General features: G+C 42.2%; 2 protein-coding genes across 2 annotated transcripts; one reads left to right on the plus strand and one right to left on the minus strand.

The window, feature by feature from the left end:
• Positions 1-263: 263 nt before the first annotated feature.
• Positions 264-16,374, plus strand: LOC100914040 (zinc finger protein 883-like). The gene is made up of 5 exons (XM_031964080.1): positions 264-1,914; positions 3,482-3,608; positions 3,976-4,071; positions 12,133-12,227; positions 12,693-16,374. Exons 1-5 carry the CDS (start codon positions 1,729-1,731, stop codon positions 14,202-14,204), a joined length of 2,016 nt encoding a protein of 671 aa, XP_031819940.1. The 5' UTR covers positions 264-1,728; the 3' UTR covers positions 14,205-16,374.
• Positions 16,375-26,832: 10,458 nt separating this feature from the next.
• On the minus strand, positions 26,833-39,994 carry LOC100913774 (zinc finger protein 271-like). Its single transcript, XM_031964072.1, has 5 exons — positions 39,722-39,994; positions 39,093-39,215; positions 35,187-35,313; positions 34,011-34,106; positions 26,833-30,102 (listed from the first exon to the last, which is right to left on the minus strand). Exons 2-5 carry the CDS (start codon positions 39,123-39,125, stop codon positions 27,686-27,688), a joined length of 2,673 nt encoding a protein of 890 aa, XP_031819932.1. The 5' UTR covers positions 39,126-39,215; positions 39,722-39,994; the 3' UTR covers positions 26,833-27,685.
• Positions 39,995-71,925: the final 31,931 nt, after the last annotated feature.

Here is a 71,925-nt window from a genome sequence, read left to right on the forward strand (position 1 = left end):
TAGAGAGTATTTAATAATTTGTTCAATGGAGAGAGATACTGGGATCAGATGGATCCATGGTTTGATCCCAGGGCTGAATGAGACTGTTCTCTCCAAGAATCCAGCCAACAATCAGAATTCTCGATGCCATATATACACGTGGCTCAGTCTCAGAGGGTAGACTGAGGCGGGGGCGGAGTCAGGGTGCTGACTGACAGGTGGGATGAGCCTCCGGAGACGGGATGACGTAATCAGGGGGAGGCGCCTGGACAAGGGGAGGGGCTTCCTGATAAGAAGGTATCTGAGATTCTAATAGGGCAGAGGCGTTCTGACGTCCTAAAGCATAAGGTCCTTTATCCTTATCAAGTGTTCCGATAGAGAGGGAGGGAGGCTTTGCAGGACCGAGAAGCTGGGAAGCCGAGGCGTCAGGACGATGAAGGAGAACGTGGCCAAGCAGCCCGGAGGGACCAGGGAGTATTCCCGACTAGCCGGAAGGACCAGACTTTGTGACCCGCTGCGCCTGCGTGCCTGAGAGAAAATGCGCCCCCTGCTGGGCCGCCCCGCGAAGCCCAGCCTTTGCGGGAGCAGCTCCCGAGGGAGGGGCGGAGCACGGGCTCATGCTGGAAGCCTCCGTTCCCGGCCGCGCTTCTCGTTCGGGGTCACGGGCTGCCTGCGCCCGGAAGGGCCCCGCTGATTCGGGGGGTCCCAAGCCACGGCTGCTCTTGCTCTCTACGTTGATAAGGAAGGGGAATCTGGGCTGCAGCTCGGTCCAAAAATGAAGGGCTGCGACCGCAATTTGGGGCAGGAAGCAGGTCCGCGTAACGAGAGAAAAAAGCAAGGCGCGTAAAGGCGCCCCAAGGGAAAGGGGACAAAGTCCTCGGTGTCCTTCTCTGAGGAGAAGAGGGCGGACTCCATTTCCCAGGATGCCTAGCAGGGCAGGCCCCAAAGGAGCGTGCGCAGGCGCAGCGGCCCCTCCCACTGTGAGGCCGTTTCACATAGGGAAGGTTGGCGCCCACGCCCCCTGCGCGGTCTCTTGACAGCCTCCATTCTGGCGTCATCGCGCCGGGAGCCCGCGGCGCCCCGTTGCATTCTGGGGAGAGTAGTTCAGACGTTCCTTGTGCGCAGACTCAGAGTGGGGTCGGGCTTCCTTTCCTTACTGTGAGCGGAGAACCCAAGGCGGAAAGTACGCATGCGTCCTGGGCTCGCGCGGCCAGAGAGCAGCCTCCACCGGGGCCGTGGGGGTCCTGGAGCGTAAGGAGGTGAGTGCGGACGAGCGTGGACGCGGTGCCTTCTGGGAGGGGGCTGCTGGGGGGCGGGGCCAGCGCCCGCGCGGCACCTCCCATGCTCAAGAACCTTCCCGGGCTCCGCGGGACGGCGCCGGCGCCGAGCCGGGAGCCGGGGGCGTGGTGTCCAGCCACGCCCCTCCCTCCTGGGACTCGGGCCGCCCCTCCAGAGGGTCTGAGGTCCTCCTGGGCAAGGCCCTGCGCAGCCTTCCCGGCACCTTGTCCCGAAGGGCCGCGAGCCCCCGGCCACGTCCTGCCTCACGCAGGGCCTGATGGGTGGCTCCTTGGTGACCCCCGGCGTTGCAAGGACACCGGCTGAAACCTGAGCATTTATGCAGCACCTACAGTATGCCGGGCACTGTCCAGGCTGGGGTGGGGGAGAGGAAAGAAGGGGACACTCCAGGGTCATCCGGGTCATCATCACTGGGGCGCTCCTACCCCACCTCCCCTTCAAGTGAGTCCCATCATGTCAGCGCCCCTCCCCCAAGGCTCACAGTCAGTACCTGGGGCAAAGGAGGGCACAATGGTCAGTGCCTCCCCCTACCGGCTTCTCCACCCTCCTGCAGCCCCGCCTTCCCCGGACACTGACCTTCTGGCCAGCATGGAGGAGATGGAGGTGAGCACAGGCCAGAGCCGGACAGCAGGGCGCCAGGTGAGGTCCAGCAGCCCGTCCCTCCCCTGGGCACGCCCTCACCTCGTGGCCCCTCCCTGCGCACGCCCCCATCTTGTGGCCCCTCCCTGAGCACGCCCCCACCTCGTGGCTCCTCCCTGGACACACCCCCACCTTGTGGCTCCTCCTCAGACACGCCCCCACCTCGTGGCCCCTCCCTGAGCACGCCCCCACCTCATGACACTCCCTCCTCCTGGGCAAGCCTTCATCTTTGGCCCCTCTCCTGGTGATGCCCCATCCCATAGCCCCTTCCCCCCTTCATCCCTTATGACCAGGTCTCTGGGGAACCCCGGGCTGACTCTGGGGGTGTCCAGCAGTGACCCTGAATCTGGCCTCTTACTTTGTTCTGCCACCCCCTCCGCCTTGGGAAGGCTGGGGGGGGGGGGGGACTGGAAGAGAGGGGCAGCACCGTCTGCCTCAGTTTCCTCATCTGTCAGTTGAGCTACAGAAGGAAATGGGGAATCACTCCCGGGTCTTGGTAGGAAAACCCCAGTGGGGTCACGAGGTAGACCCGGCTGACCAGACTACAGAAAGTGTTAGCCATGAATAGTCTTGTTCAGCTGTGAAGGAATAAATGGATGGATGGGTGAGTGAGTGGAAGATTGGGGGAGGAAGAAATGAGTGAGTGAATGAAGGAATGAATTAGTGAATAAACGAGTGAGTGAGGGGAAGGTTGGGGAGGGGAATGAATGAATAGATGGATGAATTAGTGAGGGGCCAGGTGGAGGAGGGGCAGAAGCCCGGCTGTTGGGGCAGTCACTGAATCCTGCCCAGAGCTGGCAGGGATCCCAGAGTGAGCCCAGCCCCTGATTTTACAGAGAGGGAAACTGAGCCCAGAGCAGTGAAGGGCCTTGCCAAGGTCATGCCAGGCGGAGGTGGGGGGCAGGAGTCCAGCCCGGGCTGGAGGTCAGGGGTCTCGGGCTCGGCCACTTCCCCAGGCTTCCCGGCTGGCCTCTTCATTGCCGTGGCATCCTTAGGGGCAGCCCAGAGGGAGGGGAAGAAGAGCTGAGTTCAAATCCAGCCCCACAGATGCCCACAAGGTTGTGAGCTGTCTGGTAAGATAGCGATTTGTGAAGCGTTCCTCTTGGGCACACAGTAGGTGCTGGATAAATGCTTCTTCCCACCCTGATTCCAGATTCCTGCCCCCCGCCCCCAGTGCCTGCAGTGCTGCCCCCGGGGAGCCAGAGCCAGTGCTGGCAGCATCACTGTCTCCCATTCCCTGGACCCTGCTGCCCCTAACCTGCCCCTACCTCTCCCTGGGGTCACTGCCAGCCTCGCCTCCCTGGTGCACGGGGAGCTCTCCCAGAGCGGGTGGGGGAGAGCGCGTCTGTGTGTCAGTGAGTGTGGGAGAGTGAGACAGACGCACAGGAAGGCAGGCTCCGGGGACCTCCAGAGGCTGCCAGTGGGGGGGAGGGGGTGGCTCGGCCCGAGGTCAGGATTTGCTGGGGGGGTTCCAGGCAGGACTGTGTGTCTGGGCCCCGGCTGTCCATCAGTGGGCCCCCGGCCCGCCCCCTCCTCCCCTGTAAGAAGGGCCCTTGGGCCGTTTCAGGACTTGGTGACCTTCCGGGACGTGGCCGTGCACTTCAGCCGGGAGGAGTGGAGCCGCCTGGGCCCCGCCCAGAGGAGCCTCTATCGGGAGGTGATGCTGGAGACCTTGGAGCACCTGGCCGCCCTGGGTGAGCCCCCGCTCCCGGCTCCCCTCCCCGCCCTCCCCTTCCCCCGCTGTTCCTCCTGGGGATGCGTGTTCTCCGGGGCCGGGGTCTCTTCAACGATGTTCAGCTCACGAAGGACTACGGCCCGGAGCCTCACTTCTGCCCTCTGGGCCTGAGGGGGAGGGGCCCTTGGTGGGGGGCATCCCAGCCCTGACCCTCTGGTGTCCCAGCTTTCCATCTCCCACTCAGTCCCAGGGCAGGGGAGACGTGCTCTCCTCTGAGGGACGGATGAGTCAGGCTGATCGGGCGGCCGGGCCCCCTCAGCCACCCCTTCTCCCCCCCCCCCCCCCAACGCCGTCTCCTGAGCCGGGCCTGTCTCTCCCGTGCGCAGGGCGCCCAGGTCTGAAACCCGAGGTGATCTCCCGACTGGAGCGCGGAGAAGCGCCCTGGATGCTGGAGGGAGCGGGGCCCGGAGACCTTGGCCTGGGTGAGCGAGGGACAAGGGATGGCAGGCGGGGTCCGCGGCACCTTCAGAACGCGGAGGTGGGGGAGAGGGTGGGGGGGAGGGCGCTTTCTGGGGAGATGTGGGCCTTCTTTCCTGGAGAATGATCCCTCCGCCCTGTTTGGGACCTCGCGGAGAGGTGGGGGGAAGGGGGGCGGGGGTGGGGAGGTAAGGGGGACGGGGACAGGCCGTCCCTCCTGAGTGATCCCTCCCGGCCTGCTGTGGGAAACCACAGGAACCCAAGAAGCCGCCCGTCCTCTGGGCAGTGTAGACGGGCCGCTCACCCCAGTGTGGCCGGTGCTGCCCCGCGGGGTCCTTGCCTGGCTTGGCCCACTAGTGGCCTCCAGGGGTCAGGCACAGCTGGCAGGTGGTCCCTAGGCTGAGGGCTCGGCCCTTTCCCTTCAGGGAGCCTGGCCTCCGGGCAGGGCGAGGCCCGGGACCCTCAGAGAGGGCCCTCCTTCCAGCCTGAACCCCGTCACTTGCACCCGGCCCCGCGTCCTTCCTTGCCGAGTGAGCCCGAGAATGGGCGGCTCCGCTTCGGGCGCTGAGGCAGCGGCAGTTTCTGGGCGTTCTCGGGGCTGCGGGTCCGTCACTGGGCTCTCAGAATCGGCCCCTTCAGGGCACGGTCAGAAGCAGGCGGGGTGGGGCCGGCCTGACTCCCGTCCGGTGGGGGAGGTATAGAACGGGAGCCAAGGAGAGACGCGGCCCCGGGGCACCGGATGTGCGCCCCCTCAGCCAGGGACGCCCCGGCGTTTTCTGGGGGGTTGTCCAGAGAGCCAGTTGGTCATTTTCTAGGGCAAGGGATGATTTTGCCCTGGGTATCCGTCCCTGACCGGGACACCAGAGGGGCTTGATCGGAGCTACTTAGCCAGTGGAAAAGAACTTGGGAATGGGAGAGGCCTGAGTTAGCCCGCGGCCCAAAGGCCCTGAGCCATGAAGGGTGTTCAAGGAAAGACTCAGAAGGGGAAGGACACAAAATGACCGACTCATCTCTTTTTACCCTCATGACACTCATTATACCCATTTTACAGATGAGAACCCGGGGCAGACAAAGGTTAGTAAGCGACAGGTGAATAAGGGTCCGCCGGCACTGGGGCCTTCCGGACCAGGCCCAGTCTCTGTACCGCCCTCTGTCCTCAGTGGCTCTTTCTTACCTTCGTGCTGCCAGCAGTTCTAACCCTCCGCCAAGCGGCCACAGTGATCAGGGACTCTGATTTACCCCTGATTTGTGGGGAGCCCCATTAGGGGCGATTCTGGTCTGACAGGGAGGAAAAGCCTTGTTCTTGAGGTGGGGCTGTCACGGACGTTTGAGTCGTCAGAGCCACCGGCAGAAAAGGAGAAAGAACGGGGGGGCAAGATGATCAGTGGGAGCACCAGAGGAAAGCCGCAAGGGAAGTGCTCTGTGCGCTGGGAGCACCGCTGATCTCGCCTTTCTACCCACAAGTTTAACTGAGGCGCACTGGGGGCCACAAGGGGACCAAGCCGGCGGAGGGACTCGGGGACTTAGGGCCGCTGGCTAGGGACTGGGCAAGCTGTTGGCTGAGCTGCTTCCCCAGGTGTTGGGCGCTGGGGTTCGGCGTAAAATGGCCACTCTGGAAGCTTCGTTTCTGCCCTTCCCATTTCCCGGGGAGAGCTCGGGCAGAGGTTGGTTCAGATTTCTTCCAAAGACGCGGGGACCCATTTACTGCTCCAGCGACCTTGATCCCTTTAACGCGATTTCTGTCTTTCAGAATTCAGAATTGTTTTTGTTTGCCGTTGTTGTTCATGATTTGGGGCAGTCTTTACAATGGTCATCAATAGTCCGGAGGAAAATCTTTAGAACTCGGTTTTGGGTTTCTGGTCTGTCAGAGCTCTCTCATTGGAGCGAGCTAAAGTTCTGAGCAAAAGGGCCAAAGTAAAAAGATATACACTGCTTGACAGGGCTAGTTTCCAAGGAAATTTTACAATATTTTATATATATGTGATTTTACAGGAAAGAGAAACAAAGATTAGGTTGATAAGCCAATGGGATGGCTAAGAGGTACAACTGAGTTGTGGAGCACGGGTGGACTCGAGGGCTTACTGACCAACAGATTGTTCCCTTGTTTGTGGCCCTCCCCAGGCGGGGAGCCTTGGGTTTACTCATCATCATTAGCAGATTGATTATATTTAGCCTTACTGCTACCTGAGACTCTCCCTCTCAGGGCAAAGTCGCTTTTTTTTTTTTCAGTTTGGAAACAACCCCAAATTCTAGGATTGCGATTAAGCATGAATTCCAAGTTTAGATGAGTCTTTAGTTATCAGAAGGAACAGTAACTGAATTTGCCAGAGGAGCTGACACTCAAGGCCGGAAAAAGAATTAGTGCCATAAATTGTATTAAGAGAAGGGGCTTCAGTTCTTGTCGGCTCAGTTTCCATTGCTCCCCCAGGAGACCATCTTTCTGCCCTGAACTTGTACTTAGTTTCCCTTTCTTGTTGTTGGGGGACACCGTGCCATGACTTGCAATGGATTGGATTTAAGTGAGGGACAGCTGGGCAAGGTCACCAGCCTCCCTCCGCTCCGGAGCCATCTGGGATCTATGGCCAGATTATTGAGCAGGGAGACTGGAGATGGCCTTGAATGTAGGGGAGGCCCTGGCCATTTCAAGTGGAGGGCTTTCCCGGACCTGTTTGACTGAGACAACATTAATTAATGTTCAATTATGATTAAGGCTAATAATAATCAATAATTAATGATTAGGGCTAGGTGAGAAAAGAGGCAGGTCATGGCCTCTTACCTGGTCCAAAAAAATCCTTCTGGGAAGTGAAGACCCTCAGGCTTTCAAACCAAAATAGGAATAATTGTTGACACCTTTGGAACCTCGGGTCCCTAACGTGACAGAGGGAGGCTGGGTTAAGACCCACTGTTGACTTTTCTGGAGTGATTGGGTTTAAGGCATTGCCCTTAAGAAAGAAATCTAATTTGCTCTGATTTTTCCCTTGATTTTTTCTCTCTCAACATGATTCATAAAGCAATCTGTATATTAAAAATAAATAGATAACACGGTGATTTACACATCTAAAAAAAGAAACATAACCTGTGAACCCCAAAATAACTTTGGAGGATTCAGTGACCAAAATTTCTATTCCTCTGGCAGAGGTAAGGATATGATTTCCCTCATGGATAGAGGGAAGTGAGGGAGAGTGAAGAAGGGGGGAGCTTGTTGGCCAATTGGCACTGGCCATTTGGATCCCCAGAGGGGCAGCTGTGAGGACTCCCAGATGGCTCTTTGTGCTTCATTCTCAAAGAGGACTATGGATGGCATCAGGGAGGAGATGCCATGACCTGCAAGTGAAGTGGATTGAAGGGAGGGAGCGAGGGCTGGGCAACGTCACCTGCCTCCCTGTCCCCTCCAGAGCCATCTGGCTCCTGTGGCAAGTATAGATTCCTTCCCTCCTACCCACATTGGCACCTCCACCCACAAACCAGAGGTTAGAATCAGGGTCCGGGAGGTAGAATTTGCATAGAAGCAAGTTGAAGTTGAAAGGGGAGGAGAGATCCTGATCGAGAGCTGTCCAAAAGGGGAAACAAACTGCCTTCAGAGGTGGTGGGCTTCCCTGCTCTCAGAGCTGACGTTGCATGGGGGCATTCATTGGGTATGCTACAGTGGATGTTTCTTTCTGGGGATTCTTTATTAGGTGGCCACTGAGGCCCCTTTCAACTCTCACACTCTGTGACTAGAATTTCAATTGTAGAAAACTGAAAAGCCTTTGCATGAATGAATTGAGAACAATGAATGTGGTCTGTGGGAGTATTAGCTATTTGGGTTGGCATATTAAATCTCTTCAGGCTGTAATCCACAAAACTCCCCAAGTATTTTTCACTAGGATTATTGTTGTGACCGTTTTTGCTATGCTTTATATGTGAAGTTTTTTGTTTATTTGTTTTTTTGTTTAGCCAGAATATATGATTTTTCATTTTTTCCTATTCAAATATAAAATTTATTTTATTGATCTGTGGAGACTTTTCCCTCTTAAATAGAATTTTTTCCAATTACATGCAAAGACAATTTTTAACATTCATTTTTTAAATATAATCTTGAGTTCCAAATTTTCTTCCTCCTTTCTTGACCTCTCTCCTTGAAATGATAAGCAATTTGATATAGGTTATATACATTAAATCACCTAAAACATGTCTATATTAGTCTTGTTATCTAAGAAGAAACTTTTAAAAAGGGGGAAAACATTAAAAAAAATTAAATGAAAACAATATGCTTCATTCTGCTTTCAGAGTCCACCAATTCTTTCTCTGGATGTGGATAGCAGTTTCCTTCATAAGTCCTTAGGAATTGTCTTGGATCAGTGTATTGCTGAGAGGAGCTAAGTCATTCGCAGTTAATCATTGCTATTATCGTGTATGATGTCCTTCGGGTTCTGCTATTTCATTTTGCAACAATTCATGTAACTCTTTTCAGATTTTTCTGAAATCTGCTCATAATTTCTTATTCAGCTATTCTACTGTTGATGGGTATTCCTTTAATTTTCCTTTAGAAAGTGGTGAGGATTTTTATGAAATGGATTTCAGGGTCAGACTGTATTCCTGGGCATATATTTGATTAATCAACAAAAGAGTCTGCTTCATATGGTTCAATTCAAAACTTTAAGACTAGGAGATGGGAAAGAATTATTCTAAACATCTTTAAACAAATGGCAGAAGTTAGTCAAGTGTAAGCCTTTGAAAGTCTGCTATTAGGATTTTATTCAGACTTTCTGACAGTTTGTTCATTGTTCAATGAGTAGTCCTGATATGGATGTTTTCCCTTATTACTGCAGTGATTTTGTTTGTATAAAAAACTTTCTAATGTCATGGAATTGGGATGGTCTAGTTTTATTGTATTCTCTTGAATTCTTCCCCTGGTCATAGTTGTCATTGCCCACCTCCCTTCTCTTCCATTTTTTTTTTTAGGATGTTTATATTTAAGGTGAATTTCCATTTAGGACTATTCAGGTATGTAGTATAAAGCTGTTCAAAACCCTTTAAAAAATGTTTTCCAGTTTTCCCCAGAATTTGTTTTGAATAAGAACTTCTTTCCAAATAGTTTATCTTCTTGGGTTTATCAAATATTGAGTTGTTGTTTTTTTAGTCTTGTTTTTCAGATCTGCTGATGTTAGAGTTTAGAAGGGGATACATGCATTATCTCCTTATGTTTGAATGCAGGTAGTTTATTCATGTTTAGTCGCTTATCATTGTTCATTCTATTTCCTTTTTTTTTTTTTTTTTCCGTTTCTCTTCACTCCTGTGTTTTTGGTTTTACTTTTCCAATACATGTAAAGATAGTTTTCAGCATTTATTTTTGTAAGATTTTCTGTTCTAAATTTCTTCTCCCTTCCTTAACCTCCTCTCTCCCCAAGACAGATATAGATCACATATTTCCAATCTCTTTAAACGTATTCCATGTTAGTTATGTAGTGAAAGAAGAATCAGAACAAAAGGGAAGAAAGCCCAAGAAAGAAAAAGACAAAAAAAGGTGAAAATAGTATGCTTTAATCTGCATTCAGTCCCCTTGATTCTCCTTTTGTATGAAATTGGCATTTTCCATCCCATCTCTATTGGAATTTTCTTGAATCACCCCTTTCTGAGAAGAGCTAAGTATTATAGTTGATCATCACATTATCTTGCTATTACTATGTGCAGTGGTTTTTTTCTGGTTCTGCTCTCTTCACTCAGTATCAGTTCATGTAAGTCTTGTCAGGATTTTCTGAAATCAGCCTGTTCATCATTTTTATAGAACAATAATATTCCATTACATTCATATGTCATAACTTATTTAGCCATTCCCCCAATTGATGGGCATTCACTCATTTTCCAACTCTTCGTCCCTACAAAAAGAGCTACTACAAATATTTTTGCATATACGGGTCCTTTTACTTCTTTTATGACCTTTTTGGGCCACAGAATCAGTAGTGAGGATACTGGCTCAAAGGATATGCACAGTTTGACAGCCTCTTGAACATAGTTCCAAATTACTCTCCAGAATGGTTAGATCATTGCATAGCTCCACCAACAATGCATTAATGTCCAGTTTTTTGACATCCCCTCCAACATTTCTCACTTCAGCCAATATGAAAGATGTGAGATGATACTTCACAGTTTTTTTTATTTCCATTTCTATTGTCAACAGTGATTTAAAACACTTTTTCATGTGACTATAAATGGCTTTGATTTCTACATCTGAAAATTGTCTGCTCATATCCTTTGACCATTTAATAATTGAAGGATAATTATATTCTTTTGAATTTGACTTAGTTCTCTATATATTTTAGAAATGAGACCTTTATCAGAAACACTGACTATAAAAATTTTTTCACAGCTTTCTGCTTCCCTTGTAATCTTGGCTTCATTGGTTTTGTTTGTGCAAAAACTCAATATTATCAAAATTATCCATCTTGTATTCCATAATGATTCCTGTGTTTGAAGTTCAAAGATTCTCCTCAACTCTACTCTTTACCAGGAATGCTAGGAAGTCTTCTCTCTTATTAAAGTTTCATTTATTTTTTTCCACTGTAAGATTAGATACAGTTTTGCTGGGTAAGTTTTTCTTGGTTAAATGAAAACCAGAACTTTACAGGATTTGCTGAGAGGTTAGTTCCTTCATCTCTAAGAATCCATCAAATCAAAATCCATCAAAAACAAAGTGCAAGTAAAGATTGATTCTTGAAGTGGGATTCTTGGCTCATTAAGAAAGGAGATGAAATTCAGTTTTATGCTGATAGTAGCAATCCAGAGCATTTTTATGATGCCTTGAAGCCCCTTTATGGGCTAAAGATATGTCAATCAAAGACATCGCAGTTATTCAGTGCTGATGGAACACATTGATTAGTGATAAGAACATAATCCTGGAGAAATGGACTGAATGCTTTCCTGGTGTTCCCAACAGTCCATCATTATTTAATGCTGAAGCCATTGACTGTACACTTCAGGTTGAGTCAGTCCCCCTTGGGCCAAGTTTCCAGCTGAAGAAGATGCATCATTAGGCTCCTCTTGTTTGGCAAAATTGCTGGTGTTGATTCTTGTGCAATTGAGGTTAATAATAATAATAAAGATAATAAGGTTTACTGTTTATATAAAGGCTGACTGAAATTTTCTGGTTTATATGGTAAAAAGGAGATTATCCCTCAGGATTTCAAGAATGCCTCTATTATCTATCTCTATAAAAGAATAGGAAGTAGATTGTTCTGTGACTATCATATCTTTGTCCTAGTCATTGGAAAGATTCTTGTTAGTCCTTCTTACTAGACTGGTTCTTTATCTAGAAGATAGTCAATCACCTGAGAGTCATTGTAGCTTCCAAAAGGGCTAAGGAATGGTTGGCATAGTGTTTGCTGCCTGAAAACCACAGGACAAATACCAGGAGCAGAACAGAAAGTCTATACAAATGTTCATTCATCAGACCAAGCCTTTGATACCATCAGTCATGAGGGCTTGTTGAAGATCATGGCAAAATTTGGTTGCCCAAAAATGTTCATCAGTATTGTGCTTCAGTTTCATGTTTGCATGCTTGCCCAGGTTCTGAGTAATGGACAATAATGGGGGTGGAAGCTGAGAGACTTGCCAAACCTTAGAGGGCCATAGGTGTTGGGGGCTGGTTTTGAATTCAGATCTTCCTGACTCCAGATCCAGTGCCTTGATTTGATGTCTTTTGTCCACTGAAAGATGTCCAGACCCAGTGACTTGATGTCTTTTGTTCTTATATTGCATTTATTTTTCAATTTGGCCTTTTTTCCATCCTTGTGCAGAATGTTAGCTCTTATGAAAAAAAAAAAAAGGAGGGAAAGCACTTCAGCAAACGAAGCAGTCTCTCTGGGAATGCTTTCAGTGTATTTGAATATAATTTACTTGGTTCTGAAGATTGAGGGTTTTCTCTTACCCTCCTCAGCAACTTGTGGTTTTAATACTCCTATATCAATGTTCTGTGTTTTGCAGATAATTATTTTCCTTGATGAAACAGTCTCACACTTTAAATGTTAAACAGTTTTCTTTTTTCTTGATCAGATAAAGTGAATATTGATTTTTTTGGTTTCCTTCAGGGTCCCTTTGTCAGGAACAGCAATGTGACATCAAGGACCCACCTGTGCATCCGGCCGTTTACCTGACAGCAGCCTCCCAGAAGAGACTGCAAAAGGTGGGTGTTGGGGATGACAAAGTGCTCAGAGAAGCTGGGAATGTCATTACAATTTAGGGAAGTAGCAGATAGAGAACAAAGAGAAATGGGTCAGAGCAAGGATGAGTCATAATTAATTACATGAAATCCTTGTGGTAAGATGAATGTCCCTGAATTCAGTATTTTTGGGGAGAAGTTGCAGTGTGGCGCCAATCATTGTAAATATGACATGTTTGCCCAGAGCTGCAAACAGTTTTTAGTTATAATGAAATGTCCTTAAGTAAGATACTTTGTAAGACCAACAAATACAGAAATCCCTTCACTTAATACCCAAATCATAATGCATTTCATAGACTTATGGACTAAAGAAAATCTTAAGTAAAAAGAGCATTTCTTTCTTTTAGAAAATACATGCTGGAAGAGAAATAATATGACTATAATGGATGTTGGAAAGCCCTCATTAATAATTCCTGCTCTCTTTTATAGGAAATGATTCATACTGTCGAGGAACCATATAAGTTTAAAGAAAGTGAGAAAGCCTTTAGTTATTTGGGAAGCTCTAATGATTATCAGAAAATTCATACTCCAAAGAAACTCCATCTTTTTAATGAATCAGGGAAAACTTTTCTTCTACCTGAGAAAGCACATGTTGGGAAAGAATCCTTTAATTCTAATGAATGTGAGAAATCCTTTCAGTGGGAGTGTAAACTTGCTGCACGTCACAGAATTTATACTGAACAGAAACTCTTTGAATGTAGTGAATGTGGGAAAAACTTCAGCCAAAGGTCATCCCTTATGTCACACCAGAGAATTCACACTGGCAATAAACCCTTTGAGTGTAGCGAATGTGGGAAAGCCTTCTACAACAAATCTCAGCTTACTGTGCATCACAGAATTCATACAGGAGAGAAACCCTTTGAATGTAAGGAATGTGGGAAGAACTTTAGCCTGAAGTCATCCCTTATTTCCCACCAGAGAATCCATACTGGAGAAAAACCCTTTGAATGTAATGAATGTGGAAAAAACTTTAGCCAGAGATCATCCCTTATTTCCCACCAGAGAATCCATACTGGAGAAAAGCCCTTTGAGTGTAATGAATGTGGGAAAAACTTTAGCCAAAGATCATCACTCACTTCTCATCTGAGTATTCATACTGGAAAGAAAGCCTTTGCTTGCAACGAATGTGGAAGAGCCTTCTATGACAAATCTCAGCTCATTTTACACCAGAGAATTCACACTGGAGAGAAAACCTTTTTGTGTAATGTATGTGGGAAAGCCTTCTATAGAAGATCTCAACTTACTGAACACCAGAGAATTCATACTGGTGAGAAACCCTTCGAGTGTATTGAATGTGGAAAAAATTTCACTGTGAGGTCATCACTTATTCAGCACCAGAGAATTCACACTGGAGAGAAACCCTTTGAGTGCACTGCATGTGGGAAAGCCTTCTACAACAAGTCTCACTTTACTGAACATCAGAGAATTCACACCGGAGAGAAACCCTTTGAGTGTGCAGAATGTGGGAAAAATTTCAGCCTGCGGTCATCACTTATCTCACATCAGAGAATTCATACTGGAGAGAAACCCTTTGAGTGTAGTGAATGTGGAAAGAACTTTAACCAGAGGTCATCGCTTATTAAACACCAGAGAACCCATACTGGGGAGAAACCCTTCGAATGTACCGATTGTTGGAAAAACTTCAGTTGGAAGTCATCCCTTATTTCACATCAGAGAATTCATACAGGAGAGAAACCCTTTGAGTGTAATGAATGTGGGAAAGCCTACTACAACAGATCTCAACTTACTGTACATCAGAGGACTCATAGTAGGCAGAAATCTTTTGAGTGTACCGAATGTGGGAAAAACTTCAGTGAGAGGTCATCCTTTAATAAACATCAGAAAATACATGCAGGAGAGAAACCCTTTGAGTACAACAAATTTGGAAATTCTATCATTTATTGTACATCAGATAATTCATTCTGGACAGGAACCCTTTGAGGGTAACTAATGGGAAATATTTCACTACAAATTTCAGCTTTGTGAACATCAGAACATTCAGAGAATTGTGCTACAGAGAAACCCATTCAATATAATTATGGAGAAAGCCTTCACTTGAAAAGACCACTTTATTGATCATCAGAATTCCTACTTGAGAAAAACTCTTTGAGTCTTACAAATCTGGAAAACTTTAGCCAGAAGTCATCACTCACCAAACATGAGAATGCTGAGGAGTCAACTAAGTGGTCCAGTGGAGAGAGTTCTGTCCATGCAGTCAGGAATTCTGAATTCAGATTTAGTCTCAAGATTCCCTAGCTGTGGGATGCTGCACGAATTACTTAACCTTTTCAACCTCAGTTTCCTCATCTATAAAATGGGGGATTTGGACTTAATGGCCTCTAAGGTTTTTTCCAGCTCTAGTCTGTGATGCTAGGAGGAAATCCATTTGTGTAAAGAATGTAGGAAAGTTTTTCTACAATGAAGAGAACTTACAAAACAATTCATACTGAAGGGTAAACCCTTCCAGAATGAGTATGGGAAAGCCTTTGGATATGGCTTATGCTTGACTATATTAGAAAGCTCATATTTGAGAAAAAGATATTAAAACAACTCCAAAAAGGATGTCTTGCTGATCAATTCCATTAATATAATTAAATATGAGAAAGCTTTTAGCACTAGTTAAACCTTTTCTGAGAAAGGGTCAAGAGAACTGATACAGAATGGAAAGATTATGCAATCAGAAGAGAATCCACTTTATTGAAATGTAGAAGACAAGTCAGTGAATGGCTTTATTTTGTACCTCGTTATCTTCCATACCTGTAACTAATGGAAAACACATAAAATGTTGAGCGCTCAATTGATCAGCCCTTGGTTTTGGGGTAAATTATATGTCAGGGGAGGGGATGCAAAGGCTTTCAAATCTCCTTTGCCATTGGCCTTGGGGGTTCCGGGGATGCTGCATCTTTTGGTTGGCTTTGGAGAAGAACTGAGGGACAGGAAACTCCCCATAAGGCTTTGCCATAACTACCCGTTCCACTTGAAGTAGACCCACAGTCTAAAGTGACACTACACATGGCAAGAAATGAGCAATATGGTTCCCTCTTCTCTCTGCCGCGGCATTGTGGTGGAGCACTGTGCTGGACTTGGAGCCAAGAGGGTCTGGGGGCAGATTCTGCTCCAGAAACCTACAAGGAGGTCTGCAAGTCATACTCTGAGCCCCAGCGAGTGAGAGGTCCAACCTCAGTGACTTCTCCGGCACCTTCTGCCTCAAAATCTCTGATGGATTCATACTGAAGGTGACCTGCAAAAATCTAACCCGCCATTTGTTTAGTGCAGAGCAATAACATTTTGTGGTATTTGGGGAGAAAAGTACCTTCATCTTCCTCTGGGCTTACCCCTTTGGTATACTACATAGCAGCAAGTTACATTAGTCAGTGCTCTTGGGGTGATCTCTGCAGAATCAGTAGCAATTAAACAACTTAAAAATGTTTTTTTACAAATAAATTTCAGTATTCAGATGTATGTATATAAGCACATTTACATTTCATTAAGTTTTACTGATGCCTTCTATTTTTACATCATAATCATTTTTTGACAGAGCTCTTTCCCCATCCCACAGTTTTCTCATAAAAGTCTGGTAAGAGAAATTGATAAGGATCTGAAAGATCATTGTCAGTGTGAGCTCTTCTGCAAAAGGGAAATTATCAAAATTTGTGAATGAGCAGCTTTCAAAAGGAGAAACTATCAACAATCCCATGAAAAGATCATCAAGATCTCTGCTACTTGAAAGAATACAAAAGAAAATATCATAACAGAGTCAAATTAAGAAACTTAGTCCTATCAGCATGCTTATTGGCTCAAAGAACCACAAATTAGCATTGTCTCTATTGTGTTTTTATTTATTTTGTTAAACATTTCCTAATTGCATTTTAATCTGGTTCTCCATATTTCTGTGCTGCTTGATGGCTCCTTCCAGACAGGTAAGTTTGACTCCTCTAACCCACATAAAATTGAGAAAAAGTATTGAAATGTGACCAAATTAAGTACTGGCATGGCTGTGGCAAACCAGGCATGCTCTTAACCCAGCTTTAAGAGTTGTGAATGGCTTAAATGACAATATTATTTTTAAAAAAACTCTTTGTAATAAAACCATTGGAATGTTTTCTATTTACTTAAAGTGATTTTCTTTTTTCTTTTAATATTATTTTTGGAATCGATTGAATTTCTATCCCTTTCATTTTCAAAAGGAAAATAGTAGACCTTTAATAGTTCTTTGCCCAGTTATATAAGAAGACTAGGGCTTTCGGCTGGTAATGGCCAAGTTGGACCCCCTTTGTTGATCCTCCTCGACTGGCTTGCCAGGGATTTTCCTAGAGCACCAATCTGATTGCCCTTCCCCATTGATGATCTCCATTTGATGCTGCCTCTTGTCTCCAACATTAAATAGGTGGTTTCTTAGTACTTAAAGCTCTTCAGGACCTGACCCCTTTCACATTTTCTTCCCCTTTGCTTTCCTTCACACTCTAGGGAGTGTGGATACACTGGTCTCATTTCAGCTCCTATGATGACTCTCCATTTCCATACCCCATCCTTATCCTGGCTCTCTGCCATGTCTACAGTACTCCCTCCAACTAATCTTGATTTCCTTCAGTATTCAACTCAAATCCCACCAAATGCAGGACTTTCCTACTGCTAGTGCCTTCTCTCTAAGATTACCTTTTATCCACACTATATTTTGTATGAATATAGTTATTTACACAGTTTCTACCCATTATAATATGAGCTCCTTGGGATGGGGATTTCTTTTTTTTGCTTTGTATCCCAAGTGCCTTACACATAGCAAATAGTTAATAAATGCTTATTGGATCATGGATTGCCATGATTTCTGCTTATGCCAATTTTTAAAATTGTATGGTTTTTTTTTTTTTTAATTTAGGGTTATAGTCGGGAGTCGGGTTAGAGTCGGGTTAGGGTTAGAGTTGCCATTTTGGGGGGTTTTTTTGGTTTCTTCAAAATTATGATTTCATAGGTGTGTTCACCTAAATGCAAATGGCTCTGTACACCTGGTTCCCAAATAGACATCTGCATTCCTTGTTAGAGGCAACCGGGGGCATCGGGCATCGCATTGCACAGAGTGCTGAGCCTGGAGAAAGACCTGAGTTCAAATGTGACCTCAGGCTAGATTCCTAGCTGTGTGACCCTGGGCAAGTTACTTAATTTGCTTCAGTTTCCTCATCTGTAAAGTGGGAATAATAGCATCTATCTCTCTTGAGTTGTGAATTGAATGAGATAATTTTTGTAAAGTGTTTAATTTGATAAAATTTTATATCCTTCCTTCTCAGGATGTTTTGTGTAATGATGGAAAAAATGAAAATTCAAATCTTATAGACATCCAAAGGTGTAGTTCTCAATGCGGAAGAAACAAAAATTTGCTAAAATCCTAAGGAATCAAGGAAAATAACAGAAAATTCAGCTTTTATTATTATAGCCCCCATGAATTAGTTTCATTATAATTTTAGAGTTTTGTAATACCCTTGTTTGCAACCTTCCTGAGGCCTGAGTTGGGTAGAAATATTAACAAACGTGATTTTCTTATGTACATTTTGCATAAGGTCTGTCTTCTTTTCTCTTCCCTAGCATGAGGATTAATTTACCACAGAATTACTTGTTTAGAGAGACATTCACTTCCAAATTTAGGAATTAAAATATTAAGTGTTAGAAACAAGCTCACTCTGAAATTGATAGCAAAGAAATTTTATTGAATAAAGTCCATAGGAATTGGACATTTCTGGCTAAGAACGGGCTCCACTATTCTAATGGAAAGAGCACTAGGTACAAAAGCAGACAAGTTTTATGCTGCTAGTTTATAGCAATTCCTTCCCTCAAAGAATGGATTGGTTAGTTCCTCTTAAGGTTACATCAGTTCTTACCTGTATTCCTAAACATGCCCCCCCTCTCTCATCATACATCCCATGTTCTGTTAATGAGGTTCTAATTCTACATGGGGTGTGTCAGGTTATATGCATGAGGCTTATTAAGCAAGTGCAATAAAAAGAAGCCTTTTCTGGTCCTTGAACCTGGTTAGTTTAAACCAATTTCTAGCTTAGACATCTTCATCAAAGGTTTGGAGCCAAGTGAGTCTCTTCTAGAAGCTCATTGGTCAGGGATGCTTATTATCTTACATTACCTTGAGGCTTACAGCATTCTGTGGAAACTTATTTGCTTATGGTTTTGGAGGAATCGAAACTTAACTTTAGGTTGTCTCTCACACTAAAGAGGATTAGAAATTATTTTTATTTTAAGGGAGAAAATCTTATAAACCTAGAGAAGTATCAGTGATTCAATATTTGATCAATCCAAAGAAATAACTTACAAAGGATCTCGTGATTTGACAAGAATTGCTCAGAAAACCAGGAAGCAGTTGAGCAGAAAATAGATATCATTTCCCAACAGATACATAATGAAAATGTCAGATCAGGTTTTTTTTTAAGAACAGAAGGAGTAACCATCTACATTTACAACCAAACAAAAAATAAAGGAGACTCTCACAACTTTTACTTCATAAATATGCAAGTCGGTATGTTATTTACCTCTATGTTACATTAAATATATGTAGGGAATTAATACAAATATCTAATAAAAATATTCTTTAATATATTGTGGTAAAAAGTATATTAACAGTTTTGGTTTAATGTAAGGACAGATCTCTTTAACAATTAGAAGCAGCAAAAAATGAAATGGAATACCTTGGATATCCCCACTGAAAGTCTTAACACCAAAGTTGGATGACTACTTTTTTAGTATATTATAAAGGCTTTTTTTTTTTTTTACCCTCTTAGGGATTGATTAGATAATGTCTTCCAGCTCTCTTCTAAGTGGGCAGATGCTATGATCTAAAGATATAGGAATTAGAATTGAGAATTGAAACATAGACCCAATTCAGTTCTGCTGTCATAAAGCTTAATTTCTTCTTGGGGAAATAATAAGCAAAGAGATAAAGATATTTAAGTAAATGGGGATGAGGCTTCAGTGACAGCTGAAAGATTTCAAAAGAATCCTTTTGTAGAAGGCAGAATTTGGGCTGAGTCTGAAGAACCTACAGATTCCAAAAGACTGATTAGGAATTCTACAGAGCATACCCAGGAGGGCGCTGGAACCAGCTCTCACTGGCGTGGGAGAGATGATCAAATTTTCACTCTGAGCATTTAAACCTCAGAAATCAGCAACTGAGACAAGTCAGGACTTGATTTATTGTTCTGTTGATTACATACACGTAGGAATGTGTTAATAATGAAGATTAAATGTGTGTGTATATAACGTTTTTGTCTTCCAAAGAGTTTGGTTATTAAATATTTACCAGCACATCCCTGAATTGCTATATAAACATTGCTTAAGCTCAGCAGAAATGCAATAGAAACTTAGGGAATGAGATCATCACTGATTGGAGACCCAGTGATTGTAACAGGAAGAGGAAGAATAGGATAACTTAGCACTTTAAGGTTTGCAAAATGCTTTTCATCCATTAATTTATTTAAGGCTCACAGTAACCCTGAGTATACCTTGCACAAGGATGTGAATGGAAATGTTGTAGGGGTGGAGGGGCGGGGAAGCAAGTAAATCAATTTGGCTCAAATAATTCTGTGGCAAGGATGGGGTCATGTTAATGGCCTTCAAAGTCAAAGATGGGAGAAGAAAGTGTGGTTAGAAGCAGCTGTGCTAGGACTTAGACCCACTTGTACCCCAAATCTCCCAAACCCCGTAAAATGAAGGATTAACTGGCAAAGGAGACTCCCCTGTAGATGTCACTCAGCCCAGAGGAAAAAAGACCCCAACAGGAAGGTTCTGAAGCAAAGGGCAAAACAAGCGAAGGACACCTGGGGAGGGGCTTCTAGCCAATATGGAAGGAAATAGCCCCAACTCCCCAATCTGGAGGAGGCTCTGGGCAAAGGTCTCAAAGGACCTGGGGGGAAGGAACCCAGAGCTCTGTAGTGAGAGGGAAACCTGTGGTGGGAGATCAGCACTGGAGTAGCCTGGACTTTCTTGAAGGAGGAGCCCACACAGGATTAGGCAGGTCCTTCTTGGCTAGCATCTGATCCAAGTATAGTCCCTCCAACCGACAGAACCAACAAAACTCCAAGTCTAGTAAGTTTTGCCTGAACACGTGTTCTGAAAACATAATCTGTCCCCATGCAATTGGCATATTGGGGAACAATTTGAGCATAATAGTTTCATGTTTGCTTTGGCACACTTGTCTGAATGCACAACTTGAACCAAGCTTTGTAGAAATTCACAAAACACACATATGCACACATCTCAAACTTATACTACATACATGGATTATCCTAGCAGGTTGTCTTGCTATTCTTCTGCATCTGTAAATTTTCTTATGTTAATTCCCTCCCTCCCTCTCCCCATCACATGCACACACTCATTCAACATCCCAAATATCTCTAAACATCTTGGCTCAAAAAGGCCAAAGGGGAGCTTTAAGATTTGACTAGAAGACTGAAATAAAACATTTTGAAAAAAATGAAAGGGCATGTAATATTTCTCAAGCAATAGGCATGAAGGAATTATAGTCCATCAGAAACAATGTCACAAACATGAAAGAAACGTGACTGGAAATGTCGTGTCCTTAATTCCATTTCCTCTAGAAGTCCTGCGGGTTTTTATTATGTTGTTTTATATAGCATTGGTGATTTAATATCTGAGCGCTGTCCCAGTGGGTAAGGCCTGAAGAAAAAATAATCTCATAAATTTAATTAAATTCTCAAGAACAAAAATATCTGAGCCACAGGGACTACGAGAATATTTAGAAAAAATAAATGAGATGCCAAATAGAATAGCTAAGGAGAAAAGAATGGCTAAAAAAACTGGCAGTTGAAACTCTGTAATGGAAATCCTAACACAAGAACTGAATGCCCCAGAGGGTAGAATGAATACAAACAAATAACTCAATTAGACAATAAGAAATATTAAAACAAAATTATAAAATTGAAAAAACTGAGAAATATAAAATTGACCTAGAACATAGATTAAAAAAGATAAGCTAATAATTATTAGACTCTGAAAATCATGATAAAAATATTCTGGATACTATATTTCAAGAAATCATAAGTAACAACTACCCAGAATTCTTAAAACCAGATAAAAAAAAGTAAAAATAGAAAAAAATCCACTAGTTACCTCCTGAAAGAAACCCCAAAATGAAAACTCCCATGAATGTTATAGAGAAATCAGGACTTCCAAGTGAAAGGGGAAAAAGTCCTGTCCAAAAGAAAATGTCAATACCAATGAGCCAAAGCAATATTTGGCACCTGCACCTTAAAAGTGAGAAGAGCTTGGAACAAAAGATAAAGATTTAGAGCCAAGTATGAAATATCCGGCAAATTTAAGTATAATCCTATAAGGATGCAGTTGGCAAACGTACCTTTATGGTACATTTCCAAGTAATCCTTATGAAAAGTCAAGAATTGAATAGATATTTTGACATGAAAAAGCAGGAACTAAGAGAAATATGGATAAGTATAGACAATCATTTATTTGGAAAGAAACATGGGGATGAGGTATCTATGTGATAATGGAGGGATAAGAAACAAATGTCTTCTCATAACCCTGATATCATAATAGAGAAAGGTAAAAAAAAAAAAAAAATGGCAGAGGAACCAAGGCTATCTTTTTTTTTCTTCTTTTTCTTTCCTTTTCTCCTTTTTTCCTCAGGAAAAAAAGTCTAGCCATAGTGGGGAGAAAAGGAGGAGGAAGGGGACTAAAAATACTATCATATAATAGTCAATAAACATGGATTTAGTATCTACTCTGCTAACTCTCTGGGGATACAAATACAAATGAAAAGATAGTTCCTGCTCTCCAGGAGTTTACATTCAAACGGAGAATACAACTCAAAAAAGAAACTGAAAAGTGAAGGGATGAGGGGCCGGATACAGAAGAAACCAGGTACTCAGGATGAGAATGTGATGGAGCTAGTGGGCAGCTTATAATTTAATGAAGGTAGATGACACACAGAAGGACGCTGAAGATGGGGGGGGGCTGTCTTGACATGGGGGCATGATCTTGGCGGAGGTGAACCATGCAATGCAGCTGGTGGGAAATGAAGCCTTGCAGAAATGTGTCTGCAATTTGCTAGGAAACATTTCAGAGAGTATTTGGTGGATGGTCAAAAGAAAACAAGTGGGAAATGATTTTAACAACATGTATCCCACATAACTTGGACAGAACTAGATGACAAATTTGGGGGACATCCCAAGCCTGGCACAGAGGCAGAGATGAAAGAATGGAATGGACCTCTGAACTGCTATAATAGGATGCAAAAGTAAGAGTCCTTTATTGGGAGCCCATCCTGTTCTTCCTCTAACTCTATTGTTCAGCAGGTTAGCTCCATAAGGTCTAGATTGGTTTTCATATGAACTAATTCCTGGAAGGCCAATCATTAGATTTTTTTCAAGTTTTACTAAATTATACTAAATCTTATCACTAGCTTCCTTTAACACCATTCCCTAGAGAATCTCCACAATTGACCTGGAACAGTGATGATGGTTGAAGAAGAATGGGGGCATCATGATAGGAGTTAGGTTCCTTCCTTGGATAGTTACCTGGAGAATGTCCAAAGACTACATGTAGACACTTGAGAGAGGCACAGAAGGCACTTCCCAGACACCTGAAAGCAGAGATTATAAAGACTGTGAAAGGACTTGACACTCCTAAAGCTGCATTGGATCTCTTGATATATACTCTGTTGTAATGTTGTTGGTTTCATTACTTCTTTATGTATTATGGATTTATTATTTTGTGTGCTGTGCATTATTTGTGTGCTGCTTTGGAAATTGTTAGAAAATCATGAAATTATTAGTCTTTAAAGGAAAAAATCAAATGGCTAAAATTTGAGTAAGAGTATAACAGAATGGTTTAAAAAAAAAAAAAAAAGGAACATAACTCATTCTCTCTCTTCCCCCACCACTAACGTTGCAAAATAGAAAAAGAAGGCAACAGACTTGCTCATAAACTGCAGATTTGCATGAAAGGAGACATCTAGATGTTCTTAAAAATAAGAATAAAGATAAAAATAAATAAATATCAAGGTTATGTTAATTGGGGAACAATGTTCAGTAAAGAGAAGAGAGTTGATTGTTCAAGGATATATAATTGGTAACTATTTAGTGGAATTTTGTAGACTTTCACCAACTACCTTCATATTTATATTTAACCTACATGAGTGCATTAAGATGACTACATGTGACAATCAAAATTCTCAATGATAAGAGTTTTTACCTCCTGTTGTGACCCAATGCTTTTCATACCTTCAAAACTGATGAAAACAACAAAAAGAAAACCACTGATTTGATTTTTTTCTTATTTACAGTGTGTATAAAATGTTGATTTTATTTTTTGTTTGAGAACTTCAAAATTAAAAATAAATTATACAATATAAACCTAAGTCCCAGCTGCTGTGGAAAAAACCCAGTATTTGACAAAAAAATCAATTGGAAAGTAAGTCTGGAAGAAATGGACATTTACCAATATCTTATACCAAATACCAAGATATGCTGAAATTGGGTGTATAATTTAGAGAAATGGTCATAATCGTAAGTAAATGAATGAAGCCTGGAAAAAAAAAACAACTACATATCAGATCTATGGGTGGAGAAAAAGCCCATGACTAAGAAAAAGATAAAGTTGATAGGAGATAAAATGGGTAATTTTGATTACATGAAATTTAAAAGGTTTTATACATACAAAACTAATGGAGCCAAAAATTGAAGAAAATTAGGAAATGAAAATAAAATTTAAATAAACTTTCTCAAATATGTGGAGGACTGAATCAAATTTATATATTCCCTAATTGATGAACAGGCATTTTTTCCAGAGAAAAAAATTCAAGCTCTCAATAGTTATAGTTATATACATATATATATATTAATAGCCTTTTATTTACAGGTTATATGCATGGGTAACTTTACAGCATTAACAATTGCCAAACCTCTTGTTCCAATTTTTCACCTGTTACCCCCCACCCCCTCCCCCAGATGGCAGGATGACCAGTAGATGTTTAATATATTAAAATATAAATTAGATACACAATAAGTATACATGACCAAACTGTTATTTTGCTGTACAAAAAGAATTGGACTCTGAAATATTGTACAATTAGCCTGTGAAGGAAATCAAAAATGCAGGCAGGCAAAAATATAGGGATTTCGGGAATTCAATGTAATGATTTTTAGTCATCTTCCAGAATTCTTTTGCTGGGCGTAGCTGGTTCAATTCATTATTGCTCCATTCTCAATAGTTATATTAAAAATGGTCTAAGATCACTATAATTAGAGAGATACAAACAAAATCAACTTAGAGATAGCACCTCACACCTATGAGATTGACTAAAATGACAGAAAAGGGAAAGTGACAAATGCTGGTCAGGATTTAAGAAATTAGGTATTCGTTGTTGATAGAGTTATGAAAACATTTTTATGAAGCCTTTCAGGCTATTTATGGGCTAACCATCTATGGTGTTATTAAACTACTTGGTGCTGATGGAGCTACCCTGATTAGTGATAATCCTAAAAAGATGGACTGAACACTTCCATGGTGTTCTCAACAGACCATCATCAACCAATGCGGAAACCAGGGACCGTTTACCTTGGGTTGAAATCAATCTCTCCCTAGCTGAAGTCCCAACTAAAGAAGGGATTCTGAATGTCATTTGATTCCTTTTGTATGGCAAAATACGGGGTGCTGATTCTATTCCAGCAGAGGTTTACAAGCTGAGGGTCCATTGCTCACACAAAAGCTGATTGAAATTTTCCAGATTATATGTTAAAAGGAGTTTATGCACCAGGAGTTCAAGGATACCTCCATTGTCTATCTCTATAAAGGTAAAAGGAATAAATTGTCCTGTGACAATCACAGGGAGTCTCTCTCTTGGTCATTGCTGGCAAGATTCTAACCAGAGTCCTCCTTCATAGGTTGATCCTGCACCTAGAAAAAGGTCATCTACCTGAGAGCCAGTGTGGCTTCAGAAAGTGCCGAGGAACAGTGGATACACGATATGTGTTTGCTGCTTATACTAATTTGGGTTTCACAATTAACACCAAGAATACACAGATAGTCCATCAGCCAGGACCATATCACCCATATGTAGAACCGTCAGTGATGGCAACTGGAACTTTGAATGCTGGGGATAAGTTCACTTACCTTGGCAGGATGCTTTCCAGGGATGTCCACATTGATAATGAGGCTGACATCTGAGGTAGCTCAGGGTTTAGGGGGCTCCCAAGGAAGGTGTGGGAGAAGAGAGGTATCAGCCCGACTGCCAAACTGAAGGTCTGTTTCCCAGCTCCATGCCAGGTTTATTGCTTCCATTTGAATTGTCTTAGGAAGATTCTGAAGATCCCCTGGCAGGATCAGGGACCAGACATTGAGGTCTTTTCCTGACCTAAACTGCCAGCATTCCAACTCTGCTGCAGAGGGCACAACTCTGTTGAACTCCACATTGGCCAAATGTCAAATGTACGCTTGCCAGAAAGATCATTTTATGGGGAACTCACATATGGCAAGCGCTCACAAGGCGGTCAGAAAAAGCGATACAAGGACATACTCAAGGTCTCTCTTAAGAACTTTAGAATTGATTGTATGACATGGAAGACCCTGGCCCAGGACCGCCCAGCCTGATGTACCCTCCTCAGAGAAGGGGCTGTGCTCAGTGAGCAAAGCAGAATTGAATTAGCTCAGAAGATGCGCAAAATTAGAATCCACCTCAAATGTTCATATGAACCGTGTCTAACCTGTGGCAGAGCATTCTGAGCTCTTGCTGGTCTGATTAGCCACAACCGGACACACTAACAGAGTCATGTTCTCTTTGAGAACAAAGGACAACAACCAACATTGTTTCGATTATTATAGATCTGTAATAGTTTTAGATCTCTAGAAGAGAACACATCTGCACTCTCACTTTCCAAGCTTCTAAGTCAGCTCCCTAATATGATGAAATTAAATGAAGCAATTTGTCAGATGTACCACTCTTTTTCTAAACAGACATTACCATGTAATTTTTAAAAGGCCACCTCCCTTCACATTTGTTCACCGATTTCCTTCTTTTTCTTGCAGTTACATTTTTAGCTCTGGTATCCTCTTTCATTTTATGGCTGAGCTCATCGCATTCATAATTTTAATTGCTAGCTGTGCACTTCTTTTTATCTTATTCTCTTCTATTTACCCTCTTTTTAATCCTGTCCCTTCTTCATAAGTGTCTTTTGCTTCTGGTCATTAACCTTAACTTCCCTGAATCTATACTCCCTTTGCCTCCTAGTTGTTCAATTCTGTGCACATACACACACAGAGCGCACACACCAGTCTTCCCTCCCTTGTAAAATCTTTTCCTTTCACACCTTTTATGTGAAATAATTTTCCTCATTCTTACGTTGTCTCTCTTATCCCCTTATGCCATGTCTTTCTCACTCTTCCATTTTTCTTTTGAGATCATCCTAACCCCAAAGCCTTATATTCATGCCTTCTGCCCCTACCCGCCCTAATGATTATGTATTTCTAAGAGACTGTATCATCTTCCCATATATAAATGTGAACAATTTAAATTTTTAAGTCCCTTATGATTTCCCATTCATTTTAAGCATTTCATATTTCTTCTAAATTCTTTTTTAAAGTCAAATTCCATATTCAGTTCTAGACTCTTGAATAGACTTCTTTACAACTCCAGCAACAATGCATCAGTGACCATTTCCCAAGATTGCTTCATTGCCATTACTTTAAAGTTGTTTGGAGTGGGAGAGATCAGATGAATCCCTACCTTTACTCTGCCATCTTGGCTTTACTCCTTAGTATAATATTTTACAGATGGGAAAAACCGAGGCAGGAATAGGTTGAATGCTTTGCCTAGGATCACAATCTAGTAAATGTCAGAGACTGAATTTGAACTCAAGTCTTGTGGCACCAGGAGCAGCACTTTATCCACTGTGCCACCTATCAGGCAAAATGTGTGAGTGAGAATAAAGAACTGGAAACAAGTAGGGAATGATTGATGAAATTATAGTATATGAATGTTAGGGAATACAACTGAAGAGAAATGAAAAACAATAGTATTTTAGAGAAAAATGCATTACATTTATAGGGCTTTATCCCTTATGTGAAGTTTGGGACATCTAATTGCATATGTGCTCACGCAAAAGGTCTTCTCTTGTTAATTAGATTTTTTATTTCCAACAAACTTCTCCAATGTACAATCAAGTATGACCTCCAAGTCAAGGCTTCCCCATAATTTTGCTCTTATGAGCCTCCTTTCCACTATGGATATTTTGATTCTAGGAACTTCCATCTTCTATCACAAGGCATGTCCTATGTAGTGCAGTCATTATGTTTCTCCTAATTATTAATTCATTGATATTAAGATGACCTCTGACTGAAGTTTTCTCTTATTGAGCTATCCCCAGAATGAATTTTCTGATGTCTAACAAGCTCTATCTTCCAGTTGAAGATTTACATGTCGTATGGATTCTCATATGGGAAATAAGGGATGACTGGTGCTGGAAGGTTTTACTGCACTGATTACATTCATAAAATTTCTTTCCATTGTGGGTTCTCTGATGATTTGTGAGACTAGAGTGATGTTTAAAAGTCTTTCCACATTGATTACATTCAAATGCCTTTTCTCTGGTGTGGATTCTCTGATGTTTAGCAAGACCCGAACTGCATCTAAAAACCTTTCCACATTGATTACATTCATAAGGTTTCTCACCAGTGTGGATTCTCTGGTGTTCAGCAAGATTGGATGTAGTTGTGAACATCTTTCCACACTGACTACATTCATAAGGTTTCTCTCCAGAGTGGATTCTCAGATGTTTGCTAAAAGTGGTTTTCTGTGTGAAAACTTTTCCACACTGATTGCACTCATAACAGTTCTCTCCAGTGTGGCTTCTCTGATGTACAGAAACACTGGAACTCAGTCTGAAAGTCTTACCACATTGATTACATTTAAAAGGTTTCTCTCCAGTGTGGATTCTCTTATGTGCAGAAGCACTGGAGCTGTGTCTGAATGTCTTTCCACACTGATTACATTCATAAGGTTTCTCTCCGGTGTGGATTCTTTGATGTTCAGCCAGATCAGAGGTCTCTCTGAAACTCTTTCCACAGTCATTACATTCATAAGGTTTCTTTCCAGTGTGGATTCTCTGATGATTAACAAGACTAGAGTGGTGTCTAAACACCTTTCCACATTGATTACATTCGTAAGGTTTCTCCCCAGTGTGGATTCTCTGATGAAGAACAAGACTGGAGCTATGTCTAAAACTCTTTCCACATTGATTACATTCATAAGGTTTCTCACCAGTGTGGATTCTCTGGTGTTCAGCAAGATTGGATGTAGTTGTGAACATCTTTCCACACTGACTACATTCATAAGGTTTCTCTCCAGAGTGGATTCTCAGATGTTTGCTAAAAGTGGTTTTCTGTGTGAAAACTTTTCCACACTGATTGCACTCATAACAGTTCTCTCCAGTGTGGCTTCTCTGATGTACAACAAGATTTGATCTGTGTCTGAAACTCTTTTCACATTGATTACATTTATAAGGTTTTTCTCTAGTATGAATTCTCTTATGTTGAGCAAGATTGGATGTGCTTGTGAAAGTCCTTCCACACTGACTACATTCATAAGGTTTCTCTCCAGAGTGGATTCTCTGATGTTTGGTAAAAGTGGCCTTCTGGGTGAAAACCTTTCCACACTGATTGCACTCATAACAGTTCTCTCCAGTGTGGCTTCTCTGATGTACAACAAGATTGGAGCTATGTCTGAAAGCCTTTCCACACTGATTACATTTATAAGGCTTTTCTCCAGAGTGAATTCTTTGATGTACAGAAAGATAAGAGCTTTGTTTGAAAGTCTTTCCACATTGATTACATTCATAAGGTTTCTCTCCAGTGTGGATTCTTTGATGAATAACAAGACTAGACTTACATCTAAAAGTCTTTCCACACTGATTACATTCGTAAGGTTTCTCTCCAGTGTGGATTCTCTGATGTATAGCAAGATAGTAACTCTGTCTAAAAGTCTTTTCACAATGACTACATTCATAAGGTTTCTCTCCCGTATGGATTCTCTGATGCAGAACAAGATGGCTTTTCTTCTTGAAAATCTTTCCACAATGGCTACATTCATAAGATTTCTTTCCAATATGTCTTCTCTGATGTACAATAAGGGATGATTTTTCACTAAAAGCTTTATCATCACGACACTCCCGAGATTTTTTTCTAGTATGGATTCTCTGGTGGGAGATAAGGGATGGATGTCTCCTAAAAGTCTTTCCACATTGAATACAGTTATGTAGATTTTTGCTAATATGAAATTTCTGATGGTGAATAAGGGATGACTGTTGATTAAAGGCTTTACCACATTCATTACATCTATAATCTTTCTTTCCGTTGTTGGTTTTTTGATGATCAATAAGTTCTGAATTATGGCTGAAGATCTTCTTACTTTCATTCCTACTGGAAAGCATATTTCTAGTAGGAATCTTCTGAATTAAAGCTGAATTCAAGCTGAAGTCCATCTCATATTGATAAGTTTGCTCTTCAGGAGGTTTTTCTTGAGATTCAACAACTTCTACAGGTTTGCTAGAGCATTTCCTCTCCTGACAACTGTCTTTCCCTGATTTCACTTTCTTACAGTGAATTAGGACTGGACATTGTTGGATACTCTTTCTATATTTATCAAATTCACAGTGATTCTTTTGTTTTTTCTCTGTCTTGATATCAGAAGCACAGATTTCTCTCAAACTGAGGTCACAGTGATCATTATTCTTGAATTTTTGCTGTCGTGATTCTTCCACAGAAAGGCTCAGCTCTGAAGTAGTCTCCTTCATTTCATGCTTGGTTTCTCCATCTGAAGTTAACAATAAAACATATAGATGGGGAGGGGCCATACATACATACATCAATATAAAAACTTTCCTGAACTGATAGAAAGGAAACTGATTTATAATCTTCTTCATTAGAGAAAGAGAAGTTTTCAGTCTCAAATGGGCAAAAACAATCATTTGAAAATGACAGTTTACAAGCTCAGGATGATTTAATTCAGAAAGAATTTCATGTACAACAATACTGGATTCTCACAACAAATCTGCAATCTAGGCAAAACCAGCATTCTCATTACATTTCCCAATTCAGGCCATGAAGCTCAGAAAGGCAGTTACCTGATCAGTCACTCTGCAGCTGAGGTTAAAATTCAGTGAGAAGACATGCTCTGCCCATTGTTCTAAGTGGCCTTTCTCTATTGCACTTTTAAAAAATACAGCAAAACTCTTTTATTATTGCATGTTCATTTGTTTATATTTGGAAGTGTGAGTGCCAATTGTTGTATAAGCAGTCATTTAAACAAGTGTCCAGTAGAAATAGTACACTTACCATATGTGTAATATCATTTTAGAGGTACTGCTAAATAAATATGCGTTATTGTCCAACAAATAGTAAGAGAACTGTATTGTGAAAATTAACTTACATGAGTTTGGACACTTTTGAAATGCAAATTTGGTTGGATGTTTTAAATGTATAATTTCTATCATATTCTGCAGTTATGTTTATTTAAGGTGATTATTACCATTTTGCATTCAGCTGTTTGAAAAATAATTTCTTGGGGAAGGCATTGCTTACTCATCGTAAGGAATAACCAACATCTCACACCAGAATGGAAAGCTATCATTATCAACGAGCAGGACTAGGCAATGGTCACTGAAGCAACCAGTTCCAGTCGGGTGGCCTAGTGATTATTTTACTTTTTGATGATTGTATATATGTATGTATGTGCACATATAAATACACATACAGACATATTATTAAATAATTATTGTATTATTATTGACCTTTTTATTATGGTCCTTCAATGGCTGTGTCAGAATATTTTGGGGGATTCCCAGAAGTTAACATTATGGCTCTCTACATTGACTGTAGAGACCATACTTATGGTGTAAGGATGTCTTTAAATAGAGTCTTAGATCTTTGAGACTCAGACCGAGACTCAGAAAAAGTACCCAGTTTTTAAGTGCCATGCCATGGTTTAATGTTTTCTTTCAAGTCTGTCTGGTACTCTTCATAATCAGACAAGCAGGTCTAAGACTGGGGACAAGAGGGATTCTAGCTACAGGCAAAGGTGCTACAGATTTAGGAAATATCCCTTTTGCTCTGATTTTTTTCTCCCAACAAGTTACATAAAATGATATATATTAAAAATAATTTTTTTTAAATTAAAAAAGAAATTTTAAAAAGAGGGATCCTTTCCAGGGACTTTCAGTTTATATTTCTTATTGGGTTTGTGCTGTTTCTTGTTTCTCTTTATTAATTAGTTTTGATTGTCATAGTCATTCTCTGTAAATTTCATAAACCAAAACTAAGAAATCATTCTGTTCTTGTGTAACAATTTTCAACATTGTATCCAACTTTTTTATATTATATTCAGATCCACAGATATGCCATTTGTAGCACATATACCAACTATTCATTTTATTTCATTACCTATCATGTATATAAGAATACTTTAATTTCCCTGATGATCCTTTTAATGTTGGTTTTGTTGCTGTTCTAAGTTGTCTTAGAATCATCATGAATGACAAGCCTGGTTTTTTACTTTGTTTTTCGTATTCATCTGAGACATACTATATTTTCTGGCCCATCACTTTTTTAAGGACAGTCATTTATTTATTTTTAAAATTTTATTTTTGAATGCTCTGCTCCCTCATTAGAAAAAGAAAAGCCACAATCCCTGTAATAAATACAATAAAAAATCCATCCATTCTTATGTCCAAAAATATTTCCTTATACTGAACCTTAAATCTGTTATCCTTCCATCAGGAACTGGACAACATGCTTCATTATTAGTCATATTGCAGTCTTGGTAATTTTCTAATTATTGAACCCCTTGGGGCTTTACCATTCTAAAGGGTTTGAGCTAAAAATTATTTAATGGAATACTTGAGCATAAGCTGGGCAGAAAAATCATTGCCAAATTTTGTTATAAATATTTTAAGATTAAAACAAAACCAATGTAAATAGCCAAACATTTCCCACTGGAACAATAAACACGTTCATTTCAAGCACAGTAGTTTTCCTTCTACAGTGACTCCAGATCATCATGATCACACAATCAGTGCTTTTCAAGTTCATGCAATGATTACATCAAACTCTGGCCACTTCTAAGAGCAAAATGTTCCTTCAGTTTCTCAATCCAGCATCAAATTGTTTCCAAACAGCCAGAAAGGTCTGAAATTCAAATCCAAATTGATTCCCAAAGGATGATCAAGGGCTTGACTTTTAGTCATTTGCTTTCTGTTACTGCACCAGAGTAGTAACTTCATTCACAGGTTACCTCATAAACCCCTCTCATCATCAGCGTAATCACCAACTCAAGATAATAAAAACAACTACACAGATAGCAGGCTCTTTGAAAACCTGAGAACATTACAAGCCATCTTGAAATCATCATGGACCATCACAACTGTTCCACAAAAACAGTCCTTATATTGCCAAATTTAGGTAACGTCATCTCAGCGGGGCTCCCTCTGCGGCAAGGCAATTCTTTGACTTCTCCCTGACCGACTCTCTCCCATTCACAACAGAAGGTTTTTATTCCTCCCATAAGACTTGCTCCCCTCCTCCTACCTTCTCAGCTGAAAAGTTGACCTCATATTTCAATAAAGCAATTGAACATTTGCCAAAATCTTTTTTAACCTCCTTGTCTCACATAAATCAGCAGCTGCCTTCTTTTAGTTCCTTATTCCTTTTTCAAATGGCAATGCGATCTTCTGACTGAGAAGATAAATATGTCATAATGATCCTATCCCAGGCCATGTATTTCTCCAACATATGCCCTACTCTATAATCTTCATTTTCTTATGAATTTTCAATCACTCCATTTCTACTGGTTCCTTCCCAATTGCCATAGCCTCACAAATGACCACATCACTGCCTCTCAATAAGCTTCCAGGGCTCCCTAGCACCAGGATAATGTATAAAATCCCCTGTTGGGTTGGTAAAGGCCTTCATTACCTGCTCTTCTCCCTTTTCAGGATTCTTTCACTCCTGCTGCTCCTCCTCATATGCTATAATCTGGTAGTAAAGGTCTCCTTGAACAGGACACACTATCTCCAGTCTCCATGGGTTTGCCCTGGATGTCCCTCTTGCCTAGAATGCTCCCCCAGCTTCTCTGAAACCCCAGCTAAAGCCTACCTTCCACAATTTTTCCACTTTTTCTCTTCCTCCTTATTTTAAGTGCCTTCCCTCCCTTGGCTAGCTCCAGTTTACCCTGTATAGACTTTGTTTTACTTAATTCTATCCAAGTAATTTTCACCATGAGTCTGTGAGCTCCTTGAGAGTAGGAGATGTGTCCTGTCTTTCTCTGAATCACCAAAACTTATCAATCAGACTGAAACAGCAGGCACTTAATCAATGTTTTTGATGTGAAAAGAGTCTAGGGAAGAGTTTGTATCAGAGTAAGCCCATTTTGGATGTCTTCAAGAAAGTTCCATGATCCAAAGTTCCAAACAATGGCTCTTATAGGATCATAATTTTACCACAGGAAGGTAAGTGAGGGGGCATAGAGAATTCAATTTATTCATCTCACAGATGAGGAACCTGAAATTCAGAAGTTCAGTGACTTTTAGTAGGATTTCACTGCCAAAAATGTCTAAAAAAGATTAGCAAGTTAGGTCTTTCTATCCCAAGTCTGGCATTCCCTTCTCTGTGACATGTAGCTACCTTTTCTCTTAGCTGCTATCATACACCTGCTTTCATTTAATTCACCTGGACAGGACATTCTTGGGTCTTCTGGTTCTCGCATCCATGATCCTTCCTCTTGCTCAAAATGGGAAATCAGATTTTCTCTGGGAACTGGAACACCTATGCACAGGAAACCAGGGATTAGGATGGAAAAAACATTTGAACTGTTTCTCTTCAGGGAAAGGAGGCAAGTAGGAAGTTCATCAGATTGTTCCCAGGGCTTGTCAAGAATCATTTTCATTGTATTTATTGATGGGAGCTTGGATGAGGGGAGGAGGAGATAATTTGGAATCAGAAAATTGCTTCTTTTCATAGAAGAATTGGCCAGTTCCATAGATTCCACTATCTAGAAATTAAGAGACAATTGACAGTACAATGGACAGAGCCTTTGTTCTGGATTTAAGAAGTTCTGAGTTCAAGTTCAGTTTTAGACCTCAATACCTGAGGCAAAAAAAAAAAAAAAAAAAATTACCTAAATACCTGAGGCAAATCACATAATCTTTGTTTACCTCAGTCTCCTCAACTGTAAAATGGGAGCTTACTCACAGCCTTGTTCTGAGGATCAAATTAGAAAATATTTGTAAAGAAAACTTTTAGAAAAGTGCCTGGGACATAGTAAGTATACATGAATACTTATATCCCTTCCTACTACTTGTGCTAGGATTTGGAGGAAGTACGAAGCAGGGCCATGCTTACTGCATCAGGCTTCTGGGAATAAGACGAGGAGCAGTAAGCTACAAATTTATGCTTGTCATCAAGAAGGAGCTACTCTAGGTGGTAGGGGCTTCCCTTCACTGTCCATCTCCAAGGAAAAGCTGCCTGAGCAGTGGGGAGATTTGGCAGACTACACTCATGTTCACGGAGAGCTCAGATCAGAACAACCTCTGAGATTAGTTCCAGTCTCATAATCTTCTCATTTTTTTTCTTCTCATTCTCATATTCTTTAACATTGATTTGATCTTTGACCTCAGGCTCCCTAGAACCAGTAAGAGACCATTTCAGGGGCCATACGGGAGCCTCCCAACTCCCATGCATATGACGGGAAAACCAGACAGCAAGAGGACCCTGACTCTTGGACACAAAGACCAGCACTTTGGCCTTTCTAAGACCTGATAAATGCTCCAAATGCAGCACACAAAGGAAGAAATGAAGACAGATCCTTTGATGATACACTCATAGTTCTAGGGGAAAGATCCTTACCCAAGGAGAGCAGGTTCCGGGCATTTTCCAACATGACCTCCTTGTACAACTCCTTCTGAGGACGGTCCAAGAGGCCCCATTCTTCTGGGGTGAAATCCATGGCCACATCCTTGAATGTCACCAACTCCTAAAGCACCAAGTCATAGGGCTTAGAGCTGAAAGGGACTTCAGAATTCATCTAGTCCAATGCTCATCAATTTACAGAAGGAAATTGAAGCACAAAAACGGATTTTCCCCAAAGGTCATTCCTTTTATATCAGAGCCAGCACTTAGAACCACAGTCATGAAAAGTCTAATGAAATGTTGAGGAAAACTTTACATTTGCAGTTAGAATAAAGTGAAATAAATGTATTAACATGGATTGCATCTCTCTATGGAATCAGAGAAGTTATGTGACCTATACAGATATAGGAAGATTTCTGCAAGAGGAAGAGAAAAGGTGATGTGCAATTTCTCCCTCATCAGAACAGGCATAGATGTGATAGATTGTCATGGAAACTCCATGAAGAGTGTTGATGAGATGATGGAAGACACTAAAGGGGAAAGGAAGGGAAGTATCTTATGATTACTAAAAAGAGAATAAACAAAAAGAAAAGACCTAGTTTATTTCCTGAGTGGCTGAAATAAAGCTTCATTCAAATGAAAGCATGAAGAGAATTCTTAAGAAATCTTAATCACAATCTGAACTCAATTAAGTGCTCTGAAATTGTCTCCAGTTGAAGGGAAAAGAGCCATCAATTGCTATATTGAGAGCTTGAGGGAGCTCTGGGTGCCATATTCACAAACGAAACATCTCATGCCTTTGCTTTATGATCACTTTCATTTGTTAAAGGCATATATTTCTTAATTTTGACATTTTTACCATAGAAATAAGAGAAATGAAAAAGGGGAAAGATTTCCTTTATTGTAAGGTAATATTTTATTAACAAAAGTTGAGATTTGATCTAATTCATGAAAAAGCCATCGCCGATTTCCTTATGAAATAAAGGATCTTACTGCAACATGTTAACATTTATAGGACTGCTTGCCATCTAGGGGAGGGGGTGGAGGGAGAGAGGGGAAAAATCGGAACAGAAGTGAGTGCAAAGGATAATGTTGTAAAAAATTATCCTGGCATGAGTTCTGTCAATAAAAAGTTATTGTAATAAAAAAAAATAAAATTAAAAAAAATAAAGGATCTAAAGAGACTTCTAGAACTTTGGAATTTGGGAGAACAAGAATCAAGAGGATGAGTCAAGAGGCAGTTGTATGGGAGAGTTTGAACAGATCTGAAAATGCATTGTTACTTAGAATAGGCCATCCATTTCTTTTTTTAATTTTCATTTATTTATTTATTTTTAATCAAAGCTTTTTATTTTCAAACATATACATGGATAATTTTTGACATTCACCTCTACAAAATCCTGTGCTCCAATTTCCTTCCCTCCCTTCTCCCACCCCCTTCCCTAGTAGGCAAGTGATCCAATATATGTTTAACATGTGCAATTCTTCTATACATATTTATTCAATTATTGGGCTGCAAAAGAAAAATCAGATCAAAACATAAAAAACTGAGAAAGAAAAAAAATGTAAGCAAATAACAACAAAAAGGGAGAAAACACTATGTTGTGATCCATATTCAGTTAGGTCATCCATTTCTACAATATGCTAAATGTGGGACCCATGTTTGGCCAAGGAGCTAGGAATTCCACAGCCTGCCATCTCTGTTTCTTCCATTTCCAATTATAGGGATATGACTCACTTTTTTAGAGTCTCTTTTTGAGCAATTCTCTATCATGTGGATAAAATTATTTTGACTCTGTCAACATTCTGTTTTCTTCTTTAAAACAACAGATTTATGTCCTGTTTGAAATCTGTATTCCGTCTTTAACTTCCTTTATTTCTATAGGCAAATGCCTTATGAACAATTGAGGAATTGATCTTTTTTTCACTTTTTGAAAGTCCCAAAAATGTACTTATGTTTCCCTTTCACGAGTCTCTTCAGTCACTGTTTGTGACTTTATAGCATTTATTCCCATGTGGGCTCTCACTGGAGGAAGGCAGTCCTTGATTGATAATTGGTTACCTAATTCACTCTCAACAGAAACGTCTTTTCCTTCTGTTCCCAATTTCTTTCCTCTTCTATCCTCCCACATCCATCTTTTTCCACTGTGGAACCCTGAACACCCAATCTCCATTTAAGGAGAGACTCTGGCTGGCCCTTCTCACCTCTGACCTGGCTGCATAACTTTAGGATTTAACCTGATTGATTTATCCTTCTCCCAAACTTTTGTAACATCTCAGGGGCCTTTTGTATGTAGTCTTCCCTTACCAGATAATCAGCAACTTGAGGGCAGGCCCGATCTTTTACTTTTTCTATTTCATTTCCCAGCCCTTAGCCCTGAGCTTGGTACATAGTAGGTACTTCATAAATATTTGACTACTGACTCCTCCCCGCTCCCCAGCCACTGTCATTTCATCCCTTGCCCCTTATTTTCCTTTCACAACTAAAGCTGTTCAACATGAGCTCCTTTTCCTCCCTCTGCCTTTCAGAGGTTGCCAACATGATGTCCAGTAGCTCTCCTAACTCACCAGGAGCAAAAGAGACGTTAACCCCTTCCCTCTTCTCAGCAGTCTGGGAAGCCTCAACTCCCATTTCTGACCCCTCTTATCCAATCGGCTGCCAAGATCAGTGATTTCTACTTCGAAGCATCTCTCAGATACCCCCCCACACACACACACAATCACCCTAGTGCAGGACGCTAAAATCCTTCTAAACATTTAAATCTCCTCTTTCTTGGTCAAAAAATGTGTCCTGAGTTTGCTTATCAATTTATATTTATGATTCAGTTTGCAGGGGACCAGTATAGCTACATCCTGGGCTGCCTTATCCAGACCATCACCAGCAAGGACCCTGACCATTCTGGCTAAACGAGAAATCATTTCTAAGGCCTGAGACACCTGGCAGCCCCCATGTATCCAGCTCCAAACCCCTGTCCAGTCTTTTCCCACTGTACCCCCCTCCTCCTCTTCTCTTGGCCTGGGACACCCTCCTAACTTTGTTTCTCTACAGGTTTCTTTCGAATGTAGAATGTCCTCCCTCCCCCTCCACCCCAGGGTTCTTCTCATATCTTAGCTAAAATCTCACTTTCTGAAAACAAGCTTCCCCTGGTCCCAAAATGCGCAGCCTCCCTATGAGAGAGCCTCCCGTCTCCACTAAGGGAGCTTGTGTGGGCACAGTCGCTGATTAATGTCTTCCCCATTAGATTGGAAGCTCCTCCGGGACAGGGAAAAACCTTCCCTTCCCCAGAGAAAGTTTGAATGGGATTGTGGGGGGATTCAGAGAGAGCGATTTCTGCTGGACAGGCCCAGAGCTGGGGAAGCTCCCTGGCCTGCCCAGACCAGACTAGAGGGGGAAGGGTTACCAGGACCTTCAGGGCAGAGCTTGGCCACAAGAAACAAGAGGCAGAGGAGAGAAGTTGCGTGTGTGTGTGTGTTGTGAGTGTGTGTGTGTGTGTGTGTTCTGTGTGTGTGTGTGTGTGTGAGTGTGTGTTCTGTGTGTGCACATTGGGTTTTAAAGAATAAATTTACAGCCTTTAAAACCTAAAGAGCAGAGACATGATGCCCACAGAGGGATGTGCCGCTTTCTTGTGCCTCAGTGGTCAGGAGAAAAAACTTTAGAAAAATAAACTAGGACAGCGGTTTGGGGTGGGGGTGGGGGGGAGTTAGTGCTTGAGAAGCCAAGGTTTTAAAGAATCAGTTTGAAACAGAAAAGGGGGGGTTGTCACTGCTGTATTCAATTTCACCCCCATTCTTTAAAGGAAAGAACCCCAGGTGGGGTACCCCCTGAGGCAAGCTTTAGGTCCGCGTTAATGACTCTGGGGATGCTGAGCACACTCACCTGGGGCGGAAGCTGAGCACACTCACCTGGGGCAGGGGTCTGAGCCTCCCGGGGGCCATGGCTGCTGGGGCCAAGCCCGGTCCTCTGCAGACTGGGCCGGAAACCACACTTGGGGGACACTTCTTTCCCTCCAGGAGCAGGAGGCCGGCCTGGGGGGATTTCCAGAGGGTGAACCCCCTCGCCCCCAGCAATACCTAAGGGGAGAGACTCCCACCGGCCGCAAGAGCGTCTCTGAACAAGACTTCTTCCCTCTTTCTCCTATTCGGCTCCTGCCCCATCCCAGAAAAGCAGGAGGTCCGGGAGGCAGGACAGGAACAAGGCTGGGAGAGAGAAGGGTTCCAGGGGGGCAGCAGAGACTGGGAAAGCGGGCTGTGTGCCGGGGCCTCCCGGGGCTGGGGAGGCCCGTGGGTCCCTCCGGGGAGCCCGGGCTATTGGCGGGCCCTGCCCAGAAGCTGGGGCCCGGGGGACGGGACCCCTTTGGGGGAGGCTGAAGGTCGGGCACGTGGGACCCAACGGTAAAGCTGGGGTGGCGCCTCGGGCCGTTTGGGATGGGACGGGGACCCTGGGCACGAAGTAGCGGGAGGGGGGGGGGGCGCAGCCTGGGGCGCGAGGCGGGGCTCCCAGAGCAAAGTTCTGCCCGGAGGCTCGGACCTACCTGGGACCCGCAAGCACAGGGGGGGCTTCCGGAAGTCAGCGCGGCCTCGGCTGGAAGGGAAGTCCGGAGGCTCGGGGCCGCGGGGCCGCGGGGAGGAGGGACCCGATCCCGGCTCCGGGAAAGGCGAGAAAGCGGCCCGAGCCCAGCTCCCTCCCCGCCCCACAGCCCCGCCCTCCCCAGGATCCTGCCTTCCCTCCCACGGCTCCCGGAGCCCGGACCCAGCGGCCCCCCTCCCGCGCCCCGCCCTCCGTCCCATGGCCCGGCCTGGCCGAGGCTCCCTCCTGACCCCCAGCCTCCGCAGCGGGTCTGAGACGGCGCCCGGCCCCCCCCTCGGCCGCCTCCCTGGGACCGTGTCCTCCCGCCGGTGCGGGGCCGGCGCATCACCGGGGCGGCTTAACGAGCTTCTCCGGGAAACCAGACATCGCCCATCACGGGCTTGTGACGCCTCTCCCGGAGTTGTTCGCCAGTCAACGCCATTTCGACCCGTTCTTCAGCTCTTTCTGAAGCACATCCGCTCTCGGGTCGCTAATCATCTTTGGGGTGATGGGACAGCCTGAAAGGAGGACTCTGGCGAGACCCTCACCAGCAGTAACCAGCAACTAAGAGATTGCTTTTAATAAAAAATCTCTTAGCAATAACTGAGATTTTTTTTTTATTAAAAGTAATCTCTTAATTACCTCCTTTTCCTTTTCCTTTTTTTTTTTTTTTTTTTTTTTGGTGGGACTCGGAGTGGGAACACAATTCTCGTCTCCTTTACACTGACATTGTCTTCCATCCAAATCTGAAAAACAAACAAAAAATATCTGTAACAAAAGCACATGATCAAGTAAAATCAATCCTCCAGTTGTCCGTCGCTCAAAATGTACTTTATTTTTCAACATAGTAAATGAAACATAGAAAATTAAAAAAAAAAAAAAGTTTTTTTATTCAACATTGTACATTTATCCCCTCTAACTCAAGAGTGGGCGACACAGAGTCCCCTGGACTAGTGGCTGGTCATTACGATAATCAGAGTTGGGGCATCTTTCAAACTCTTTGGTGTTGGTGCTGTTTTGGTCATCGGTTATTCCCTTGGTACTACTCACCTGACTCTGTGCCAGTCCTCTTGTCAGATTTCACTGAAATGGCCTGTTTTATGGCATATTTGTGATCAAATCCACTCATGTTCCAACCTTTGTCCAGCCGTTGCCCTATTCGAGAGCAGGACATCTTGGTTTCAAATTATCATCTCTAAAGGAGCTTTAATAAATATTTTCATACATTTTGCTCCTTTTCCTTTCTTTGATTTAAGGGAATATGCCTTTTAGCGGTATCACTGAGTCAAAGGGAAGACACAATTTAATTACAGCAGCTTCACACCTTCACCCACGGAGAACTGAATAGCTTATCTAGTTTCCCAAAGCCCCTCCAATCCTGGTTATTTTTTTCTTTGTCATCATTGTCAATTGGCACGAGTGAGAGATAGAAACTCAGAGATACTTAAATTTACATTTGTCTAATTATTTGCAATTTTGAGTATATTTCCTTAAGCTTTTAAAAACCTTATGATTTTAAAACAAACATTTATTTCTCCCTTTGACCTCCCCTTTCACAAGTGAAGAGGAAAGTAAAAAAGACTCTCATAACAAATATATATATTTCTTCCTTCCTTTCTTTCTCTTTCTGGGATATAGACCAAGTAGCGGTATTGCTGGATCAAAAAGTATGTATTGTTTTATATCCCTCTGGGCACACTTCCAAATTGTTTTCCAGATTAGATGAAATAGTTCATAACTCAATCAACAAAGCATAACTACTTTCCCAAATCCTGACTAGCATTTGTCATTTTTCCTTTTCTGTCATCTTAGGCAATGTCATGGATATGAGCTGGTACCTTAGAGCTGTTTTCATTTGTATTTTTTTAATTATTAGAGACTTGGACTATTTTTCCATATGACTACTGATAACATGAATTTTTTCTCTCTGAAAGATACCTGCTTATTTCCTTTGACCATTTATCATTTGGCTCAATTCTCTACGTAGATCAGAAATGAGACCTTCATCTCAGAAGTTTACTAAATTAATTTTTTCTCAGTTAATTTTCTTCTAATTTTGACTGTTTTGTTTTGCTTTATACAGAAACTTTGAAATTTTATGCAATCAAAATTACCCATTTTATCTCTTGTCAACTTTTATCTTTTATTTGGTCATAGACTTTTCCTCTCCCCATAAATCTGGCGTGTAATTTCTTCCAGGCTCCACTAAATTTGCTTATGATTATCACCATTTCTCTAAATCACATACCCACTTTGAGTTTATCTTAGTATATGGTATAAGATATTGGTAAATGTCCATTTCTGCCAGACTACTTTCCAAGATTCAAAATGGTCTTTATCAAACAGTGGCTTCTTTCCACAACATCTGGGACTTTAAGGTTTATCAAACACTATATTACTATACTCATTTGCTTCTATTTATTGTAAACTTGATTTATTCCATTGATCAATAAATTATCTAGTACCACATTGTTTTGATGATGATAGCTCTACAATATAGTTTGAAACCTGTTTAGAGAACACATCTACACTATCACGTTTCAAATTTATAGCACTCTTATATGACTAAATAAAACAATTACCCCTCATTTTAAAAATAAATATTACCATGTATTTTAAAAAGGCCACCTTTCTTCACATTATTTCACTGATTCCCCTTTTTTTTTTAACCTTTTCCCCTCAAGATGAATTTTGTTACTTTCTAGTTCTATAATTCTTCCTGCTATCTTCTTTCATTTCATGGGTGAGTTCATCAGTGTCAAAATTGTAATGGTTAATTGTGCATTTCCCGTCATCTTATTCTCTTCTATTTGTCCTTCTCTTTTTAACTCTCAAAAGTCCTTCTCAAGTCTGTTTTGCTCTGGTCATTAACCTTAACCTCCCTGAATCTACACTTCTTACCCCCACACTTTCTTTTAGCCCCTTCACTTACTTGCACACCTCTACACACACACACACACACTCTCTCTCTCTCTCTTTCTCTCTCTCTCTCTCTCTCACACTCCCATCTTTAAGTTAAGTTTTCCCTCCATTGTAAAAACTCTTCCTTTTACACTTCTTTTATGTGAAATAATTTTCCTCATCCTTCCTCTCCCTTACCCCCTCTGTCAGTGTATCCCTCTTTCTCACATTTCTATTGTTCTTTTGAGTCATTTTAACCCATAGCCTTATACTCACACTTTCTGTCTCTAACTTCATGATTACACATTTCTTAGGGGATGCATGTATCATCTTCCCATATAAGAATGTGAACAATTTAACTATGATTTCTCATTCATTTTAACCATTTCATGTTTCTCTTAAATTTTGTGTTTGAATGTCAAATTTCATTTTTAGCTCTAGACTCTTCAGGAATACTTAAAAGTCCTCTATTTCATTAAATATCTTTTTTTTTCTCTGTAGGATTATGCTGCATTTTGCTGGATAGGTTATTCTTAGTTTTAATTCAATCTCCTTTAACTTCTGTAATATCACATTTCAAACTCTATGGCTTTAAATGTGCTAAATCTTGTGTGATCCTGATTATGGCTCAATGGTATTTGAATTCTTTCCGTTTTGCTGCTTGCTTTCTCCTTGACCTGACTTATGGGTTTGTTTTTTTACATTATCTGTGCTTGGGAGTTTTCACGTTAGAATTTATTTCATAAGTTGATCAATGGACTCTCTGAACTTTCTATTTAGCCCTCTAGTTATAAAATATCTGGGCAGTGTTCCTTTATATTTTCTGGTTATATGATGTCTAAGCTCTTTTATCTTTAAAATTATGGCTTTCAGGTAGTCCAATAATTCCTAAACTATCTCTCCTTGATCTCTTTTTTTGTGTGTGTGCCTCTTCTAATATGCTGATTCCCCACAACCTTGACTAAACCTCTCCAACTTGAAACTCTGGCCAGGAACTGGAAAAGGGGTGACAGAGTTACCAATTATCTCCAGATTCTGTGGCCACTACTAACTCAGGGATCCCATGGAATCTCTTTCTCCCCAGGTGTACAATTCCCTTTACCACCTCAATGCTGCTGCCTTTGCTGCTAATTCCAAAGCCCATAGCCAATGTTGATTCTACTATACCATGTCTTCCTAAGCTGCCCTATTGGCTACAAAAACGACTCACTTTGACACTTGGCTTGAAGGCATTTTCAAGTCATCTTCTGTGTTTCAGTCTGAATTTTCTGTCCCCATATTTGTTACTTATAATCAGATTCCTTTTGTTCATTAACTCATTTTTCTAATCTGTTTCTTGGCTTTGGACTCCATGTTAGAGTTAGTTTCTGTTCCCCAATGGGATGGATGTTTTTTCTATGTTGCTGCTTTATTGGTAAGTCTATAAGCTTTATTTTTTTTGGTGCTTCTACAGTGGTGGATTGTTTTTCCCCAAGGAAAGATCTGATCACTGGCTTCTTGGACGATGCTCTGTCCCTACACAGATAGTACCCCTGGTCCCTCATAACCTTTACCACACTTCTCCAACCTGAAACTCAGACCAGGAACTGAGTAATGGGTGATAGAAATGCCAAGCACCTTCACACCCTGTGGCCGGTTCTGGTTATTGTCTCTCTGACCAGATGTACAATTCCTTTATTACCTCAAAACTGCTGCCTTTGATGTTGTTGCATCCAAAGCCTTTAGCTAGTGCTGATTCCACTGCACCATGCTTCTAGCCAATGTTTGTCATGAGTCCTTTGGAATTGTCTTAGATTACTGTATTGCTGAGAATAGCTAAATCATTTCATTGTACAATATTCCTGTTACTATGGACATTGGTCTCCTGATTCTGCTTACTTCCCTCAGCATCAATTCATGTATGTCCAAGTTTTTTTAAAACTACCTTGCTCATCATTTTTATAGCACAATAATATTCCATTATTATATAGCACAACTTCTTCAGTCATTTCCCCAATTGATATGCATCTTCTTAGTTTTCAATTTTTTGCCACCACAAAAAAGGCCGATATAAATAATTTTGTACAAATAAGTCCTTCCTTCCCCATCCTAAACCCCCCTCCCCTTTTAATCTTCTCTTTAAATCTCTTTCGCATATAGAATTACCAGTAGAATTGCTGGGTCAAAGGGTACAAACACCTTAATAGCCCTTTGGACACAGTAACAAATTACTCCCAGAATGGTTGGATTAGTTCAGAACTCCATCAACAAAGCATTAGTGTCCCAGTTTTCCCATATCCCCTCCAAAATTTATTATTTTCCCTTTCTGTAATATTAGCAAACTGAAAGATATGAGTTTGTACCTCAAATTTATTTTAATATGTATTTCTTTAATCAATAATAATTTAGAGTATTTTTTCATATGACTATATATATAGGTTTGGTTATCTTGTCTGAAAACTGCCTGTTTGTATTCAAAAATTTTTGAAGGTGTTATTTTCATCAATATCAGTTAAACTGTTGACTTTTTCCATAATTTTCTTCTATCACTTTTATTTCTTTTCATAATTTTTTTTATCTCTTATTTGATTAAAAATTTTTTTACCTTTCCTAGTAGTTCTATTTGGGCCTAAGACCAAATCACATTTTTCTTTGTGGCTTTGATATAGCGGTTTTGACTTTGCCATTCTTCTTCTGGGTTCACACTTTGATCTGCTGTCACAACAGTATTTTCTATGGTCAGGTTCTTTCTCCATTCTTCCCTTAGGGTCTACAAATCTCCAGTTCTTCCAAGATGGTATGATCTAGAGAGCCATGTTTACTCTTCTACCGACCTGTGCTCTGATTTTTGAGTGATCACAATCATTCTTTTCTACCCTATAACAACGTCCACTTGTGCTATTGCTCCCTCTCACCCTGGACAATGCAGCAGAGTCCTGCACCCAGTGGCCACAAAGGGCACACATCACATCACATATCCAACATACCTACCACCCGTGGCTGAGAACTCCTGAAACCACGGCTGTTGCTGCTGATTCAGTTCACTCCAAGACCTGTTGTTGGCTTGGTGGGGCACAGCTTGCACTGGAAGGCACTCCACTCTTTCCCCAGCGAGACAGACCTTTCCTGCCAACCTTCTAGGTATTCCTGGGCTACAAAATTATTTCACCATGTCTTTTTGTTGGAGCTACCACTCCAGAATTTTTTGAGCCATAATTTAAAGATTTTTGGAGGAAGTGAGTCCCTACCTTTACTCTGCCATTTTGACTCTACCCCTTAGTATAGTGGGAAAAACTGAGGCAGTCATAAATTAAATGCTTTGCCCAGGATCACAATCTAGTAAATGTCAGAAACTGGATTTGAACTCAGGTCTTGTGGCACCAGGAACGGCACTTTATCCACTGTGAAACCCACCAGTCAAAAGAAATCATTACAGAAATAAATGTTCAACAGTTACCAAAATGTTTATACCAAAATTTTGTGTCAACAAAGAACTGCAAACAAGAGAGTATTAATCAACAGTGGGAATGACTAATGAAATTAAGGTATATGTATTTTAGGGAATATTATTAAGAAGTGCTGAAAAACTATAGTATTTCAGAGAAAAATTCATTATATTAACAGGATTTGTGCCTTATATAAAATCTGAAATTTCTAATTATATCTGTGCTCCAGCAAAAGGTTTTCTCTTGTTAATTAAATTCATAAGTTTTATTTTCAACTTGATTTTTCCAATGTTCAGTCAAGAACATTGACTCCAAGGCTTTCCCACGATCTTGACTTTCCTGGAACTTCTTTCCACCATGGATATTCTGATGTCGAGAGAACTCCATCTTCCATCAAAAGACTTGTCCCATTTAGCACAATCATAGGGTTTCTCTTAAATACAAATCTTCTGATATAGAGATGATCTCTGATTGAAGGTTTTCTCATATTGAGTCCATATCGAGCTCATCCCCAGAATGAATTTTCTGAAGTCCAACAAGCTCTATCTTCCATTTGAAGGGTTTTCCTCGTTCATTAATGATAAGATTTACAACTAGTATGAATATTCCTATAGAAAATCAGGAATGATTATTGCTGGAAGATTTTACTACACTGATTATATTCATAAGGTTTTTCACTAGTATGGATTTTCTTAGACTCAGCAAGATGAGAGTTGTCTCTGAAACTTTCTGCAGTGATTACATTCATAAGGTTGTGTAGATTCTCTGATGTAGCACAAGATTGGATGGGTTTATGAATGTCTTTCCACACTAATTATATCCACAAAGTTGTTTGTTTTTTTTCCATTGTGGATTCTCTGATGTTTATTAAGACTAGAACTGTGTTTAAAAGTCTTTCCACTTTGATGATATTCATAAAGTTTATTTCCTGTGAACTCTCTGATGTACAACAAGACTGACACTCTGTCTGAAAGTCTTTCCACATCGAAAACATTCATAAGGTTTTTCTCCAGTGTGGATTCTCTGATGTAGTGCAAAACTGGAATGGAATCTGAAAGTCTTTCCACATTGATCACATTTATAAGGCGTTTCTCCAGTGTGGAGTCTCTTATGTTGAGCAAGATTGGAGCTTTGTGTGAAAGCCCTTCCACACTGATCACATTCATAAGGTCTCTCTCCAGTGTGGATTCTCTGATGATTAACAAGACTAGAACGGTGTCTAAAAGTCTTTCCACATTGATCACATTCATAAGGTTTCTCTCCAGTGTGGATTCTCTGATGTTCAGCAAGACCAGACCTCTGTTTGAAAGTCTTTCCACACTGATCACATTCGTAATATTTCTCTTTAGTTTGGCTTTTCTGATGCACAGACTTTTCATTGAAAGTCTTACCACTTTCATGATTCTCATGAGATTTATCACTATTATGAATTCTCTCATGAGAAATAAGAGATGGCTCTGTCTCAAAAGCCTTTCCACATTGTGTACAATTATATAACTTTTTACTAGTGTGAACTTTCTGATGGCAAATAAATGATGACTGTCCTTCAAAGGTTTTGCCACATTCATTACAAACATGTTTCTTTCCATTATGAAGTTTCTGGTCTTTAGTGAGCTTTGAATTTTTGCTGAAGGCCTCCTCACCTTCATTAGACATATATAGCATTTCTCCAGAATGACTCTTCTGAGGTCTAATTAGATGTGAATTCAAGCTGAATGCCATCTCACATGGAAAACTTTGCACTTCAGAAGGCTTCTCATGAGACTTTATCACACTTATTTGCCCACTAAAGCATTCTCTAGATTTAGTCTCATTTCCTGAGGTCATTTTCTTACAGTCAATTAGTACTGAATATTGTTTGTTAGTCTCGCCATCTTTATCAAATTCACAGTGACTCTTTTGTTTTTTCTTTGTCTTTATACCAGAATCACAGATTTCTCTCAAACTGAGGTCATAGTGACCATCATTCATGAATCTTTGCCATTGTGATTCTTCCATTGACTTAGTAGTAGCCTTCCTCATTTTGAGCCTAGTATCTTCATCTGAAGGAAACAAAGAAATGCATATATGTATGTTTATATATATACATAAAATGAAATATGAACATATTTTAAAAATTCCCTTTCTCCACTGACAGAAAGTTTACTGATTTTTAATCTATTTCCTGAGTCAAGTTAAAATGAGTAGAATCAATCATTTGAAAATAACCCCCAAATGATTTAATTTATACAGAGGTTTACAAACAATAACACTAAATCCTCACAACAAATTTATAATATGGGCAGGCTCCATATTCTCATTACACTCTCAATCTGGGCCAGGGGCTCAGAATAGTTAAGTGACCTGACCAACATCTCTGTAGGTGAGACTGCAGCTTAAACCTGTGACTGGGCACTGCAGTACTGGACTAGTACTGGACAGCCTTTCTCCACTGAATCTTTTTAAAAAGTAAAACTACTTTATTATCACATATTCACTTATTTATATTTGGAAGAGTATGAATAGACTATAGACCCTGATCCTCTCCCACAGAGAGCCTGTTAGCTACCTATACCCTCAGCAACATCTCCAAGTACAAAGGCACCTACACTTTTGGAGACCTCCTAGAGGCAAGAACCTATAATCCTGGGAGCCAAGTGACCCACTCCCCAGCCCAGCTCCTCTCCTCTCCACAGCCATTTGCAGGACCTCCATTACACTTTCAATAATTTTCAATTGTTGATACTTTTTATTTAGTTGTGGTCCTTTCCCTTTTTTTCTTTTTAATTGACCAGTTTTGATGCATTCTCCCAGTTATGCTTTGGAAATTTCATATGCTAAGAAATAATAATGTTGTTGTATAACAATATTCAATATTGTATTCAACTTTTCTTATCTTGTACTCAGATGAACAGATGTTGCATTTGTGACATCTATACATACTCAGAAATGGAGAGAATATTAATATTATTTCTTTACCTATCACATCTATAAGTGTAGGTTAATTTCATTGGTGATCCCTTTTATTTTTTCTGTTCTCATGTCTAAGACCACATCATGACTACCCACCTTGTCTTGTGTTTTTACCTGAGGAATATTATATTGTGTCCTAGTCCATCACTTTGTTAAAATACTCATCTACTTGTTTGTTTTTAATTTTAGATGCTTCTGCTCCCTAATTTAAAAAAGGAAAACCATGTAATAATCACAACTTTTAAAAAATCCATTTATTTCATGTGTGAAAATATTTGTGTGTGTGTGTGTGTGTGTGTGTGTGTGTGTGTGTGAAAATATTTTGTCTTACACGGTACCTTAAGTCTGTCATCCTTTTTTCAGGAAGTAGGCAACACGCTTCACTATTAATCCTATTGCAGCCTTGCCATTTTGTGGCTCTGGGACTTCACAATAAAAGTCTATAGTCTAAGGGTTTGAGCGAAAAATTTTTTTAATGGATCCTTGAGAAGAAAATAATTGCTCACTTTTGTTATGAAAATATTTAAATAAAAACAAAAGTACATATATTTTCCTCTCAAACAACAAACATATACGTGTTTCAACCACGATAGTTTTCTTCCTGCAGTGATTCTAAATTGCCATGATCAGATATATAATGCTTTTATGTAAAGTTTATGTAATGTTCACATCAAACTGACCACTTCCAACTAAATGCAGCAGTGCCTTCAGTTTCTCAATCCAACATCAAATTGTTTCCCAATAGCCCAAACTCGGATCAGAATTAATTCCCAGAGGATGGTCAAAGGGAAGCACTTGTGGTCATCTGCTTTCTGTCGCTGCACCAGAGTAGTTCCCTCATTACCCTGTAAGTCCATCTCCCCAGCAGGATCATCACCAAATTGAGATGTTACAAATCGCAGACTCCAGACTCTGTGAAAATCACAAGCACGTTACAAGCCGTCTGGAAACCATCACGGACCGTCACAATTGCTCTACCTTTGCCTCTCGTGACCCTCTTAAGTCTCCTTCCTGCACTTAGGTTCATATTCTTCAACTGAGCAGATTTCCAAAGGAATTGGTTGGCAACAAAGGTCAGACACTCAGCAGTTGTTAAGAGAATATAGCCAGTGTATCAGTGGTAGGGGGAAACAGTGATGTTTGAAGAAATTCTTTCCTTAGAAAGGATGGTTTTATGATATAAATATTGTTTTAAAAGAAAAACCAAAGCAATATGTGCAATTGGCCTTCAAGCGCATTTATCACGAAATACACTAAGCAAGAGAAAATAAATCCGTTGTACAGGACCTGGCAATTCAGGTGGTTCATTTTCCTTACTTTATGGATCCCTGTTATGGGCCAGAGCTCTGTACTTGAAACAAGGATTCTTACAAGGTGCTAACTCAGTGGAATTGGTGAGACGATGGTTACCTAGTTTAGCTTGGTGATCAACGGTTCTCTAGTTCAGTAGGATTGAGTTAACTTTACAACGAATAATGGTTCCCTAGTGATGTAATGATTGTTTTATACTCATTATACTATAAAAGATATAATGATAACAGAGCATATAAACTGGGACAAACTCAGCCAGGGCCAGACTCGGAGGACTGGAGGCGGGAGCTCAAGCTCTCAGAGCCACGGAGAGAGATTCCCTCCATCTCCCACCACCGTGGTCGCTGGCCTGTCCTCCTGCTCCCCCCACTGAGACCAAGCTAGCCCGGGCCCAGACAAGGAAACCAGATTGTGAAGGAGAAAAAGAATTCGGACTTTATCCCTGGCTGTTCTCGTGGTGATTAATCTGCTGAAACAAAGCTGCTCCAGAGACCCCCAGAAAGCCAACCAGAGCCCGACAGAGAACTAAAACCCCAAACAGCCTAACTCTCAGGATGAAAACACGAGAATTCTCCCATTTTCTACCTCATTCATGGATGAAAAAACAATTTTACTGCATCCTGGTTATAAACACAGCTGGAGGCCCGATAGATAGAGATCCTCCTCTCTCCTTGCACTTACTCCTTCCCCTGTTTGTTAGCCCCGGGGCATTATGTCCTGGGAAGTTCCTGCAGCTCTGCCCTCCTCCTCGGGCCGCCCTCTCTTCTCTCCTTGCACTTTTACTCCTTCCTCTGTGGAGCTGCCCCCAAAATGCCTCCTGTCTGGCCCAGCCAAGACCGATTTCAGGAGGGACATGGTTCCCCAGAAGACCAGTAAAGGGGCTTAGCTGGATGCTTGTGCTGGCCCTCCCTCCTGCTCACAGGCCGCAGAGAGGGAGGGAACCAGGATATCGGGGCCCACGTGAATGCAATAACCGAGCTCGGGAGGCCCCGCTGCGGCAGGGCAGCCTCCCTCCCTGCCCCCCTGTGCCGGCGGGTCCCTCCTCCACAGCCCGCCCTCCCCACCAAGAACTGACCTCACATCTTCAGGAAATGATCATTTACCAAGAGCTCCCTCACCCTCCTCCTCTCCCATGAGTCTGGAGCCTTCTTGTCCCCTTTCCCCCGGCTCGAGCACACAACAAGCTCCAGGGAGCCCCTCCCATCCCAGCACCTCCTCCTGTACCGACCTCATTATCTCTCTCCTGACCTGCCCCCCTCCCACATCCTTAGGACTGTCCAAGCCCCCTCCCCATCCTTCCCCTCCACAGTCCATCTCCAGGAAAGTCCTGCTGACCCCCCTCCCCCCCTACAGCTCCTCTCCCCCACACAGCCAGTCTCCAGGTTCAGGCCCAGCGACCCCACACCTGCTGTTGGGTCTCCCCTCAGGTCAGCTGTCCAAGTCTTCTCCTTAAGGCTGACCTAGGACCCGGCACCGCCTCCCCCACAAGCTCCCATGGCTCCCTAGCACCAGGAGCACCCATAAAACCCCCTGGGGGCCCCTCTCCCTCTTTCCCGGCTCCTCCCTCTCTTGCCCCCTCCTCACACACACAATCTAGCAGCAAAGGCCTCCTTTCTCTTCCTTGCCCAGGACGAACTAGCTCCAGTCTCCATGGGCCCCCGGCTGCCCCTCTTGCCTGTAATGCTCCGGGTTCCCTCAGGCCCCAGCCCCAGCCCACCCCCCACAGTGAGCCTGTCCCCTCCCCCTCGTTCTAGGGGCCGTCCCCCCTTGGGTAGCCGTGAGCCCCACGCTCTGTCCTCGGTGTCTTCCTCACTGGTCACTGGGCTCCCGGAGAGCGGGGACGCCCCCGGCCTTCCTCTGAATGCCCCGCACTCAGCAGGAGGCCTGGCACACAGCAGGCACTTAATTAGTGCTGGATGACTTGGGGAGGCTCAGAAAGGGGCTGTGGGGGAGAGCCTGCGGCTTCTGGGCCATCTCCGGAGGCTTCCATGAGCCATAAACAGTGGCTATCGCTGGGGGGAGAGAAAGGCCTTATCTTATCTTATGGAACAGCACCTGTTCCACCTCACTCACCTGGGCGGGGGCCTCGGGGCTCTGCTGGCTCAGGCATCCACGGGCCTTCCCCTCGCTCCAAGAGGGAGAGCAAGTCTTCTCTGGGAAGAGGAAGTCCTGGGCGTGGGAACAAGGAAGGGGGGGGGGAGACATTGAGACTCGGTTCTCCTTAGGGCAGGGGGGCAGCCAAGGAGGGTCACAGGGGTCCCCGGGCTCCCCAGGAACCTTTTCCGTGATGTTTGTTGTTGGGAGCTCTGGTGGGGGATGGGCAGGACATCACGGGAAGCTTCCTCCCTAGAAGGGGCAGAACCCGGAGATCCCGTTATCTAGAAGGGGGGGGGGGGGGGGGGGGAGCTGAGGCTGGATTCAGGCAGCGCTCAGTGTCTTATTGGCCAAGAGCCAGCAAGTCACTTAACCTCTGCCTGAGCTTCCTCAACTGTAAAACGGGGACAACCACGTCATCTGGCTCACTGGCTCCCCGGGAGAAACGTCTGGGTTTGCCCAGAGCCTGGAACGTTCCCTTCCTCTCCCCCCATTGGCTCTGGGATTGTGGGAAGGTGGGAAGGAGACCGGGATGTGCTTCGGGGACTAAGGGGAGGAGCTTCTGAGACTAAGGGAGGAGCTTCCGAGACTAAGAGGAGGGGCTTCTGAGACTAAGGGGAGGAGCTTCCGAGACTAAGAGGAGGGGCTTCTGAGACTAAGAGGAGGTGCTTCCGAGACTAAGGGGAGGAGCTTCTGAGACTAAGGGGAGGAGCTTCTGAGACTAAGAGGTGGGGCTTCTGAGACTAAGAGGAGGCGCTTCTGAGACTAAGGGGAGGAGCTTCGGAGGCTAAGGGGAGGAGCAGTGAAGTACAAAGTTTCAGTTTTTTCCCAGGAACCTCCCACAAGACCAGACCCAAGCCCAAGAGGCAGGACCGCCTTGGCCGGTGAGGGTTCCCTCCACCTCCCATCTGCATGGAAAAGCTCCTCCCCGGGTGGTTTCCAGGAATCTGGAGGACAGAGTTCTCACTGAGCCAGAGATTAAGCCAGCCGAGACCTGGGAGACTCTCCCAGGGAGAGGCAGCTTCAGCAGCGAGAGGCCCCCCCCCCCCCGACCCCCCGGACAAAGGCCTTCTGCAGGAAGCGCAGACGAGAGGGCTCTGCCCGCCGGTCACACAGGGTCCGCCTTCGGGCCTTCCTAGGACCCCGGGCCCCCAGGGAAGAAGTTAGGGGGGGGGCCCTAACCCGACCCTAACCCTAGATGCGCCCTCCGAGTGGGCCCCCGGCTCCTTACCCAGGGACAGCAGGTTGCGGGCGTTCTCCAGCATGACCTCCTTGTAGAGCTCCCTCTGAGGGGGGCCCAGCAGCCCCCACTCCTCCGCCGTGAAGTCCACGGCCACGTCCTGGAACGTCACCATCTCCTAAACCAGCAAAAGGCGCAGCGTTAGCAGCGAAAGCAGGTTTCGGGGTTCATCGAGTCCAAGGCTCCTCATTTACAGAAGGAAACAGAGGCAGAGAAAGGATCCCCCCCAGGGGTCCTTCCCTTTGTGAGCATCAGCGCCAACACTGAGAACCCCCCCCCCCCCAGCCACAGAGAGCCCGATGGAATTCTGGGGGAAGTTTTTAAAGTTGGGATATAACGGAGAAAAGCGTTATCGTGAATTGTTTCTCCCTGTGGGATGCGTGATACATGGAGCTCCGGAGGAGGAAGGGAGAAGGTGACCCTCACTCTCGGGGCTGACCTAAGCCGTATATTTTAAAGAAAATTTCATGAAAAGTTGGGCGATGTGCCAGAAAATATTGTGTATTCTGGGTGGGGGCACGTTGGGAAGTTTCCTGTGACCAGGAAAAGAGGATAAGAGAAGGAAAAGATCCAGTTTGTTTCCTTATCTATATGAAAACATGAAAACAATTCTTTTATTTTAATTTTAAATTTTTAAGTTTTAAAAAGAAATTTTAATCATGACCGTTCTACTGATCTTGTGATGGAGAGAGCCATTTACACCCCGAGAGGACTGTGGGAACTGAATGTGGAGCCCAACATAACATTCTCACTCTCTCTGTTGTTGTTCGCTTGCATTCTGTTTTCTTTCTCATTTTCTTTCCTTTTTGATCTAATTTTTTTATACAGTATGATGACTATAAATATGTTTACACACATTAGATTTAGCATATATTGAATTGCTTGCCACCTATAGGAGGGGGTGGGGAGAAAGAGGAGAAAATCAAATGATATGCTCATGGCCAAAACATCTGATGCATTGACTTTGATTGCTTTCATTTGTTAATCTCATACATTCAGTGATTTTGGTATATAATTATATAAAAATACCTAAGAAGGAGAAAGGATGTTTTTCATTTATTAATTCATTTATTAATAAATAACTCGATGAAGAACTAGATGAATGTAAACATTTAGAAAAATATGGAAATGTGGAAAAGACTTATGAAGAAAGATGCTATCTACCTTCAGAGAAACAGATCACAAGTGGAAATAAGCATAGTAGGGTTATCCATATGTGTATGTTTATGTTTATAAAAATCTATGTGTATAAACACACATTCACACGGTACACTTAATTGTAGCTTTCTTGGGAGGAAGAGAAGGGAGGAGGAAAAATAAACTAAAAAAGGCACAACAGAGAACAAAAGAAAGCCTATAAAAAAGCAAAGAAAAAGACAGCTTTGAAAACAATGTGTAGTATTTATTATATATACTACATAGATCATGTTATTTATTACATATTTGTTGCTTTATTTTGAATTCTCTCATGTTCTTCTGTGTACGTGACAATGTTTTTTCTTATTTTGTATTTAACTTTAAAATAATTTTAAGGATAAAAAAACAAAGTCCATCATGCCTTGCATCAAAGTCCATCATGACCTAGACATCACCTGTATTTCAGTCTTCTTACACCATATTTCCTGCTACCTCTACTTGACCTCCTGACACCAGCCTCCTCGATACTTCAAGAAGAAGGCTCTCCATCTCTTCAGTCAGATAAGTTTCTTGGGCTGCCCTCCATCATTCCAATCCTTTCCTCATCTCTGTCTCCTGGCTTCCAGGAAGTCCCAACTAGAATTCCACCTTCTTCAGGAGCCTCCTCCACCTCCTCTCCTTCTGTTTCCTTCCACTGTAATTTCCGAAGCACATTGTCCATAGCTGCCTTTGTATGTATTTGTTCACATGTGATCTCGCTCATTAAACTGTAAGTTCCTTGGAGGTAGAGAATCCTGGAACTTTTCTTGTAAAACCAGGGCTCAGCACCCTTAGTAAGTGTTACTGATTGATGATTTAGGCTTGCAACAACCTTGAAAGGGGATGCTATTATCATTCCCATTTTTACAGATCAGGAAACTGAGGCAAATGGGTGAAGTTTCCCCCCCCCATTCCCAGTGAGTATCTGAGGCAGCAAGTACAGACCTGGCCCTCTGACCACTGGGCCACCTCACTGCCTATAAAAGTGGACAGATGTCCAGTCTCATGGGAAAGGTGCCAGATACTTGGGGATCACAAAAGCTTCCTGGAAAAAGTATCACTGGAGCCGAGTCCTGAAGGAAACCGAGGAGTCTTCATTTTTTAAAAATATTCCAAATTTCATGAAATATTCCCGTCAACTGAGTAGGAGAGAAAGGCGAGCAGGGGGAATGCCTGGCTCTGTCTCAGGTAAATGACAATGACCGGCCCTTTCCTTCCAGAGCTTGGGAAAGGTCCGGAGGCGGCCCAAAGGAGCTCTCTCAAAATCCTCTTCCAAAACACTTAAAATAATGCCTGGGTTGAATTCTGGCATGGCAGGCCAGACAAAAGGGCGGAGTGAGACGTCCAGTCCAAGAAAACTTCTCCCAGGAAAGTGGGAAGAAAATTTTATGGCAAGTCTCTCTGATGAAGGCCTCATTTCTCAAATATATGGGGAACTGAGCCAAACTGATAAAAGTAAGATCCCTTCCCAGTTAAAAATGATCACAGATCTTCAAAAAAAGAAATCACTTATCAACAATCACATGAAAAGTTCTCTAAATCGCTAAGGCTTAGAAAAATGCATATTAAAGAGTTCCGGCCTCACATCTATCACAGAAAAGAAAAACGACCAATTGGGAGGGGGTGGGCAGAGGTGGAAAAATGGGAACCCTGTGCATTCTTGGTGGAGCTGCCGACTTGTTCAAACATTCTGGAGAACACTTTGGAACTATGCCCAAAGGCCTATAGGACCCTGTGTGCCCTTTGACCCAGCAATACCCGGACTGGTCTGTCTGCCAAGGAGATCAGGAGCGAGGGAAAGGGACCTAGATGGGTGAGTTTGTGGCGGCAAGGAGTCAGACATCAGGGCAATGACCATCAGTTGGGGGTGGTTGTGATGGGGCGCTACAGGAGACGAGCAGGAGGGTGTCAGAGAAATTCCGGGGAGACTTATATGCAGAGAGGAATAAGCAGAACCAGAAGAAGAATAGACACAGTAACAGCAATATTTGAAACTACTCCGATCAAGAAAGTGATCCCGGTCAATTCCAAAGGGCTAGTTCCATCTCCAAAGAGAGAGCGTATGAACCTGAATGCAGACGGAGGAGTACTTTTAAAAAAAACTTTATTTCTCTTTTTTTGGTCTGTTTTTTTTCCCCAGCATAGTCCATGTGGGAAATAGGTCTTGCATAACTTCATATGCATAATTCATTTCAAATTAATTGCCCTCTCAAGGAGTGAGGGGCAGGAAGGAGAAAGTTGGGAGCACAAACATTTTTTATATGAATGTTGAAATTGTTTACATGTAATTAGGAAATGTTTAATGAAATAAACTGCAGGTACATATAAAAAAAGTTGCCTCAGTTTACTTTTCAGTTTCTTTTTAATTATGATTGAGTTTACTTAATCCTAACCTCTACCTCCCGAGGATGTGGTGAGAATCAAATTAGATAATAAATGTAAAGTGCTGAGTGTAGTGCTTGGCCCGTAGTAAGCACAGTCAGTGTGAATCTTAGTTTTTCTTATTCTTACCTTTTCCTGCACAAGGACTCCACCGGGTCTTACTCAAACACACCCGTGCGTGCCCATAAACACACATATATTAGAGAAATAACTACCTGTAGACCTGTTGCTATATTGTCTGTGCAACCGAAGGCCCCTCTCGCTTTTGGCAGTGCTGGAGCCTGGGGGCCTCCCGTCTATACCACAGGGAGGAGTGTGGACCCGCCCGCTGACCATCCCTCCCCTCCCCGCCCTCCGCATTAGCCTGGAAGCTCCCTGAGGGCAGAGAACGCTCTCCCTGCCTTGGTCCCTGGGAGGGTTTGAGCGGGGCCTGGCTCAGAGGGGCCGCTTCTTAAATGTCTGTGGACACGATCTCGGAAACAGGGACTGGGAGGGACTCAGAGACTGGGAGGAGCCCCGCGCCCCGCGGCAGCAGGAAACGGGCAGTGCCAAGGGAGCGATTTCTGCGCGGCTGCCAAGGGCAGGAGCCGGGCAAGCCTCGGGAGCTCTGCTGCAGCCTGTCCGGGCAGGACTCGGCGGGACGAGTCCGGGAGCTCGGCCACGGGAGACTGAGAGGGGGGGTAGGGGGTGTGTGTGTGTGTGTGTGTGTCTCTGTGTGTGTGTGTGTCTCTGTGTGTGTGTGTGTGTGTGTGTGTGCCCGCGCACAAACATAAAGCCAACACATGACCGTGAGCCAGGGACATGAGACCGTCACAGTCTGTTGTAAAGAAAGAACCTAACAGCCAGACCCGGGAGGGAGCAGTTTGCCGGGGCGGTGTCCGGCCGCCGGAATCAGTCCAAAGGGGGGCGGGGGGCGGAGGGGGGGGCGGGGCCACGCCGCGTTCACTTTCACACCTGTTCCGGAAGGCCCCGCCAGCCTCGGACAGTCCTTGGGACCACACTAACGGCTCCGGGGCGGACCGGCCTGGGGCGGGGGCCGCGCCTCCCGGGGGCCATGGCCTCGCAGGCTGCGCAGGGAGCGGGGCTCTGGGGGACACCTGTTGCCCTTCAGGAGCGGGCGGCCGGGGGGGTTACAGAGGGAGAGACCCCCCAGCATTACGGAGCCCGGGCCCCGCTCTCGGGGAGGAGACCCCCACCAGCGGCGGAAGGGAGACCGCAGGGGTCTCTGAACTTCTTCCCTCTGTCTCCTATTCCGCTCCTGCTGCATCGCAGAGAAGCAGGGGGGCGGGATGAGAGAGTCCGGGAGGCAGGACAGTAACAGGGCTGGGGGAGAGAAGGGTTCCAGGGGTGGCGCCTCGGGCCGTTTGGGATGGGACGGGGACCCTGGGCACGAGCAGGGGAGGGCGCAGCCTGGGGCGCGAGGCGGGGCTCCCGGCGGCCCGGGGCGGCGGCAGGGGCTCGGCCCCAAAGCAAAGTTCTGCCCGGAGGCTCGGACCTACCTGGGACCCGAGCCAGGGGCTTCCGGAAGTCAGCGCGACCTCGGCTGGAAGGGAAGTCCGGAGGCTCGGGGCCGCGGGGAGGAGGGACCCGATCTCGGCTCCGGGAGAGGCGGGGGGTCCCCGAGGGCCGAGAAAGGCAGCCCGGGCCCAGCTCCCAGGCGCCCGCCCCGGGCGGGGCCTCCCCGCCCCACAGCCCCGCCCTCCCCAGGATCCTCCCTTTCCTCCAACGGCGCCCGGAGCCCGGACCCAGCGGCCCCCCCTCCCGCGGCCCGCCCTCCGTCACATGGCCCGGCCTGGCCACTGGAATAACTCCTCAGCCTCCCAGGCCCAGACCCAATCCCACCTGGCCGCGACCCCCCCCCCTCCGCGCGGCTCTGCCTCCCGCGGGCGCCTCCTCCGCTCGGGCTGCCGGCCTGCCTCCGGGCAGAAAGGAGCTTCCCCGCCTCTCCTCCCGCTATCTCTGCGCTCTTGCAGACCAGCCCCCCATCCCTCCTGGGTCTCCCGACCATGCCCTTCCTGGTCGCCTCCGCGCAAGTGTCTGGACCCCAGATTCGCCCCCCACGGACCCTCTCCTCCGTCCTGGAAACACCCGAACACCCCAGGAACTTGTCCCTCTCTTCTTACTATCCCAAGGGACCTCCTTGCCCCGAAAGGCAACTGGATCGTCTGGGAGAGCCGAGCCCGGGACGTCGGGACACCCGGGTCTCCGCCAGCTCTCAGAGGCGGTTTAAAAATAGCCAAGATTAAAAAAAAAAATCAGTCTTTCCGTCATCTCTCAAAATCATCAAGGAAAATTGCCCTGATAATCTAGAACCAGAGGAAACGGCAAAGAAGCCGCCCGTGTCTGGCTTAAAAAGCTGCTGAAATGCAAATTCCCAGGAATATTCTAGCCAAGTCCCAAAGCTCCAGAGTCAGAGGAACTGCTGCAGGAAGCCAGAAAAGAAGCAACTCCAACGTTAAGGGGCCACAGGCGGGCTCACCAAAGTTAGCACTTTCCATTTAATTGATCCCAGGGCTTGGAATAAGATTGTGGAGGGTAAAGGAGCTCGGGGTACAACCAAGAGTCACCATCCAGCAAAACTGAATATAATCCGTTAGGGGATCAAACAGATATTTAACGAGTTTCAACTATTTCTGAGGGAAAGAGCAGAGCTGAATAGAAAATGTGAGTCAAATACAAGACCCACAAGAAGATAAAAAAGTAACAGTAAAGAGACTCCTAAGAATTTCAATAGTTAAACTATTTGCATTTCCACATGGGAAAAGGGTTCTTGTAATCTCGAAACTTTTCTCATGATTAAGGCAATTAGAAGGCCTCTGCATAGAGAGCAGGGGTGGGAGCTGAAAATATGAGGGGGTGATTTGTTTAAAATTAAAATAAAAAAAGAAGGATGCATTGGGAGAAGAGGAAAGGGGAAGGTGGAATGGGGTAAATGTCATAAAAGAGGATGAAAGAGAACTGGGGGAATGAGGTGGAGAAGGGGCGACTGTCTGAATTTTATTTTCGCTAAAATTAATTCAAATACAAAAACTTTCAGGAAGACTAATGAAACTCATCAATGAGGTTGTGGGTCCTGCCGACCCTGTGAACAAATGATGTTATGCTGTCTCTAGAGATCAATTCAAAGGATTTTTCAGAATTAATCATTCTTCATTGAATCAAGTCACAGTTTAATTATGATGGTCAAATTAGTTTTAAAAGATCACCTACACCTTGGCCAAGTTAAACAGTTCTATGCTAAAGTTATGAAGAAATAGGCAATAGAATGAAAACAGTCTGGAATTTGATTGAAAGGTAAAGGAGACTGGTACACTCTGAGAAACAGGTCTCTCTTGGAAAGAGAAATAAAGACTGGAGGAAAAATAGAGGAGACATAAAAAGGGTTGGGTTTTTGACCAGATAGAAAAATTTAGAAAAATGTTTAGAAAAATTGAAGAGAAAGTTTTAAGTATGTTGTGAAGATCTTAGGAAGTTTGACCTTGTAGAAAGATTGAGGGCTATTATAGTACTGAAAATCTGGCAACTTGATTTAAAAGCCACTAGATCTGGTTAATTGAATTTATCTTGGTCTCATTTTAAGTGAAAGCTGTCTCTGCTAGATTTTATCATACTATTTGGCATTGAAACAAATGAGGAGAATGTATGGATCAGGAAGTTTGTTAGCTATGTGGTTTTAAGCCAAGTCACCTCAGTTATTTGATTTGAAATGTGCATAAAGATAATGCCTAACATTAATCTATGATTAGAAATATTGTTAGAAAAGCAAACTTTTCTTTAATTTTTTAGGATTGTGAACTTGTGATGAGATTGACATACGTGTGTTGAAAAAACTATAGAAATATAAAAATAATAATGGTTTTCTGTGAAGTTGGCATAGTAAGGATCCCTTTAAAATGGCCTCACCTGTGAAAGGCAGAGTCCTAAAGTTATATTAGACCTACTAATAATTTAAAGTATTGATGAGGTACAAGTCTTTGGCTTGGTTTGGTTTGGTTTTGATTGACCAGTTAACAATTGACCAGGCAAAATGAATGGATGCCCATCAATTGGAGAATGGTTGGGTAAATTGTGGTATATGAATGTTGTGGAGTATTACTGTTCTGTAAGAAATGACCAGCAGGATAAATACAGAGAGGCCCGGAGAGACTTACACGAACTGATGCTAAGTGAAATGAGCAGAACCAGGAGATCATTATATACGTCAACAATGATACTATATGAGGATGGATTCTGATGGAAGTGGATTTCTGTGACAAAGAGAAGATCTAACTCAGTTTCAATTGATCAACGATGGACAGAAGCAGCTACACCCAAAGAGAAAACACTGGGAAATGAATGTAAACTGTTTGCATTTTTGTTTTTCTTCCCGCGTTATTTTTACCTTCTGAATCCAATTCTCCCCGTGCAACAAGAGAACTGTTCGGTTCTGCACACATAGATTGTATCTAGGATATACTGTGACATATTTAACATATATAGGACTGCTTGCCATCTAGGGGAGCGGATGGAGGGAGAGAGGAGAAAAACTGGAACAGAAGTGAGTGCAAGGGATAATGTTGTAAAAAAAAATTACCCTGGCCTGGGCTCTGTCAATAAAAAGTTATTAAAAAAATTTGACCAGGCAATTAATATTTTAAGATTTAAAAATCTAATCTCACACTCAGGTTAAAATACAGTAGTTTGATTTTAGATGAGAACTAGAAATTCCAAAGGGAAAAGATTCTGTCTCTACCCATTGGACTACCCAATAAGCTTTTAAGAACCTAAAAATGATGACAAAAATTAAAGAAAGTTGGAGTGTATTTGCACTGACAGTGTGAATCAGGGTTTGAAAGTCAAGGGTTTGGGAATTTTGAAAAGGAGATTTCAGAGAGGCTCTTAATCCCCTTGAAATAAAGAAATAATTGGGGAATTTTAAAACACTGCCTCTCTGACAGTGACTGCATGTCTTCCTTCGGCCAATTGACATAAAAATACAAAATACGTTTCATAAGATTTTAAGCATAAATTGAACAAATACATATTAACTCACTGATTGATAAAGGAGTATTTCTTTCCTCTGGTTCCAATAATTATGTTAAAGAATTAGTAATATAGAAAATTTAAAGAAGTTGATTTGAGTCTTTGGGTAGATCAAAGAAATAAAGAAGCATTGATGAGGGTGGGAGGATCACCATGGATTTTTAATATGTCAATTAAAAGTAATTGAACCAATAATTATAATTTAAAAATGAAATGGTCTTGAACTTTCGTGTGAAAACCACATTATTGAGAGAAGCATATGGCTGCAAAGTGCTTAGCGTGTTGCTTGGCTTGTGTAGAACTTCAATTGGACATAAGTATTTTTTTTTAATTGGTGTGAAATATGAACATTTTCAAGTTCTACTGAAAACAGGCCTTTGCAATTCCTTGAAGAAATTTTGGATTTTAGACAAAGCCTAACAGGTGGTAAACATTATAAACTGCTAAGATGTGACTAGTGTGAAAATAGCAGGGGGAGAGGCAACTAAATGGTGCAATGGATAGAGTACTAACTGACCCTGAAGTCAAAAGTTCAAATCTTAACTTAGAAAGTTAAGTATTTAGTATTTTCATACTTCCTAGCTATGTGATCCTGGCAAGTTACTTAACCCCAGTATACTTCTTAGTTCTTGGATGGTGTGGGAGTCATTGTGGCACACAAAATGATAATACATTAAATTAAGAACACACAATCTGCACAACAGACTAATGTCCAACTAGTGTGGTTTTTAATCAGCTTGTATTTCAGATCACATCCCCTGGTGACTGTCGGTTAGCTTGCTTTCTCTAGCACTTAGAGAAAAAGATTATGATTGTATCTTAGGCAGACCTAGAACCTTAGTTCTAAAGCCTCTAATACCAAAGCTTTCACCACTGAAATTGTGTCCAGGAATAACCCACTTACCTTCACAAACTCTGACTCTCTCTCTCATGTCTCTGTATTCCAGAAATGACCTGATATTTCTCCTTTGGCTTTATCTGCAGAACAAAAAAGGAATAACGATTGTGAATAAATTTAATTTTGAAGATATGAACAAAAATAACAATAATCTAGGCCTAAGCTGTAATTGGTGAAATGTTGCTGTTTGAGGAAAAGTCTTTTGGAACTTAAATTGGCTGTTCTTCTAAATCTTGATTTCAGGTATAAGTATCTGAGCCCTCTTAAGGTTGCCAATCTATATATTTTGAGCCTGATTCTGATACCCTGGGTCTCATATGAACCCTTTCTGAGTGATTGGCTGTTCCTACTACTTACACCTGAAAGCAAACAGAACTAATGCTTCTATGTGTTTCTCCTCACCTAACAAACTGCATTGTTAAGAGCAAGGGTATAATGATGCCTCATTTTCTGTAATAAACATAAGAAAATTAATCCTATTAGTGACTTCTGTCAAAATTGCTTGTGCTAGCATTGTATTACTCAAACGAGGAATCGTTTTGAATTGTCATTTGACTATATGATGACCAGTTCTGATGGACCAGGCCATCCTCAGCAACGAGATCAACCAAATCATTTCTAATGGAGCAGTAATGAACTGAACCAGCTATGCCCAGAAAAAGAACTCTGGGAGATGACTAAAAACCATTACATTGAATTCCCAATCCCTATATTTATGCCCACCTGCATTTTTGATTTCCTTCACAAGCTAATTGTACAATATTTCAGAGTCTGATTCTTTTTGTACAGCAAAATAACGTTTTGGTCATGTAGACTTATTGTGTATCTAATTTATATTTTAATATATTTAACATCTACTGGTCATCCTGCCATCTAGGGGAAGGGGTGGGGGGGTAAGAGGTGAAAAATTGGAACAAGAGGTTTGGCAATTGTTAATGCTGTAAAGTTACCCATGTATATATCCTGTAAATAAAAGGCTATTAAATAATAAAAAAAGAATTGTCATTTGAATCACAACTAATAAAATTCATAAAAACCTTACAATTTATGGAGTATTTAGCTTATGAAACAAAATGAAATGAAAAAGCATTTATTAGTATTTCCTGTATTCGGCATCAAGTACTGCACCAGTTCTTGGGATACAAATATAAAAAGAAATTTGTATTCTCCAGGAGCTACATTGTAACAGGAGGAAACAGCATGAAAAGGAGGTTTCCCTGCAAGTGAATGGAATATGGCGCCATTTGGTGCCCTTGGGCTGAGTCCTGGAGGACCAGGACTGTTGTGGTTGTGCAATCAAGTCTGTCCCTCCTTCCTTTCATAGCAAATCTTTCTAACTATGGCAGGTAAAACTATATTTTTATTACATAAGGGGTCTTGTTACTATGATGCTCCAGCTCTGAACTGGTATAAAGGGATGCAAAAAAATAAGGTCCCTTATTAGGTAGCCCACTCTAAGGTTCTTCCTCTCTCTCTGTTGTTCATCAGGTTAGTTCCAAAAGGTCTGAACTGGTTTTCACATGAACTAATTACTGGAAAGTCAATTTGATTATATTTTTTATCAAGTTTTACTAAATTATATGAAGTTTTATCACTATTAGCCTTTCGCAGCCTTACCTAGGGAATCTAACCAAACACCTTGGAACGTGAATGATGGTTGAAGAAGAATGGGAAACATCTTGTTTGGAGATGGAACTCTTCCTGGAGATGCTCACCTGGGAAATGTCCAAAAAAGGTCTGCACAAACATTTGAGAAAGGCACAGGAGATGCTCCCAAGACATCTGAAGGAATAGATCATAGACATACAGACTGACATTTCTACAACTACATTATCTCTCTCCATTCACTCTGTGAATATTGTCTGTTTGATTAGGTCTGTCTGTGATACGGACCTGTTACTGTGCATCATTTCTGCTCTGACTGATGCCTCTTGGAAAATTGTTAGATTTCGGGACCATTAACACCAAAGAGAAAGGTTACATTTTGTGTAAGAATATAAAAGAATGCTGAAAAAAGGGAGAATAACTCACTCCCACTCCACCCCAAGTTGCAACATAATCACAGATGCTGATAAGCTGTAGGATGGCAGGAAAGGGAATATCTAATTGTTTTTGAAAACAAGATAAAGAAAAGACTTGAGTCAACATTGTGTCAGCTGGAACACTGTTTGGTAAAGAGAAGAGACCAGAGCTGTTTGTTCAAGGTTATCTAAATGAATTTTGTAGACTCTCACAGTCCACCTTCATGAACATATTCGGCCTGCTGCAAGTGACCGTCAATGAACTTCTCATTAATTTGAAATAGTTTCTGCCTCCTGAATTTGGGGAGCCAAGATTTGTTACGTCTTCAAATTTAGTGGAAAGGACAAAATGGAAGCTATCAATATTTGATTTTTTAAATGGTAAGAAATATATGAACCTATTATATATATAATCATTATATATATATATATATATATATATATATATATATGTCACAAAACACATTTCTGCATTAAACATGTTCTGAAAAAAAAGCAAAAAAAAAAAGGCAACTAGAATAGAGCACCAGCTATGGAGTTAAGAAGACTTGAATTCAAATTCAGCCTCAGATACTTACTAGATATATGATCCTGAGTGGCAATGTTTTAATTCCTGCTCTGAGACTATAGGTCTCTTTTGGAATGTGGATAGCATTTTTCATCATGAATCCTTTAGAGCTGTGATGGGTCATTTTAATGTTCAACAGTTTCTAAGTCTTTCACAATTGATCATCATTGCGATATTTCTCTTATTGTATACATCACTCTCTTTACATCAGTTCATATAATTCTTACCAGGATTGTATTTTTTTTAAAAAAGCATTTCTTTTATCATTTTGTATAGTGAACAAACATTCCATCACATTTTTATATTATGTTGCATTAACCATTCCCAATTGAAAGGTATCCCCTTGGTTCCCCACTTCTTTACCACTACAAAAAGATCTGCTATATATATATTTGTATTGATGAATCCTTTTCTGTTTCCTTTGATCTCCTTGTGGAATAAATCAAATAACCATATTTCTGGGTCAAAGGTTATGCAAAGTTTCAAAAGTCTTTGACATAGTTTAAAATTATTCTCCAGATTAGTTAGACGAATTCACAATTCCAACATGCATTAGTATACCTATTTTCCCATGTCCCCACCAGCATCTATCATTTTCCTTTTCTGTCATTTTAGATAATCTGATGCATGTGAGGTGGTACATTAGAATTGTTTTCATTTGCATTTCTTTAAGTATTAGTGATTTCAGCCATTTTTTTCATATGATTACTAGTAGCTTGGATTTCTTCCTCTGAAACTTACATGTTTGATTATTTGTCATCTAGAGAATAATCAAAATGGACTCAGTTCTCTAACATCCTTGAGAAATAAGATCTTCATCTGAGAAAGTTTACTCAAGTAAATTTTTTTCTCACTTTCCTTCTAATTTTGGTTGCACTAGTTTTATTTGTATGCAACTTTTTAATTTTATGTCAGCATTGAAATTATCCATTTTAATCTCCTGCCAACATTTATCTCTTATTTGGTCTTGGGATCTTCCTCTATCCATAGATCTGAAAAGTAGCTTCTTCTGGGACCCAGTAATTTCTTTATGAGTATCACTATTTGTCTAAATCACATACTCATTTTGAACTTATCTTAGTATTCAGGATAAACTGTTGATCGATGTTCAATTAGAAAATGGAGTTGGTTTAATGTGAGATCAAGAGATCTTATGAACAGTGATTCTGTCTTGTCCTGCCACATTTATTCTCCTCCATCTTGTTTTTCTGTTATTCATCCAAAGAAAACTAGATTATATGGGTCTTCTGTTATTTAATGCACATGGATAAATTCAATTAATCAATATCTTTTCATGTTATGAGTCTCAGAGGACCTTGAAACCTATCTGTCCCTTTTCCAACTCGACCAAAACCTACTCTTTCTTCTTCCCAACTTGTAACGTCCCAATCTTTCTCTATTTAGAAATCAAATCACCTAATTTTGTATCTTGGTTTATATTCTAATTATTTTAATATAGTCAGCCTGATTTATTTAATTTGGGGGATATAAAAATCTTCTTTACTCTGTATTTGGAATCTTTGGACTGACTGGCCATTCATTCCGACTTGCTGGCCAATAAATCACTCGTGCTCAGATGGTTCCTCAGGTGTTATTAATAATCCAACACATCTTTGGCAAAGCCATCTAGGTTGGATTCTGAAGAACTGGAGACTGGATTCTGGCCCCCTAGGGTGGTTTTTTGGGGGTGAAGTTGACAGGAATGCTCTGGTGATGTCACCATGAGACCTCTTGGAGACTGACTGACTCGAAGGTCAGACTCCTGCTCTTGATCTCATTGTGTTCTGAGTTCATGTAAGGTTTAGGGTAGAGCTTGATTTTTTTTTTTTTTTTTTTACTGTAAGAACCGGCAGTTACCCCAAAGATTGGGAAAGTTGAAGTTTTGGTTAAATTTGTGCACCTCCTCAGATTGAGGAAATACAGATTCCAATCCAGTTTTAGGTTAGCTCCATGAAGTGTGGAAGTTTTCAGTTATGTTTGCCTGAGGGAGTAAGGTGGTTCAGAGTTCAGGTTTGTTTCAGGGACTGGAGTAATTTATGATTGCCCCAGGGACTGGGAAAGTTTGGGATTAGATTAAGTTTGCCTCAGGGATTAGGGGGAATGTAGAGTTAAATCTTGGGATTTCAAAAATTATTAGTGTCAGTTTTTTAGCCCCTCTTACCTCTCCAAATGATGTACTCCCAAATTTGATGAAAATCCTATGGTTGTTATATCCCAATATCAGGCCATTTTTAGAGGTAATGCTTCAACCTGGAGAGATATTATGGATTTGCTAGAAACCCTCTCTTTCCAGAAAAAAGAACTGCCATTGTAGAGGCTGAAAACAGGCAAGCACCACTAATGATATCTCCTGTTGGCCCTTTGGGTTCCTAATTGGCTGTTACAAGACCCTCACTGGGACCCCAAGGTCTCAGCTGACCTTGCCAGGCTACCGATGGCTAGGGAATCTTTGTAAGAGCTATAGAGTCATGCTCATGTTCCAAGAACCTGTCTGGGAGAAAAATGAACCCCTTTCTCATTTTTATTATAGACTATATAAAAGTGCTCAGTAGTACACTGCGTTATATTCACTCAATCCAAGAGATCCTAGAATTATTAATACATATTTTGTGAGCCAAACTTTGCCTGAGAGATGAGGATATTTTCTGAAAAATTGTCGATTGGCATGGCAAGCAGGGAATTAAAAGTATCACTCTTTATGTGTATGAGAGGATAGCAAAAGATGAAAGGCTCAGTTGACTATCCAGATCATTAGTTCCCTCTCAGAGACTTAACCGACTAACCTTGCATCCTGGAAGCCAAAGAAGGCTTCCTGCCCAGCGAATCTTGACCTTCCCCCAAGTCCTTGCCCAGGCAACTCCTCCTCCTTCTCAGACTTGGCTTTCTCTCCAGGCAGCTCCCACTCCCTTTCAGTCCTGGGCTCCTGGCCAAACTGCAGCTATTCCCTTAAAATCTTGGACCCCGGTCAGGCAATTTCATTTCCCTCTCAAAATCCATTTCCTAATATCTTTTGTTTTTATTGTAGTCAAGCAAGTTATGTAGCCAAGTTTTTCAATGTGAATCAGTGGGATTTAGGACACAATTATAGAAAAAAGTAGCTCTGGAAGACTCCAAGGAGGGGGTCTTTGGCATGAGGGTACATGGGAGGGACATATTTGTACATATTTGGGGACAATTGTTTTGGCTGAGGATGGTGATTATTTTCCTAACACTAATGAGCTTATGTGATCCTTTAAGGTGATACATTTTGTGATTGTTTACTGAATAGTGGAGCTTCTAATTCAGATTTAATGAAAAAAAAACCACCCTATAGTCTGATTGTTCCACTGTTGGAGCCTTAGATGTAGTAAGGTCTTGGGAAAGCCCTTAATTGTGCCTAGGTTGCCCCCAGAATTATCACTGGCAGACTAGCCCTTTCTCTGTATGCCATTAACCTCTTAGGTCACCATCTTCTCTGTTAGCTCAGAATTATCATTTCCAGATGGATCTCTGGCCCTGCAAATGCCTGAATGTCTGAGAGACCAATGGGTAGTCCTAAAATCCCTTCAGAAATCCTTGTTCTCTGTGGAAATCTTTATCCTCAGATGTGGAGTTGCTACATGACTATTAAGAATAAGAGAGGATCCCACCATCCATTTCTCAACATCCTTGTCAAGGGAGGCCAATTATTGATTCTTTGAGGGATCAAGGGGTTATTAATCCATGTGAGTCCCTTTGTAACTCTCCAATCTCCCTATTAAGACTGATGGTAAATCCATTTATTTTGTGGTAGTTGTACAGGATTCACCTGTCCTTAGCACTTGTTTCTCTTAGACACCCAGAAGTACCAAACCTATGATCAACACCTCTTCAGCTCCTCGGGAGGCTACCTGTGATCTTTGCTCCACCTTCTTATCCAGACAACCAACACTTCTGTGCTTTCACCTGGAATAATCCATGGTAGAAGAGGACCCATTGGCCTCAAGGGTCCATAGACCATCCCACCTTACTCTCTGTTTTACAATAAGACTTTACCTCCACCATTTTCAGGGGCTCTTCTCTGGTGTGTCACATTAATGATCTCCTACTAATTACAGCCAGAGTTGAGATCTTCCAAGTCAACAGTCACCCTCTCCTTCAGCTCCATCTTTAAGGTTTCCAGATCAGAGGGACGATGGTGTCTCCCCCAAGGTGAATATCTGCTTTCTTCCTCCTGGTTCTCCTAAATCACAAACAGGCTCTTCAACACTTGCTGATGCTCAAGACCAGAAACCATCAAGTGCTATGAAAGGAACAGCTGGAAATTGACTCCAGTGGATCCTATCATCTAGCCCCTGCTATATTTTTTTTGATACCTCAGACTCTATTTCAGAACCTTTCATCCTAGGAGCCTGAATGTTATCATTTTAATTGTGACACATGGTACTGGTGATCTTTGCTGTATTAATATATTTTTCCCTCAATAGGGTTTGAGAATGGATTACCCAGAAGGTAATCTTCTTGATATTTTTTCTTGAGAATTTTTTGGCATATATAGCAGGTATTTTTTAATCTGATTACTGTATGCTTTACCAATTGCTTTGTGCCTAAGGTCCATCATTGTTCTATTGTGTAAATCTAGCCTTTCTTTAATTACCTATTATGTTCTTCTCCTCTATTTACTCCTTCCAGGAAGACTGGAAAAAAGTCAATACTGGTACTAAATTGCACAATGAAGTAGGGCAATCTTGATATCACTTGAAAGTTATTGGGAACTGGCTGACTTTTGAGCATCCCTTCTCATTCTGACAGTATAAGAGGACGTCTTAGATGATGGAATTACGGCAAGGACTCAATTGAGCTCTCCCAAACTCCCTCAAAATGAATTGTGGACCAACAGAACCAAATAGGATGAGGTGAAACAATGTCCAGCACAAGGCAACGTAGAAGGTTGACAGGAAAGGTCTCACTGGGCTGAGAGTGGAGCGGGGCAACACAGGCCATATCCCAGCAAGCCAGCAGCAGGTCTCCGGGGTAACTGAACTGGTAGTAGGGGGCACTCAGCCAACAGACTGTACGGGGATCACACTACTAGTCAGATTGCCAGAGCAGGGAGCACTAGAGCATGTGAAGCAGGGGAACAGGAACCCCAGTCACAGTGCTCACAGCTCCAAGGCAGAAAAGAATGGGATCACTCAGACCAGAGCACGAAGCAGGAGAGTGGGGACCACACCTCTCCTTGGACCATACCATCTTAGAAAAACTGAAAACTTAGATGCTCAGAACTGGTTTTGAAAACCCCACACACCTCAGAATTTGCTTGTAAATCCATCTGGTGCTGGGAATTTTCCTCTTGGGAGGTCATTTATGACTTGTTCAATTTACTTCCCTAAGATTAGAGTATTTAAATATTCTATTTCATCTTCTAATAAATGGGCAATTTTTATTTTTGCAAATATTCATTTCATCTAGGTTATGAAGGATAATTAAATATACATTTTTGCCCATAAAATGATACTGAGTTTTGCTGAATTGATAATTCTTCATTTTAATCATACTTCTTTTGCCTTTTGGAATATCGCATTCCAAACTCTCCTGTGCTTAAAAGCAGTGTCTGCTAAATCTTGGTGATTCTAATTATGGGTCCCTGGTATTTTAATTCTTTTTTTCTGGCCACTTGCAGTACATTCTGCTTGCCTTATGAGTTCTGGATGTTGTGCAAAATATTCCTAGGAGTTTTCATTGTGGGATTTCTTTCAGGAGTTGACTAATGGGTTTTTGAATTTGTACTTGACCCTCTAGTTATATTTTAAGAGTTTTCCTTTATATTTTCCTGATGTGATGTCTAAGGTTTTTTTTTTTTTTTAAATAGCTTTAAAGTAGTTCAACAATCCTTGACCTCTCCTTGCTCTCTTTTCTAGGCCAATTGTTTTTCTTATGAAATATTTCACATTTTTTCTTTAATTTTTTTTTTACTTTGCTTTATATCTTGATCTCTCCACTTGATTTCTCCACCAATTCTAATTTTAAAGGTGTTATTTTCCTCAGTGAAGTTTTGAACCTCTTCTATCATTTGGCCAATTCTAATTTTTAAGGATTTTTTTCAATATATTTTATGGCTTTTACTAAGCTGTTTATTCTTGTCCTCATTTTCATCAATTGCTTTTATTTCTTTTCCCAATTTTCCTCTAATATTTTTATTTGATTGTTAAAATTCTTTT

The sequence above is a fragment of the Sarcophilus harrisii genome, chromosome 3, assembly GCF_902635505.1.
Source record: "Sarcophilus harrisii chromosome 3, mSarHar1.11, whole genome shotgun sequence".
Taxonomy (NCBI): Eukaryota; Metazoa; Chordata; class Mammalia; order Dasyuromorphia; family Dasyuridae; genus Sarcophilus; species Sarcophilus harrisii.

Excerpts from the sequence above, each read along its gene's own strand:
- LOC100914040 (XM_031964080.1), top strand. The coding sequence starts at position 1,729 with ATGTCAGCGCCCCTCCCCCAAGGCTCACAGTCAGTACCTGGGGCAAAG. Across the intron at positions 4,072-12,132 it reads GCCCGGAGACCTTGGCCTGG|GGTCCCTTTGTCAGGAACAG; the intron begins GTGAGCGAGGGA and ends GGTTTCCTTCAG. Across the intron at positions 12,228-12,692 it reads CCCAGAAGAGACTGCAAAAG|GAAATGATTCATACTGTCGA; the intron begins GTGGGTGTTGGG and ends TCTCTTTTATAG.
- LOC100913774 (XM_031964072.1), bottom strand. The coding sequence starts at position 39,125 with ATGGCCCCCGGGAGGCTCAGACCCCTGCCCCAG. Across the intron at positions 35,314-39,092 it reads GGCTCAGACCCCTGCCCCAG|GAGTTGGTGACATTCAAGGA; the intron begins GTGAGTGTGCTC and ends TTGGTGCTTTAG. Across the intron at positions 30,103-34,010 it reads CCCAAGAATGTCCTGTCCAG|ATGGAGAAACCAAGCATGAA; the intron begins GTGAATTAAATG and ends TGTTAACTTCAG.